This window comes from Aotus nancymaae, unplaced genomic scaffold, assembly GCF_030222135.1.
Source record: "Aotus nancymaae isolate 86718 unplaced genomic scaffold, 86718_ANA_hifiasm-v0.15.2.pri h1tg000040l, whole genome shotgun sequence".
Taxonomy (NCBI): Eukaryota; Metazoa; Chordata; class Mammalia; order Primates; family Aotidae; genus Aotus; species Aotus nancymaae.
In genome coordinates, this window is record NW_026988454.1 from 108,978,281 (window position 1) to 109,050,369 (window position 72,089).

The 72,089-nt window shown below is 41.2% G+C and overlaps 1 protein-coding gene and 1 long non-coding RNA gene across 3 annotated transcripts; both read left to right on the forward strand.

Moving 5' to 3' along the window:
- The first annotated feature begins 8,645 nt into the window (after window positions 1-8,645).
- GCLC (glutamate-cysteine ligase catalytic subunit) lies at window positions 8,646-59,246 on the forward strand. 2 transcript variants are annotated; one of them, XM_012441600.2, is made up of 16 exons: window positions 8,646-9,268; window positions 34,756-34,868; window positions 36,010-36,192; window positions 40,745-40,858; window positions 42,325-42,383; window positions 42,485-42,618; window positions 47,092-47,166; window positions 47,636-47,752; window positions 49,019-49,157; window positions 49,614-49,726; window positions 50,735-50,827; window positions 51,121-51,225; window positions 56,086-56,167; window positions 56,249-56,352; window positions 56,434-56,554; window positions 57,623-59,246. In XM_012441600.2, the coding sequence occupies exons 1-16, from the start codon at window positions 9,119-9,121 to the stop codon at window positions 57,832-57,834; spliced, it is 1,914 nt and encodes a 637-aa protein (XP_012297023.1). In that variant the 5' UTR covers window positions 8,646-9,118; the 3' UTR covers window positions 57,835-59,246. The 2 variants fall into 2 exon arrangements, with proteins under 2 accessions (XP_012297023.1, XP_012297024.1); XM_012441601.2 differs by lacking the exon at window positions 40,745-40,858.
- Window positions 13,950-24,263, forward strand: LOC135268362 (uncharacterized). The gene is made up of 2 exons (XR_010336715.1): window positions 13,950-14,874; window positions 24,201-24,263. It is a non-coding gene; the product is annotated as an uncharacterized LOC135268362 (long non-coding RNA).
- Window positions 59,247-72,089: the final 12,843 nt, after the last annotated feature.

A 72,089-nucleotide genomic window follows, 5' to 3' on the forward strand; every position in this document is an offset into this window, starting at 1 on the left:
AGGGTGGGAAGTGAAAGGCACTTCTTGCATGGCAACAGCAGGAGAAAATGAGAAAGAAGCAAAAGTAGAAACCCCTGATAAACCCATCAGATCTCACGAGACTTATTTATCATCACAGGAATAGCATGGGAAAGACTGGCCCCCATGATTCAATTACTTCCCCCTGGGTTCTTCCCAAAACAGGTGAGAATTCTGGGAGATAAAATTCAAGTTGAGATTTGTGTCGGGACACAGCCAAACCATATCACTCTGCCCAGTCCCTCCAAATCTTATGTCCTTACATTTCAAAACTAATCATGACTTCCCAACAGTCCCTCAAAGTCTTAATGCATTTCAGCATTAACCCAAAAGTCCACAGTCCAAAGTTTCATCTGAAGACAAGGCAAGTCTCTTCTGCCTATTAGCCTGTAAAACCAAAAGCAAGCTAGTTACTCCCTAAATACAATGAAAGTACAGGTATTGGGTAAATACAGCTCATCCAAATTGGAGAAATTGGCCAAAACAAAGGGGTTACAGGGCCTATGCAAGTCTGAAATCCAGTGAGGCAGTCAAATTTTAAAGCTCCAAAATGATCTCCTTTGACTGCAGGTCTCACATCCAGGTCATGCTGATGCAAGAGGTGGGTTCCCATGGTCTTGGGAAGCTCTGCTCTGATTGCTTTGCAGGGTACAGCCTCCCTCCTGGTTACTTTCATGGGCCGGCATTGAGTGTCTGCAGCTTTTCTAGGTGCACAGTGCAAGCTATTGGTGGATCTACCATCCTGGGATCTGGAAGACAGTGGCCCTCTTCTCACAGCTCCACTAGGCGGTGCCCCAGTAGGGACTGTGTTTGGAGGCTCTGACTCCACATTTCCCTTCTGCTTTGCCCTAGCAGAGGTTCTCCATGAGGGCCCTGCCTTTGCAGCAAACTTTTGCCTCGGCATCCAGGCATTTCCATACATCTTCTGAAATCTAGGCAGAGGTTCCCAAACCTTAATTCTTGACCTCTGTGCACTTGCAGGCTCAACATGATGTGGAAGCTGCCAAGGCTTGGGGCTTCCAGCCTCTGAAGTCATAGCCCAAGCTGTATATTGGCCCTTTTCAGTCATGACTGGAGTGGCTGGGACACAGGCACCCAGTCCCTAGGCTGCATACAGCTTGGGGATCCTGGGCCCAGCCCACTAAACCACTTTTTCCTCCTGGGCCTCTGGGCCTGTGGTGGAAGAGGCTGCCATGAAGGTCTCTGACATGGCCGGGAGACATTTTCCCATGGTCTTGGGGATTAACTTTAGGCTCTTTGCTACTTAAGCAGATTTCTGGCACTGGCTTGAATGTCTCCCCAGAAGATGGATTTTTCTTTTCTATCACATAGTCAGGCTGCAAATTTTTCAAACTTTTATGCCTTGCTTCCCTTATAAAACTGAATGCTTTTAACAGTTCCCAAGTCACCTCTTCAATGCTTTGCTGCTTAGAAATTTCTTCCACCAGCTAACCTAAATCATCTTTCTCAAGTTCAAAGTTCCACAAATCTCTAGGGCAGGGGCAAATGCCACCAGTCTCTTTGCTAAAACATAACAAGAGTCACCTTTACTCCAGTTCCCAAAAAGTTCCTCATTTCCATCTAAGACCACCTCAGCCTGGACCTTATCACCCACATTGCTGTCATCATTTTGGGCAAAGCCATTCAACAAGTCTCTAGGAAGCTCCAAACTTTCCCACATTTTCCTCTCTTCTTCTGAGCCCTCCAAACTGTTCCAACCACTGCTTGTTACCCAGTTCCAATGTTGCTTCTACATTTTCAGGTATCTTTTCAGCAACACCAATACTCTACTGGCACCAATTTACTGTATTAGTCCATTTTCACACTGCTGATAAAGACATACCCAAGACTGAGAAGAAAAGGAGGTTTAATTGGACTTACAGTTCCACATAGCTGGGGAGGCCTCAGAATCATGGCAGGAGGCAAAAGGCACTTCTTACATGGTGGTGGCAAGAGAAAATGAGGAAGAAGCAAAAGGGGAAACCCCTGATAAATCCATTAGATCTGGTGAGACTTATTCACTATCACAAGAATCACACAGGAAAGACTGGCCCCAATGATTCAATTACCTCCTCCAGGGTCCCTCCCAAAACAGGTGGGAATTCTGGGAGATACAATTCAAGTTGAGATTTGAGTGGGGACACAGTTAAACCATATTAGGAAGTAAGTTCCATATCCCTCCTAATCTTTTAATAGATGGATTCAAAGATTTTCTGAATGGCAATTGATTGAGTTTATCTAAGGACCTAGATTCAATAGAAGGGAATGTCTGGGTTAACGTAAGGAGTTGTGGAGACCAAAATTCTTGTTATGCAGATGAAGCCTCCAGATAGCAAACTTTAGAGAGAATAAATTGTAAATGTTTGTTGGGAGACTTAAAAAGGTGCCAGATTCAGCTAATTCTCTTCTGGATCAGGAAAAAAGACCTGGAAAGAGAAGGGGCTTCTCTACAGAATGTAGATTTTCCCCACAAGAAACAGCTTTGCAGGGCTATGTCAAAATGTGTCAAAGAACTGTATTCTGGGGTAAAATACTTGATTTCTTTTAGGGCCTGCTGTCATGTTGGTATTTTATTGCTCCAAAGAATCTGTTTAGTCAGTCTTCAGGTCTCTGTTTCAATGTGAATGCTGGTCAGCTATGCCTGAAATCCAACGGAGGATGTTATAATGAGGCATGTCTGATCACCTATTCCATCATGGGCTGAAGTAGTGTTTCATATTTCAGGTTTACTGTATTTTATTTATTTATTTATTTTTTGAGACAGAGTCACACTCTGTCACCTAGGCTGGAGTGCAGTGGCACAATTTCGGCTCATTGCAATCTCCACCTCCCTGGTTCAAGCCATTCTCCCACCTCAGCCTCCGAAGTAGCTGGGATTACAGGCATGTGCCACCACACCCGGCTAATTTTTGTATTTTTAGTAGAGTTGGCCAGGCTGGTCTTGAACTCCTGACCTCAGGTGATCTGCCCACCTTGGCCTCCCAAAGTGATGGGATTATGGGCATGAGCTACTGCACCTGGCCTCAGGTTTACTTTAGAATGTTTTTGGCCTAGAGGAGTGGTCCATTCATTTAACTGGAGGGCTTAGAATTTTATTTTTGGTTTACAGGTATTAGGGTATTGCTCATTACTTTCCATCTTCCTAGATTACCTCTCACATCAGCTGCTCAAATCTCATCTTTTATATTCCTCTTTCTTTCTTCATTCTTCACTTAGAGCTGAGGTCCTGCAATCAGACTTGAGTTTGATGTCCTTTAAACTAATGAGAGGAGGTAAATAACTGAAGCATACAAAAGGTGAATAATAAGTACATGAAGAGGTCGGGCATGGTGGCTCACACCTATAATCCCAGCATTTTAGGAGGCCAAGGCAGGCAGATCACTTGAGATCAGGAGTTTGAGACCAGCCTGGCCAATATGGCAAAACCACATCTTTACTAAAAATACAAAAACTAGGGCTGGGTGCGGTGGCTCACGCCTGTAATCCTAGCACTTTGGGAGGCTGACACAGATGGATCACCTGAGGTCAGGAGTTTGAGATCACCCTGGCTAACATGGTGAAAATCCATTTCTACCGAAAATACAAAAATTAGCCAGGCATGATGGTAGGTGCCTGTAGTCCCAGCTACTCAGGAGGCTGAGACAGGAGACTTTCTTGAACCCAGGAGGTGGAGGTTGCAGTGAGCTGAGATCACGGCACTACACTCCAGCCTGGGTGACAGAGCAAGTCTCTGTTTCAAAAAAAAAAAAATACAAAATCTAGCCAGACATGGTGGTGTGCACCCATAATATCAGCTATTCAGGAGGCTGAGGCATGAGAGTTGCTTGAACCCTGGGGAGCAGAGGTTGCCGTGAGCCAAGATCGAGCCACTGCACTCCAGCCTGAGCAGCAGTGAGACTCCGTCTCAAAAAAAAAAAAGTATATGAAGAGTCATTACACTACGTTCTCTCAACTTTTGTGCTTTATTGGAAATGTCTGTAATAAAAAGTTATCTTTAACCCTTCTCCAGTGAGAAGAGTGAGTCTACAGCATTCAGATAGCACTCACCCGTCCCAATGCATTATCATGGCATCTTTATCTTCTTCCTTAGCATAAGAAGACAATGATATTTTTCTAGAAAAAGAAGCTCGCCATTTCCCATGAGTTCTGGATTCTAACAAGTCAGGTCTCCTGAGAGATCTTGCTTCTGAAAACATCCTTTCTTGTTCCCACATCTTCAATCTTGCCCTCTTCTGACTCCTACCCATCTCCTTTAGCACAAACTTCTCCATGTTAAAAAAGATCTTCACCTGAACTCACAGACCTTTTGTAACTCTACATGAAAATAAGCGGGTTTATATTTTTCAAAATTCCATGTAAACTAAAAATCGGCTTGGAAAAGGTCAAGAGGTTCCTTGCTTTTTTGACAGACAATAGCACACCTCAGCAGCATGTATTACAAATACTACACAATGCAAAAAGATTTGAACTCGAAACTAATTTTAGTAATGACATCAGAGAATGTTTAGGCTGGAAGGGAAACTTTATCTCCTCCAGACTCTCATTTGAACAGATGAGAGGAAAGGACTCTCCAATGATTATCACAAATTTGTTTAGATTGACCCAGCAGGTAGCCCTCTGAGCTGGGGCCAAAGCCCCAGTCTTTTGGCTACTGCTCTTCCAATCATAAAGCACCCCAGGGATCTTCTTAATTCAGATCAAGTCAAATTCCAACTATAGTTTAATTGTAGGGAGAAAATTTCTTCTATATCTTTTGTTCTTTAATATGTACACTGAAGTTAAGAAATAACCGTTTGTTTCTACCAATTAAGAAATTTAAAAGACAAAGATCTTAAGGACTTCACAGGCAGATCCACGGGTTTTGGGGAAAGGGTGTGTCAAGGGAGAATAAAGCCGGTAATGAAGGTTGGCACCAAGTCCCAGGAAGAATCACACTGAAGGCAGCCACTAGCTTCACCCAGGCTGACTGGTGTAGTAGAAAGCTTTGAAATATCACTGGAGTTCAAATCCCAGCGTAGCCACCACCTGGTACTTAGTATTATTGGATTTCAGTAGCCTCACTTATAAAATGTGGCAAAAATTAGTACTGTTCAACGGATACCAGCTCAAAGTGCCTGGTATAGAGTGTAATACACTGGGACCCACCCGACAGACCAACAAAGTCAAGGGACACTCAAACTAAAGAGAGCGGTAAAGGCAAGGGCAGATGACCTAGAAGTGCCTTCCTCAGAGTCCCCTAGGCGCTTTCTCTGTTTTCCTTATTTGATCTCGCGAAGCCGCTGACTCAGGGGAAACTGGGAATGGCGTGACCACGGGGAAAATGATGTATTTTTTGCTCCTCTTCTTGGAGGCCCGAAACCCATCGTGTCTGAAATGGCAGCTGCAATACCAGCAGCAGCAGCAGCAGCAGCAGCCCGGAGGTCAGGAGTGATGCACTGAGACTTTACCCCGAACAGCCTCCCCGGATTGACCTCAGTCTCAGAGAGGCACAAAGTGCTGAGTCACGGGGAGGCGGTGCTGCGCGCTGGGGAGGCGGGCCCGCGAAGTCACGTGGCGGGGGCTGTATCACAACAACGGCGCGGCGTGCACCGCCCGCGGCCCACACCGCTTCCTTCTGCGACCGGCCGGCTCTCCGAGCATGCTCAGCTTGGCCTCGCGAGCTCACGGCGTCCCCCGAAGCGGAACTCCACGGTCCAGGTTTTCCTGGCGGCGCTGGGGGCGGAACTTGTGTTGGTCCGCGGGGTCGCGAGGCGAGGATGCTGTGCCGGGGCGCCGCTGAGCAGGGATGGGTTCCGGGCGAGCGGGTCTCGCGTTTTTCCGTGGAAGACACTACCGGGAAACGGCCTTGGGTCATAGTCTAGGGAAGAACTGATTCTGCAAGATATGAGCTCCTTCTTTCCCCTTCAGCAATCGTTACAGCCCTTCTGGAACTATCTGCTCAAAACTCACTTCTAGATGTTGAAACCTAGCCCTGGGTGCAATCTACGGAATGAAATCGAGCGGTAGACCTATGCAGGCAAAGCACTGTCAGATGGGGAATGACTGTTGTTAAATATGACTAAAGTTGATCTGTGATGGGGTTTTTGTTTTTTCTTTCTAACAGAAACGGCTAAAGGCACTGAGAGATCGAAGTTTAAATTGGGCATAACTGCCCTGTGGAGCAGCAGTGCCTGCGCCCTTTTTGGGATTGTTCAAAGCCCTGGAAACCCCGCTGAGGGAGCCTGTTCGGAATTCGGGGGGGTAGGGTGAGAGAGGTCCCCTTATGTGAGTGTGAGCGGGGATCTAGGACAGAATAACTCCAGTTACTCAGTGTTAAACTCTCTAGGTTCAGTGTCGCGTAGGGCTTTAGCTAGACTAGAATTTAGTCTGTTACTGAACCGCCCAGGTCCATGATTCCTAACAGGTGTATGGGAAAAGTGTATTGTGTGCAGCAGGTGTATGGAAAAATGTGCTTTGCAAAGTGTAAGTCAAGGTCTACATCAGTACTGTATCAATAAAGTGGAATGAGAGCCACATACGTAATCTTAAATTTTTCAGTAGCCTCCTTTAAAACTAAAAAAAAAAAAAAAAAGAGGGGGTTAATTAATTTAAATAACTTACCACGTCATATTTAACTCAAAATTTCTGAAGTACTGTATCACTATGTAATCAACACAAAACTGTTAATGAGATATTTACATATTTACATCTGTTTATTCTACTAAGTCTTAGAATCTGATGTGTGACTTACACTCACAGCACATCTGGGCCACTAAATTTTCATTGGAAATACTTGACCTGTAATTACATTTCATAAAATTTACAGTCAAAAAAGCGGATTCTTATTCCCAACTTGTTCCAAATTTACTTAAAAGTTTTCCAGTAACTGAATGAAATATCAGTTTTTAAATTTACATTTGTATTGATTAAATTAAAATAAAAATTTGGTTTCTCAGTCATGTTAGCCATATTTCAAATGTTCATCGGCCAATATGGCTGATGGCTGTCATGTTGAACAATGCACGTCTATGAAAATGTGAGATGGGATATGAGAATAACCCAATAGTCTTTGGAAGTCTTACCTGCATGTGAAACACTGTTTCTCCCCCTCCCACTACCTGCTTTTCATGGAAAAGCTAACATTTATTAAGCACACATTCTATACCAAGCACCTTTCTAGAATTAAAGGTGCAAAAGACATAAGTCATCTCTGCCCCAGAGGAATTCACTATTTAGTGTGGAGCTATTTTTAAAATGAGTCTATCATTAATGTACGAATGCAACCAAAATACAGAGAGGAATAACTGTGACTTGAAGGATGAACATGAGTGTGTCAGGTGGAGAATTTCAAGCAGGAAAACAACAGAGTGCCAGAACCATATACAGATCTAGTGAGGTTGGTGGGAGGACAAAGGAAGTTGTTGAAAAGGCTGTAGAAAAATTAAATGTGGTTTGGTCTCTATCCCAGCTGTGTGATGAGGATGGAAACATCTCCTGAGCTTCAAACATCCCCACCACACACACACACACACACACACACACACACTCTCACACCATTGTAGAAATCCCAGTCAGACCTTGGGTATTCATGTCCCCAAGCCCTGTGAGGGGCACACCCAATATGAAGGCTGTGGGAGAAGAGAATCCTGCTATCATATACTCGTAAAGCAATTAATAAGTGCTTACTAAATGTTAACTCTGTAGTGCCAGGGAAGAGGGTATGATAAATACACACATTCCTGGTAGGTACATGTATGATCTAGTTGCTTTCACTTTTCCCCTGACAGGTCATTGCTCTGTCAACACCTATTTATTAAACAATTATTTGGGGGCAAGGTAATTCCTTCCTCTCCTTTCCCTCCAAGATAAGGTCAACTCTAGGTGTTCCCACTCTCTTCAGCCCCTATCGTAGGCTCACATGAACGTCATTTTGATCACTTAATGGATGAATCTTAGGTTTACATGGAGGATAAACTTTTGGAGATGGTTCCTCACATGGTCTATCTGGAGACTTTTTGCAATAAATGGTGTCCGTGCTATCCAGAGAACATATGTTAATCAAGAGAGTAGCGAATAATGATGATTTACACATGTTGACAAGTTGATTCCTCTTAATAATCGGGTCAATTTATTGACCATCAACACTATACACATTTACACTATGCACATAATTACGACATCTGTAAAAGATAGAATTAATCTAATTTTATGCAGATGTGGGAAGAACTTCTCCAAGTCTCACAGTCAGTAAGTGATGGAGCCTAGAGTTGAACTGTTTCACCTCACTCCCATGTAAACACTTTTCTCAACACATTCTGATTCAAGTGTGAGGACCTGTCCAACTAAAAACTAACATGGTGGGTTCGTCATTGACTCAAATAATCAACTTTCTTCCTCGACTCCAAGTTTATCTCTTTTGGTTTGGAAAAAAAATGCATTTTCACAAGTCGCGTTTGCTTAAAGCGAGGCCGACCGCACGCCCCCTTCCCGTCAGCTGCTCCCTTCGACGCCGCCCCAACCACCCCGGTGCCCGCCTCCTCAGCCTCCCCGGTTCCCACCCGGCTCCCGGCCACGCCTTCGCCGCTGCACCGCCTCCTCTCCCCGCCTTCGCCCGTAGTCTATAAAATCCGGAGCGACGGATCGTGCCCAGGAGCGGCCAGCTAGCTGACGCGAAAACTGGGCATGCTCGGCGGCGGCGCAGGTTTTGGTCACAAGTAGGAAGAAGCCAGTGCACCACACCGGCAAAGAGAAGCGGGAGCCGCCGCGGCAGCGCGGCCGTGAGGTCCGCCGCCGCCGCCGCCGCCGCCGCCGCATCGGAGCAGGAGCAGGAGCAGGAGGGAGCCGGCCTGGGCAAGGCCGCCGGGCTGAGAGCCGTCTCGCCTGCCCTTGGTCTTCTGCCTCCGCGTCCGCGCCGTGCGTGGGATCCAGGGTCTCTCACCTGGGCGCCAGGGGTCGCCGCCCGGGAGCCGGAGCGGGCGGGACCCTCCCTCTGCCGACTGCGGCCCGAGGGCGCCCCCGCGGGGTGGAGCGGCAGCCGCCTTCTGCTGGCGGCTGAGTGTCCGGCTCGCGCCCAGAGCGGGCGGCCGCCGTCAGCCCCGAGGAGGAGGAGGACGGGGCGGCCATGGGTCTGCTGTCCCAGGGCTCGCCGCTGAGCTGGGAGGAAACCAAGCGCCATGCGGACCACGTGCGGAGGCACGGGATCCTCCAGTTCCTGCACATCTACCACGCAGTCAAGGACCGGCACAAGGACGTTCTCAAATGGGGAGATGAGGTGAGCGCCCGCGGCCCCCGCCCCTGCTCGGCACCCCTGTCAGGCCGCCAGCGCTGCCTTTGTCTGGCCCTACGCCCCTGCCCGATCGCGGTCCGCGTTCTCCACTGTGTCTGGGGGTCCTCGAGCTCCTCCCGGCCCCGGGAGCATCGTCCCTGCCTTCTCCTGGTCGGCGTCCAGGGCCATCCTCCTGACTAGACTCCTTTCTCGTTCATTCATTCTTTAGGGTTTTCCCCTTCATTCCATAAACACGGATTGGGCTCTGGGAGGGCGTGAGCATGAAAAAGTGACATTAGGTGCTGCGAGTCTTCAACCTGGTGTATCTGCAGACCGGCAACTACCAGGATCCACCTTACAGGTTTAAAATTTGCTTTTGCGGTCAGTATGAAAGAGGCTAAGTTGTCCTAGCAGGCCTGCTGCTTTTAGAAATCAGGTCCTCAGGATGTCCGCTTTCGCCCGACCTCATGCAGGTGTCTTTTTTCTTAAAATTTTCCAACTTATCTCCCTTTCCCTCCAATACACACACTTTATAGTTATAAATTGAAAGCAGTAAATTACGGCTCAGTTTTCCTATAAGGGGGAGGAATCTTCCCGATCCTGTTTAATTCTAAGTGGGAATGCGTTTAAGAGGTTCAACATTAGGATTTGCTAGTGTCTTTCCATGGCCTAGGTCCAGCATCTAAACTTTACAAACCAGTGTTCTGCCTAGAGATGAAATGTCTGTAGATTCTCAGTGTGTTGAACCATTGTTTATTGGAATGATCTGGAATGCAGCAATGTTAAAACTGTTGGTTTAGTGTCATCTGCCAAAACTTTTTATGCCTTCCCTTTCTGTTTTTGAAAATTACGAAATTACATGTGTTTGCAGTACACATTAACTGACTTCTTGAGAAGTCCATTTGTTTGTCTTGTTTTTAGCTTTTGCCTTCGATGGCCTGCCACCTGTGTAAATTGTTTACCTTTTGGCCAGTGTTGTTATCACTCTTGGCCTAAGTGCTGAGGTGCTGTTACACCAGTGCAGAATATCTCCTTGCAAAAAGTTTTTTAAAAAATTTCTAGGATTGGGAGGTAATTCTACCTCCTACAGCTGAAGAAATTGTACTCTTTTAAATTAGGAAAGTATGATGACTGGTAATTCACGTTTCTACAAAAAGTGGGTTGTGTTGTCACACTACTTTGAACAGAAAAATGGCACAGCATGTATTTGGTGATAATTCTTCAGTTTTACTGTAATGTTCATTGTTTCTTTACAGCATCTGCCATTTTGTATATTCACTTTTGTATCGTGTGTCACAGGAAAACGTAAGACGAAATAGGGCAGGGACATTATGCTTCTTGTTCATCCCTGTTTTCCTAGGGCCCAGCCTTGTGCCTGGTGTAGTGGCATCAGGTCCTTGCGGCATGAATGAGTGAATGAACTACCATTTAAAGTTCCCAGTTAAGGTAACTAGTCATTCCAGAGCAGTCCAAAGTTTAAAATTTTTTGTGTGTGCTTCTTTTGACATTTAACCAGGCCTCTCTAAAGAGAAAGGCATTTCATGTCTTTGGTAGTCATTTTCCCAGTTAGAACTACATCAACAGGAAATTTGCAGCACAGTTGAAGCTCATCAACTCATTCTGGAGACAATGCCCCACCCCTCTGCCACCCCTTATCTTTGTCCCACTTGGTGTATTCCTGAAAGACCCTTCAGGAATCCGTAGCCTTCCCCTTTTAAAAAAGCCCTCTCCTGTTGGCAGGAAGAGCTTTTAGAACTACCTATTTTAAGTAACTTTTGTAGTTGTTGGATAAGTTGAGGTGAGAAGAGCTGAAGAGTAGAGCCACAAAGTACTGTGTCTCTGGCTTTAACAGGTTTTCACAGGGAGGTTTGCCATAGTGAAGGGGCTTGGAAAAGAGTGGCAATAATGCAAACTTTTATTCTGCATCTATAAAGGAGAGAAAACTTGGCCTAGCATTTCAACCAGGTCGTAACACTTATTGAAAAAAAATTAGACTGGGTAGATCTGTGGAGAATTAGACTTTGGTGTTGTATTAAGACTCTCCCCAGCACTTTGGGAGGCCGAGGTGGGTGGATTACGAGGTCAAGAGATCGAGACCATCCTGGTCAACATGGTGAAACCCCGTCTCTACTAAAAATACAAAAAATTAGCTGGGCATGGTGGCACATGCCTGTAATCCCAGCTACTCAGGAGGCTGAGGTAGGAGAATTGCCTGAACCCAGGAGGCAGAGGTTGCGGTGAGCCAAGATCGTGCCATTGCACTCCAGCCTGGGTAACAAGAGCGAAACTCCGTCTCAAAAAAAAGACTCATAATGGCTGGGCATGGTGGCCTATAATCCCAGCGCTTTGGAAGGCCCAGGCAGAAGGATTGCTTGAGCCCAGGAGTTCAAGGCCAGCCTGGGCAATATAGCAAGACCCCATCTCTACAAAAAATTAAAAAATTAGTGGCGTGTGCCTGTGGCCCCAGCTACTCAGGAGGCTGAGATGGAAGGATCGCTTAAGCCTGGGAAGTGGAGGCCACAGTGAGTCATGATTGTTCAACTGCACTGTAGCCTGGGTGACAGTGAGACCCTAGCCTCCCACCCAAAAAAGAGATTTGGTAACACTGCTCTTACCTTAAAATGTGTAAATGATGTTCACTGGAAACTTTCTTTAGTGACTGTTGAGACTGTACCTTCAAATTTCTTATTTCAAATACTACTGTGTCATAAATTAAATACAGATCTATAAATTGATTTTTTTCAACCTCTCTTGAAATGCTGCTTTTACCAGCATTTAACTGTTTTATGATCTATCGTTTCTATTCCCCTAGGCTTTTTTCTTTTCCATGTATTCCTTTGTTCCCCCACCCCAACTAACATATTAATGTCCTTTGGAGTGGAAAGTGAACAGAAACTGAAACTGAGGTAGAAAAGTCATCTTAGATGAAAAACATAACCTGCTGCTCATTTTTTATTATTTTAAATTTGCTTCAATTATGTCTCTGGGTAGAGTATAGCATTTTTGAGAAGAATAACATTCCTGCTCTTGAGTGTTGACAGTTGCCTGATGGAAAGGGAAGAATTAAGATTGTGAAGACCGCCCAGGTGATTGGAGAAAAAGAAGCCCCACCCGACTTTTTCCTTCTGCAATGGCACTTCAGTGAAACCTTGGTCTCCCCCAGCTAGTTCTCCCTCCCACCCATGATCTGGGATGCAGATACTGATTCTCCCTTATGGTACCTCTCTACATTTTTTTTTTTTTTTTTCATTTTTTTGAGACAGAGTCTCACTCTTGTCACCCAGGCTGGAGTGCATGGTGTGATCTCAGCTCACTGCAACCTCCGCCTCCCAGGGTTCAAGTGATTCTCCTGCCTCAGCTTCCTGAGTACCTGGGATTACAGGTGCCCAACACCACGCCCAGCTAATTTTTGTATTGTTAGTAGAGTAGGGGTTTCACCATGTTGGCCAGGCTGGTCTCGAACTCCTGAGCTCAGGTGATCTGCACACCTCGGCCTCCCAAAGTGCTAGGATTACAGGTGTGAGCCACTGTGCCTGGCCACCTCTCTACATTTCTTATGGGCAGACAGAAGGTGTGACTTTTTTTTGCCGGATGAGGATGGGAGGGTCTTCTCATGCCTAAGTATTTGCTGATGCCTCTAACCATTCCTCTAGCATCATCAGCATCATGTCAGGGTAATCTAATCACTTTATTGTATGATAGAGCATTATTTTTCAGACTGCAGGTCATGACTCAGTAGGTTGACAAATGCATTTAGAAGATTCCAACCAGGACTTTCTTGTGTGTGTGTGTTTGTAGCAAAGCACTTAACACGAGATCTATCTCCTTAACAGATTTTTAAGTGCACAAATACAGTATTGTTAGCTACAGGGACAGTGTTGTACATATCACTAGAACTAGTTTATCTTGCATAATTGAAACTATGGTTACCATTAGCAATTCCTCAATTTTCCCCTCCACCCAGCCCCTGGCACAGTTCTGCTCTCTGATTCTGTGAGTTTGACTCTGTTAGTACTTGATATAAGTAGAATCAAGCAGTATTTGTCCTTCTGTGACCAATGTATTTGACTTAACATAATGTCCTCAAGATTCATCTAAATTGTCCCATACTGCAGGATTTTTTTTTTCAGGCTGAAAAATATTCTATTGCTTGTATGTACCACATTTTCTTCATTCTTTTCTGTCAGTGAACATTTGATTGTCTCTACATCTTGGCTATTGCGAATAACTTCAATGAACATTGGAGTGCTAATATCTCTTTGCCAAAAGGACTTTTAAAAATATTAAATGGAATAGGGTGAAGAATATTAATTTATCATACCATAATAAGAATATTATATAAAACTTCTGAGTTAACTTTTTTTTTTTTTTTTTGAGACGGAGTTTCTCTCTTGTTACCCAGGCTGGAGTGCAATGGCACGATCTCGGCTCACCGCAACCTCCGCCTCCTGGGTTCAGGCAATTCTCCTGCCTCAGCCTCCTGAGTAACTGGGATTACAGGCACGCGCCACCATGCCCAGCTAATTTTTTGTATTTTTAGTAGAGACGGGGTTTCACCATGTTGACCAGGATGGTCTCGATCTCTTGACCTCGTGATCCACCCACCTCGGCCTCCCAAAGTGCTGGGATTACAGGCTTGAGCCACCGCGCCCGGCCCTGAGTTATCTTTTGAGGGGATGTGTGAAGAAGGATAGGCTTGTGCATTGGGTTGCATGTAAATTATTTCTTACTGTCATTCACAGTTGAAGAGTTTGAAAGCTACAGTCTCAGATTTATTTCTTCAATGAGGTGAGCCTTGTGAAAAAGAACAGGAGGTTAGCACTAATCTTTGCATGTAGTAGGACCTCACTAGTACATACACTGAATAGAAGTCTGAAGACAGGTCAGAAGCCTAGCAGCTCAGATGCAAGAGAGCTTGTTTATGTGCAGAAGCCTTGAGAAATAACCGAGAAACAGGCTGGGCAGATAAAAGTGGGTGTGGTGGATAAAAGTGGGTGTGGTGGGTAGTGTGTCCCGTGGAGATGAAGAATGGCCCGCGGGACAGAAAATGGTGTTTTGGATATGATATGTTGGGTTGTATGGGCACTATATCAAAATACTCCTTTTTATAGCTTACTGTTGCACTTATAGAGCCAGGGACTTGGATAAAAAAGACAGAAATGAACTTAAAACCCACCATAGGTATGGTTGGAAGGAGAGATTGCCACTTTAGAAATGCTCAGCCTTACTTACTAGGTTAGTATTTATCTCTTCACACCAGAAAGCACCTTGGATTTGGGGTTCAATTTGTATTCTTGTTTAAGGCTGAAATGAATTGTCTTACAGAGGCAATTGTGTATATGTTAGCTTTTTAGAACTCAGGAATTTTCTTGTGAGAACCTCCAAGATCAGCCTACAGATGCCTGTTTCACCTTTAATATGACAGGTCCTAACTCTAGCCACCATTTACGGGACTGCTTCTGTAGGAAAGAGAAGTTCTAACTCTTTTTTTTTTTTTTTTAGAGAAAGAAAGAAAAAAAAGAATGAAGAAGAGGAGGAAAAAGGAAGAGAAAGAGAGAGAGAGAATGGGAGTATTGCTTTCTTGCCCAGGCTAGAATACAATTTAGTAATGGGTATTGAAAACCTCTTTTATACCGATAATTATACTTAATGATGTAGTCAGGAAGGAATAAGGGAAGAAAATAGCAAACAAACAGCCAACCAATATTTCATTTAAACCTATGAAATGCTATGCGATTACTGAGGAGTGATTTAATTATGTAGTCACTTTTGGAATAGGTGTGAGGTAGTAATGTATGTTTTGTGTATTTGAAGTGGAGAGTTCTATAAATGTTTATAAAGTTTACTTGTTCCGGGTCTGAGTTCAAGTCCTGAATGTCCTTGTTAATTTTCTGTCTTGTTGATCTACAGAATCGTTAGCTCTTCTTGTTACATTGATCCTTTTGCCATTATGTAATGTCCTTCTTTGCCTCTTTTGATCTTTGTTGCTTTAAAGTCTACTTTATCAGAGGCGAGAATTGCATCTCCTGCTTTTTGTTTATTTGTTTATTTTTACTCTCTGTTTGGTTGGTAAATCTTCCTCCTTCTCTTTGTTTTGAGTCTTTGTGTATTGTTGCATGTAAGATGGGTCTGGATGCAGCGTACCGATGGGTTTTGGCTTTTTATCCAATTAGAATATCTATAAGTTTAATACTGGCATTTGATGCTAGCTGGCTGTTTTGCCCATTAGTTGATGTAAATTTTTCATTGTGTTAATGTTCTTTGCTTTTTGATATATTTTTGGAAAGGCTGATATTGGTTGTTCCTTTATATGTATAGTGCTTCTTTCAGAAGCTCTTGTAAAGCAGGCCTGGTGGTGGTGAAGTCTCTAAGTACTTGTTTGTTCGCAAAAGATTTAATTTTTCCTTCGCTCATAAAGCTTAGTTTGGCTGGATAGGAAATTCTGGGTTGAAAGTTCTTTTCTTTAAGGATGTTAAATATTGGTCCCCACTCTTTTCTGGCTTGTAGGGTTTCTGCTGAGAGATCTGCTGTAAGTCTGATAGATTTCCCTTTATGGGTAACCTGACCTTTCTCTCTGGCTGCTCTTAGTATTTTCTCCTTCATTTCAACCCTAATAAATCTGGCGATTATGTGCCTTGGGGTTGGTCTTCTTGAAGAATATCTTTGTGGTGTTCTCTGTATTACCTGGAGTTGAATATTACCTTGCCTTGCTAGGTTGGGAAAGTTTTCCTGAATGATATCCTGAAGAGTATTTTCCAACTTGGATTCATTCTCTTCATCACATTCAGGTACACCTATCAAACGTAAATTAGGTCTTTTCACATAGTCTCATATTTCCTGGAGGCTTTGCTCATTCCTTTTTATCCTTTTTTCTCTAATCTTGTCTTCTCGCTTCATTTCACTGAGCTGGTCCTCGACTTCTGATATCCTTTCTTCTGCTTGATCAATTCGACTGTTTAAACTTGTGCATACTTTGCGAAGTTCTCGTGTTGTGTTTTTCAGCTCCATCAATTCACTTATATTCCTCTCTAAATTGTCCATTCTCGTTAGCATTTCGTCAAACCCTTTTTCAAGGTTCTTAGTTTCTTTGCATTGGGTTAGAACAAGTTCTTTTAATTCACGGAAGTTTCTTATCATCCACATTTTGAAACCTGCTTCTGTTATTGGAACACACTCGTTCTCCATTAAGCCTTGTTCCGTTACTGATGAGGAACTGCGATCCCCTGTAGAGGGAGAGGCGCTCTGATTTTGAGTATTCTCTGCCTTTTTAGGCTGCTTTCTTCCCTTCATTATATATTTATCCCTCTGTCGTCTTTGTAATTACCGACTTTCTAACTAGGTCTCTGAGCGGATGTCCAACTTTTTGATTCCCAGCGCCGAAATCTGAGCAATCCACTGCGCCGGCCAAAACAGCGGTGTTAAGATTGATGGTGCTTTTCTGCCCGGCAGTCTCCAGGCTCTGCACCAAGAACTGCTGCTCTAAGTCGCCAGCAAAACCGCCGCGCCGGCCACAAGAGTCGCTCTGGCGACCCGTGGGGCTCCTCCGCATGGAATCTCTTGGTCTGTGAGCAACAAATATTCGTCTGAAAGTGTGGCGTCCTCTCGTTCTCTGCTCTTTCACTGGGAGCTAGGTGCCCGAGCTGCTAGTGATCAGCCATCTTGGATCTCTCTCGAGAAGTTCTAACTCTTACGTTCCAGGAAGATATCTCATTTAGCCCCGTGATGAGGGGGGTGTTGAGGAGAGGTGAGGGGGATATTCCTGGGTGCTGTGTTGCCTGCTGAGAATACAAACAAGTGAGCACTTCTGCACAGTTCCCACGCAGCTTTTCAGATAGGGGTTTTGTTTGTAACTTAAGGTATGCACATTAAAATATAGATCTGGGAAATCTATGATGTAAATGTAATAAGTATGGCTCTTTATTTTTTTCTAATCACTCCAGTGTTAGCTGCCCGCCAGACCTTTTCAGCTACTTAGTGGCAGATGTAACATCAGAATTGAAATCGGTCTGACTCCAGGTCCAGTCCTTACATTATACCAGGGTTGGGGTTATTTACAATGCATGAATTTCATTGAATTTCCTTTTACAGACTTCAAACTGTATAGGTTATAGAGGGTCAGAAAACAACATTTAAAACTAAACTTATACTTTTTCTGAGTTTGTAACCTAGTGCCGTGGCTCTTGAAGGCAAGAAGGTAAATTGTCCTCTAGTTAGCAGAAAAGTCCATGTGAACTTTGAAAGGAAAACACAGTGTATCTTTAATCTTTATGGGCATATTCTTATCAGGCATAAAACAGAGATGGGATTTATTAAGGGCTGACATATCATTTATTGAGTTTGAACTTCCAGTTTGCCTATGCTAGGTTCAGATTGCTCAAGTGCCTATTTGGAAAACGCATAGCTTGCCAGGCATGGTGGCTTGTGCCTGTAATCCCAGCTACTTGGGAGGCTAAGGTGGAAGGATCGCTAAAGCCCAGGAGTTCGTGGCTGCAGTGAACTAGGATCATGCCACTGCACTTTAGCCTGGGTGACAGAGTGGGACCCTAGGGACCCTATCTCTTTTTTTTTTTTTTTTTTGAGATGGAGTTTCGCTCGTTACCCAGGCTGGAGTGCAATGGCGCGATCTCGGCTCACCGCAACCTCCGCCTCCTGGGTTCAGGCAATTCTCCTGCCTCAGCCTCCTGAGTAACTGGGATTACAGGCACGCGCCACCATGCCCAGCTAATTTTTTTGTATTAGTAGAGACGGGGTTTCACCATGCTGACCAGGATGGTCTCGATCTCTTGACCTCGTGATCCACCCGCCTCGGCCTCCCAAAGTGCTGGGATTACAGGCTTGAGCCACCGCGCCCGGCCCCCATCTCTTTAAAAAAAAAAAAAAGGAAAGCAAAAAGGAAAGAGAAAGAAAATGCCTAGCTTATTAACGAATAAGCTTATGATCTTATTTAAAAGTACAGTCTTGAGCAATAAATCTAGAATGGACAAAAGCACAGTTATTTGAGTCAAACTGAAGGTTCTCTATAGCTTTGGGCAAATTGCTTACACTCTCAACTTCAGTTTTATCATCTATAAAATGGGAACAATACTACCTTCCCTATAGGGTTATTGAGATTAAATGAAGTAATATTAGTAAAATGGATTGCAAGTGCCTAACCTGTTAAATAAAAACTCATAAATACCCTAAACCATTTACGTAGAAAATTTATTCCACATGTGTAGGGTTTTTTTTGTTTGTTTGTTTTTTACGGTTAACTGAAACTTATTCAGATACAATTATATTCTATTAACAATAATTTTTTATCATATTTCTAGTCTTTTTGTTAATATTATGTATCAGTTTATTTATTTTTTCGAGATAGGATCTTGGCTCTGTCACCCAGGCTGGAGTGTAGTGGTGCCATCACAGTGTACTGCAGCCTCAACCTCCCGGGCTCTAGCAATTTTGATTGAATTTCTAAGTTGCGCTTCAAAAATGCATTGGCACAGGCTTCTGAAATTAAGATATAGAGCACAAATTAATTATTTCTTAATAGGCCTTACAAAGATTCAGGTTTCCTCTATAGGTCATAGTGTGTTCTGTAGCACAAAAAGCAAAGTTGTCATATCTCTCTATCTTTTTAAGCTGTCACTGGACATTGATTCAACAGCATTTATTGTCCATCGACCCCTACTCACCTCCAAGAAGTTCCTTTGTGCCCTTTGCACACATATGCATGTGTGTGTGCTAGAGAGAGAGAGAGGGAAAGCACTTCAGTTGATTCTAGTTTTTCTTCAGACACCACCTTTGAGAAACTGCCTTAAAGAATGTGTGGCCATTCATTAGATGAAGAGGAGAAAGGAAGGCATGATAGTCAAAAGCATGGTGTTACAAAGGAGGACAGGTGAGAAATAACCATTGGATAATATGTGAAGGTTATCGTGCAGTTTGGTGTTGAAAATGCAGCAAATGGGTTTAGCCAGCTTGTAGAGATCTTTGTCTAGTTCTCAATAGATAGAGGTTATGTTGCACTTTAAAAACATGAGAAAAGTAGAATGGAAAAACAATGTATTAGTCTTCTATACCTATCTCCTATAGAAAAATCTTTCAGGACCTGTTAGTTACTATGACTCTACCGTATCACTGTTGAATTCCTCCATGTTAAGACTCTACTGTCTAGAAGTAGGATGTTAGCAGATACACTCATTGATTGTTACTGTGTGTAGTTTCATTTTGAAGCATAAATCTGAGTAACATTCAGTAAGACTCTATGTTCAGAAAAGATGTTACAATATTAATTGAGCCTCTGACATCACCATTTATGTTTCTGAACATTTTTACATACTCTCAAGGCATCTGAATATATTATTAAAGTTAGAAAACTGTATATGGACCATTACCGATGTTGCTGGTATTATTGGAAGGACCATATCCTAAGGAGCTTGCTAATTAGTATGCTGTTTCTACATTCATGATATAATCAGGTTTCTTTTAATAAAAAAAAAAAAAAAAAAATTTAACAGCTTTATTGAGGTATAATTAACATAAAATTAACTGCACATATTTAAAATGTACAATTTGATGTTTTGACATATCCATCATAAAATCATCTCTGATAATAAGTATATTCATTATCTCCAAAAATGTCATCATGCCCCTTTGGTAATTTCTTCCTCTGTGTATCACTTGTAACTGATTTGCTGTTACTGTAGTTAGTTTGCATTTTCTAGATTTTCGTATCTAGGAAATCATAGTTTGCATTTGATATCTAGTTTCATATATGTAGGAAATCATACAGCATATACTCTTTTTATCTGGCTTCTTAAATCCTACATAAATATTTTGAGATCCATCCGTGTTGTTACATGCATCAATAGTTCATTCCTTTTCATTGCTGTGTAATATTTCATTCCATGGATATACTAGTTTGTTTATACATTCACCATTGTGTTGCATTCAGTTTTTCACTATTATAAAAAAATTCTATGAACATGAACATACAAGTTTGTATGTATGGACTATTGCTTTTCTTCATCTTATTACCTAGGAGTGGTGTGTGTTAACTTTTTAAGGACACGATAATACCAAACTTTTCCAGGGTGGTTGTATCATTTTGCATTCTCTCTAGCAGAGTATGCCAGTTCAGTTCATCCACATTCTTGTTAACACTGGTATGGGCAGTCTCTTTAATTTTAGCTATTCTAATAGGAATGTGGTGGTAGGTTATTGTATTTTTAATTTGCATTTTCCTGAAGATAGTGATGTTGAGTGTCTTTTCATGTGCCAGTTTGTCATGTGTATATCTTTTTGTCATGTGTATATCTTTTCTTGTGAAGTGTGTTAAAATAATTTGTCTGTTTTAAAACTATTGAGTTTTGAGCATTTTCTATATTTTGGATGTAAATCTTATCAGACACATGCTTTCCAAACTTTGCAAATATTTCCTCTCAGTCTGTTTTCATTCTCTCTCTCTCTCTTTTTTTTTTTTATTTTTTGAGACAGAGCTCACTCTGTGGCCTAGGCTGTAGTGCAGTGGGATGATCTCGGCTTACTGCAACCTCCGCCTTCCAAGTTCAAGTGATTCTCCTGCCTCAGCCTCTTGAGTAGCTGGGATTACAGGCACACGCCACCATGCCTGGCTAATTTTGTATTTTTAGTAGAGGTGAGGTTTCGCCATGTTGGCTAGGCTGGTCTCGAACTCCTGATCTCAGGTGATCTGCCCTCCTTGGCTTCCCAAAATGCTAGGATTACAGGCGCGAGCCACACACCAGCTGTTTCATTCTCTCTACAGTGTCTTTTGAAGAACAGAAGTTAATTTTTATGAAGTCTCATTTGTCTACTTGTTCCTTTTTTTTTTTTGAGGCAGGGTCTCACCATCTTGGCCAGTCTGGTCTTGAACTCCTGACCTCGTGATCCACCTGCCTCGGCCTCCCAAAGTGCTGGGATTACAAGCATGAGCCACTGCGCCTGGCCTATCCACTTGTTCTTCTATGGATCGTGCTAGGTGTGATACCTAAGAAGTTTTTGTTTGATCCAAGGTCACAAAGATTTTCTGCTGTGTTTTCTTTTATAGAAGTTTTATAATTTTACGTTTTACATTTAGGTCTGTGACCAATTTTGAATTATATATATGTTTGTGTATGATATAAAGTATGCATTGTATCACATACAAACATATATATATTAAGGTTTTTTGTTCTGTTTTTTTTTTCCATATTTCTCCAGCACCATTTGTTGAAAAGACTCTCCTTTCTCCACTGCCAAAGGTGTACCCTGCCTTTGCATCTCTGTCTAGTATCAGTTGTTTATATATGTGTGGTTTTATTTCTGGACTTTCTGTACCATTACACTGATCTGTTTTCTGTCTTTATGCCAATAGCTCACTCTTTTTAGTTTTAAGAGATGAGGTTTTGCTATGCCGCCTGGGCTGTCCTAGAACTCTTGGGCTCAGATGAACCTCTGCCTTAGCCTCACAAGTAGCTGGGACTTACAGGCATGTGCCATTGCATCCGGCTAATGGCACACTCTTTTGATTGCTGTATCTTTACAGTAAGCCATGAGATCACGTATTACAGGCGTGAGCCACCGTGCCCAGTCTTAAGTTTGTTTTCTAAGCTCACACAACTCGGGATGACCCTAGGTCTCAGGCTCTATCTTCAGACTAAAGCCCATTCATAAAATGCATGTCACAGAGTAATTGCGTTTTTACCAAATATCCAGTCACAGGATGATAATAGAGATGTTATCATATCATATATCATATCATATCATATACCACAGATGATAACCCCTGCTGGGGTTTTTTATTGGGATTGCATTGAATCTATAGATCAATTTGGGGAGAATTGACATCTTAACAATATTGAGTCTTCGAGTATATGAACATCACTCTACTTACATCTTTAATTTCTCTCAGCAGTGTTTTGTAGTTTTTCGTGTATAGGTCTTTCGTGTCTTTTTTGTCACGTTATCCCTGAATGTTCCATATGTTTCAGTTCTATTATAAATGGTTTCCCCATACCTGCAGCTCCATCTCTTCGCCTCGAGGAGTCCATTGGGCTCTACTTCACCTTCCTGCCCATGACCTGGAGCCTCTCCCCAGACAGTAAGTGGGGGCAATTGTAGGGCCCACTGGTTTCCCCCAATATCTCAGGGATCCTTTCTTATCTGATATGCAGTGTCTTGAAAACTATTATTTCATAGATTTTCTCTTCCTCTCTTTATTTTTTGTGTTTTGGCTTTTCAGGTGAGAGGGTAGATTTGGCCCCTGTTACTCCATCTTAATTAAAAGTGGAAGTGTTTCCCACTTTTTCTATCCTTTTAGCTTTGTTCTCCTTTGTCTGTAAACTTTGTCCAAAGCTGGCTATCCTTGTGGTTTGTTTATAAGATACCTACCAGTACCCAAGATTTAGCCAGGTTTTTAAAAGGTCAGGATTTTCTTTGCTTGTAAGCTATAGTTTTCATCATTTAATATCTCTGTTATCATCCTGTGACTGGATCTTTGGTAAAAACATACTTATTTTGAAAGTTGACATACATTTTATGAATGGGCTTTAATCTGAAGATCAGAGTCTGAGACCCGGGGTCATTGCAGTTGCGTGAGCTTAGAAAACAGAACTTAAGACTGGGTGCAGTGGCCCATGCCTGTAATCCCAGCACTTTGGGAGGCTGAGCAAGTGGATCTCTTGAGGTCAGGAGTTCGAAACCAGCCTGACCAACATGGTGAAACCCTGTCTCTACTGAAAATGCAAAATTAGCTGGGCCAGGTATAGTAGCACATTCCTGTAATCCCAACTACTTGGGAGGCAGAGGCAGAAAAATCGCTTGAACCCAGGAGGCAGAGGTTGTCGTGAGCCAAGATTGCACCATTGCACTCCAGCCTGGACGACAATTGCAAAACTCCGTCTAAAAAAAAGAAAACAGAATTTCAATTCTTGGGACCACAATTTCCTCATCTGTAAGACTAATTAAAAAACCCTGTTATGTGGTGTTTTGAATTGCATGTTTATATATACATTCTTTTAGTTGTATTCTTAAACACTTTTAACTGTTTCAGAATACCTTAAACTCTGTAACTTAGGAAAATAGGTGAATCTACCAGAAGTGGTAGAATTCATTCCCCTGCAACCTTTCAGGTTTTAGCATTTTCTTTGAGATAACATACTTTGCCATCAACTGAAAAAGTAATCTTAATTATAAAGCCACGGATATTAATTTCCTAGAAATTTAGTGTGGGAGTTAGTAATATTGTTGTGTGTAGGAAGAATGATGGCAGACTTTCAAGAGGTGGGAAAGAATAAGAAGCCTCTGGATTTGCCAGTTGGGCAGGTACTGGGGGCATTTAGCAATGGCATATCTGAACATATTAGGGATTTGGGAGAAGAGCAGAAGTTGGTGTCAGACCAAAATAAATGTCACAAAGCCCCCTGCATGTTTTTACATTTCATGTGATCCTTGAAATCTTTATTATAATTTTTAGAAGGAGACAGGCTTGCCCTGGGACATCATGTGAGTTTGTGTCACTTTGGTAGTATCTCCGTGGCTGCTAAGTTATCACTACTGTGTTGTGAAACTGAATGAGTGATGACTTAAAATTTCCACTTAATGATTATGTTTCTCAGACATGGTTTAAGAAGACAAGGAAGGATGTGGTGAGCCTCAGACTTCTAGCCAAAAGAGTTCATTTTTGATACGTCTTTATTGGTACCTGGAAAGTTTGGTTATCTAGATTGGTATGTCCTGAGTGAGTTCGTATGGCTAAGGTTCTGCTCTGATGGATGATCTCTAAAGAACTTTCTCTGTATTAGGTTTTTGTGTCTGTTTTGTGGCCAGAGTTTAGTAGTTGAACTTATTTCCACAATAATATTACAAAAAAGCCCCCAAAACAGATGTTCCTAGTTACATAACTGTTCTTCAGATCCACAGTCGTCTTTGTCCCTCTCCCCCCGGATTCTGTTTTTAGGCCTTTGGATTCAGTTAACTCCGTTTTGAAGTGGATGGTGAGTAGCAGAATTCAGACTCCAAGGCAAGTGACTCCGTGACGCTTTTCCTGGAAACCAGGAAAAATCTGGGCTGTAAGTCTGACCATTCTAATTAACTGCTGGCGGGAACCAGAGCTTCACTGAGATAGAAAAGGTCATAGAAGCTGCTGTTTTCTAGCAGACTTTTCAGCAGTCCTGCCTGAGCTAAGCAGGGTAGTACTCTGGCCTGCCAGTGTATTAAGTTGTGTCTAGGGGTTGTGATCTGTTGACTCCACTACTCAAATAGAGCAAGAACTGGGAAGTAAACAAAAATCCTCTGAGAACAAAGTTCATGTACTTTATTCCTGGAAGCATATTTGAGGCCTATACTCAGATCACTTTATACATAGTTCCTGCAAGCTTGGTCATCTAGTTTCTCAGCTCAGGATGTACTGCAAGAAGTTGAGGCAGAAATGAGAGGGACCAGTCCGCAGAGAAGCTGCCCAAAGCAGGTCCAGATGTGGCCTTCCTGATGTGCCCCAAGGGCATTGCTCTTTTACAGCTATAGTTAGAGAAGTGAAATTGCCAAAAACATCTGAAGCCCTAAAAGTAAAAGTATGTTTAGCATGTTCCTGTTGATAGCAGAAAGGGATGTAGTCAGTTTAGAAAGATTTCCACTCATGTATATGTAAACTTTTTAAAGAAAACATATGCTCTAAAGGGGTCAGTTTTGGGTAATAAGAAAATTCATTTGAAGAAAATGAATGTTCTGTATTTGGTGAGTGAAAGAAAAATGGATGGTCTTATACTAAGAGTTTCTGGAAGACTTTAATTTCAAAAACAGTAGTTTAGAACTGGAAGGGACATTGGGTTTTCTCTTATTTTCAGATTGGTTTAAGAGCCAAAGACTGTAACACATTGCGAGTAGCTATCAGCAGGGAAAATTAGGGCTGCTCTGGGCAGGATAAATACCTTGCACAGCTTTAGGAGGCACCAGGGTGGGTAGCACCCCTTGAGGATGGAAAGGGGAAGGGGTTAAGTGTTGGGGGTTCAGCAGAGGTCTCTCTAGAGTGGCACTTGACTTGAAGCACACAAGAGCCAGCTCTTTGAAATACTGTGGTAAAATCTTCCAGGCAGAGTAAACAAAAGTGTTTCAAAGGCCTTGAAATAGTTGTTGTAGAGACAGAAAAGGCCAGTGTAGCTGCAACACAGTGTGGGGTGGGTTGAAATGAAGGAGGCTGAGAAGATTGGTTCTAATGCTCTTTGGGAGGGATGTTGGAGTTTCTGCTGAGTGTGAGTCATTTAAGAGTTTCAAGGCCGGGCGCGGTGGCTCACGCCTGTAATCCCAGCACTTTGGGAGGCTGAGGCTAGTGGATCACCTGAGGTCTGGAGTTTGAGACCAGCCTGACCAATATGTTGAAACCCTGTCTCTACTGAAAATACAAAAATTAGCTGGGCATGGTGGCCCATGCCTGTAATCCCAGCTACTTGAGAAGCTGAGGCAGGAGAATCACCTGAACCCAGGAGGCGGAGGTTACAGTGAGCGGAGATCACGCCGTTGCACTCCAGCCTGGGCAACGAGTGAAACTCTGTTTCAAAAGGAAAAAAGTTTTAAGGCCAGGTGCGGTGACGCATGCCTGTAATCCCAGCACTTTGGGAGGCCGGGGTGGGCAGATCACGAGGTCAGGAGATCGAGACCAACCTGGCCAACATGGTGAAACCCCGTCTCTACTAAAAATACAAAAATGAGCTGCGCGTAGTGGCACACATTTGTAATCCCAGCTACTTGGGAGGCTGAGGCAGGAGAGTCACTTGAACCCAAGAGACAGAGGTTGCAGTGAGCCGAGATTGTGCACTCTAGCCTGGTGACAGAGCAAGACTCCATCTCAAAAAAAAAGAGTTTCAAGGAGAGTGACATGACCTGCTTTCTAAAGGACTGTGGGCTGCCTGACCGTAGTGTGAGACAGCATTCCATGCTAGTAGCTTTCACCTTTGACTAAAACAAGTACTGTGTGAAACATTTTTACAAAACAATACTTCCCTTCCCATGAGTGACATATTCTGATATTTCTATTCTACTCTATTAAAATAATTTTTTTTGTTATGTTGATCACAACTCACCATGACCCACTAAGGAGCTGTAACCAATGTTTGAAAAACATAAGACATTATTCTGCGTCAATCAGCGTATCACTGCCCTGGAGCTAGAGAATAGTAACCACTAACCCCTGAGTGGTACAGTGTACTTAATACCATTTTAGGCACTTTACATGCATTGTTTTATGTAATCCTCCCCAGTAGCCCTGTGAGGCAAGTATTACCCCCATTCTGCAAAAACTGAAGCATCATGAAGTTACCAGGATTCAAACTGATTGACTCCAAAGCCTGCGCTCTTAGCTGCTCCCCCACCTGTTGCTGCCCAAATAGGCAGGAGGAAAAGAGCTCTGTGCCGGTTTGAATAGGCTCCAACTAGAGATGAGATTGAGGGTGGCAAGGAAAAGAAAAAAGAATAGAGAAAGGGATGGTGGTAATGCAAGAAGTAGGCTTTTTTTTTTTTTTTTTAAATGAAAATAGGAATATGTCGTCAGCCACAGATGCAGGCTTAAGCATTTTTTGGTATCCGGTAGCTGGTAATTCTCTTCTAGTGAAATGCCAGCACGCTTTCAGAACAACAGCATTGAATATGCTTAGTAAAGTTCTTGGTCTGCAGGACAAATGCTAACAAGTTTAGTAATGTGACTGCAGCCTTCCCAGCTAATCTGCTGGCCCGCGAGCCCTGTGAATAGGCAGATGAAGGACGAGCCCTTTCTATGAAAATCAGGCTGACCTCATTTGATAGTTACGCAGCCTGTGTCGACCTCTTCCCAGGGCAGCAGGTAGCAGGCCAGAATCAGAACCCGGAGTCAGGAGCTTTAACTTATCTGAGATTTTCATCCTTTGGCATGAATTTCAAAGGATGTGGCAGGGAAGGAGATTATATTCACAAAAACCTAAATCTTCCAAATCCTGTGGATTAGAAGAATCACTCTGTGGGTAGGATCTACTGTAACATCCAGGTACGATTCCTGAATGGGAACCTGAGGCTGCCTTTGTGACATGTGGTTGTGACAGAATGTTTGCACCCAGATTCATATGATGGTGGAATGGCATTCAACTTGGAGGTCTTGAAGCCCCGTCTTCCTGTCACTGGAGGCATACGTGACCTCCACTGAGTGCTAACAGTCACTTTGGAGGTAGAATGTCTCTATTTAGCATTGACTCTCACTTAGTCTCTTTAGAAAACACTCTTTTTTTCTCTCTTTGTTGGGTTGATTAGTTTAACACCAGTTCCCAGGAACTAAAATCCTGAATTTCTCATAAGCAGTCTGTGAATTTAGGATGGCCTAACTTATAACATGCCTTAGAAGGAAATCATGTGTGCGTTCTTGCTTGCTCAGCCCAAGAAGTGCAATAGTCATGCCCCCATGCTAAAGCCCTAAACTCTCCTGCACCTGGAGGGAGCCCCTGCAGAAATTCTCCATGATCCTCACCCACTATGGTGCCCCAGCTCTGTTGATCCAAAGCAGTTGGATCTGAAACAGCTTCTGTCTGGGGACCAGGATACTCTCTCTTGTCATCCACGTGGTGACTAGGACTCTAGCAGGGGAATACGTTCTCAGGAAGAAGCCAGGGAATTCACTTGTCCTTAGAACCCAGAAGCTGTTGTACTAAAGTACAGATGTTTGGAGGTATATAAGAACTATTGATACTTACAATGTTGTTTCTTTAAGAGAAAATGTGTTCTGCTTTAGGTTCCTAAATTACAGAGTGCCTGGCTTATGCTGGTGGTAATATGCAGACATCCCCATTGGTAACTTGATGTGCTATCCTTTCCAAGGTTAATTTGTGTGAGAAGACTGCTTAGGTTTTGCTAGATTTGGTTCAGAAATAAGGTAGGAGTGCCTTAATGGTCTTTATAATTGTCAGAAAACTAAAACTAATATATACCTGAATTGTGGTAGCATGATTTAAAAAAAAAAAAAATCCGCCAGCGTAAATTCAGAGGCCTGGAAAATGTCTCATGCATCTGTGGAGTATGAAAGAGCAGATCTACATTCAAGGATTTCCTTTGTGCCAACAATACTGAATTAGTGTGTCCAGTAAAATTAATTTCAGGATTGTGGTTTCTCTTGGGTTTGGTCGAGTGCTGTCTAGTACAACTTCTGCTGTAGGAGAAATGTTCGACTCTGCACTATCCATTAGGGAGTAGGGAACTGAATGTTGTATTTTATGTTAAGTAACTTTAAATCTACACAGCCACATGTGCCTAGTGACCAGCATAATGGACAACACAATTTTTTGCGTTCTTTGGTGAAAGGTGACATTTTCTCCCTGTATGAGATTCACCCCAGTTTACCCTGCAACTCTCATTGTCTTTCTCTATTTTGTTAAAGTCTTGAAATTTTTCACTTGGGCCTCATATCACTAATCTAGGCATGTTAAAAATGTTTTCTGTGTTTGAGCCAAAACAATGTTGAGGAAGTTACTCCACCTAATCCTATAGGAAAGTAATTGATTTTTATGCAGTATTAAAATTGAGATTAATATGTTATAAATAAAAAGCAGCCTGCTCTATGCTACAGAAAACTAGATTAGGGAGAGGCCACATTTATTTTAATTTCTAAAAGTCTAAACCTTTCATAGTATCATGTGAAATTCTGTAGTATGAATAGACACAAAACCAAAATTTTCTCAAAATATATGAAATGTTAGAAGCATTTAATATGGCTTTAGATTAAACTGCTAACACATTTTCTTTTTGTAACATAGAATAATTTAATCATTACAGTATCCACAGTCATCAGTTTAAAATATAGTTGTGTGTTATGTGATGTATGTATGTATAGTGTCATGTACACAAAAGTACAGTTTCTACTTTGTACTTGTCCCCTAAACGTGCTTGGAGTTTGCCATGTGAAACAGTACTTTTCATATTTGTGATGTCATCATTAGACATATCTAACAAAGGAGTCCATCTTTAAAAATCCAAGCCATATGCAATTTTATGACATCTGTATGAGAATCTTCTATTCAGTTTTCTACTTTTTAAAACACAGCTCCTCTTTTAGTCTTGTCATTCAGGTTGTCCTTGTGTAACTGTGGGTGTTTAAAAATTAAGTAGCATCATTATGGCTAACACCTCTTTGGGTGGTCCAAGTTTGGAAAATGAATGCCATCCAACTTGATGGTTGAGATTGCTTTTAAAAAAATTGTCATTACCATTTTGCTGTGAGAGGAAACAGTCTTCTGGGCAGAAGGCATAGTCCCTAACTTTAAAACAGTTTATAACCTAGAGGGTGACTGCTGGGCATGATCTCTGTGGGGTGGATGCAGTGATCTGCATCTTTGACAGGCCAGAGGGTAGTTGTGCTGCAGTCAGTCGTGCAGCTTCCCTGGGGGATGGGATCCTATGGGAGGTTGTATTTTATGTTAAAGGATCCCTAGACTCTCACCTTTGCCTAGCCAGTCCCCTTGTCAGGAATCAACTTACATTTAAATGGCACTTTCTCTGGGAAGCCTTCTGATGTTCTAAACTGGATTAGACTCTGCTGTTACATATGCACAGCTCTTCTTTGGTCATTTCGGGCACTCGTTCAGATAATTCAGTAATAGCGTTTTACTGTCAGTCCAGCCCAGCATGAGTGTGAGAACGGGAGCCACATCTGCCTGGCTCTTCACAGTATTGCCAGCACCTGCTTAGCACAGGGCTTTGTGGAATGGATGAAAGGACAAAGGGGTTAGTGCTGGGGGGTGAGGGGCAGGGAGTACGTGCAGCAAGACAGTGTTTTTTGGCACCGATTACTTATCAATTCTGACTAGAGCCTTAGTCCTCAGAATGGTTGCAGGCTTGTTTAGGAGTTAGTGTAAGGAGAAAACTAAGTCTCTGAGAAGCAGCAGGTGGTTCTAGCAAAAGAATCAAAACTATTGCTTGGGCCAGTGCAAGGGAGCCAGCAAAGTGGAGTGGAGGAGCTGGCCCTGAACCCCAGATGTCAGTGTGAGGACTGGAGACCCTGCCCTGCACACATACTCTACCTGGACTAGGTCCTGGGAAGCTCTTCACTGCCTTGCCCTCCTTGGCCTGACCACGCGGATACAGATCCTTCCCAGGGTGTAAGGAGGGGAAAGTCCTCATGCTGTCTCTGGGAGGAATGTAGGACCTCGCAGCTCATTGTCCCTGAAAGCCTTAGTGTAGGTTTCTTCTCTTCAGATGAGTTAAATAGTTTGAGAGGAGAAATTCCTTCTTTCTAATTTACACAGAAACTGATAAAGGAACTTTGTCAAAGTATAACCTCCCTAAATGGGGAACTGCCTATAACTGCTTTGAGTCTTATAGAACTGTATTGTTTCCTAATTAGGCACTGTTTTTACCTCTAGGAGTAGATATTAAGAAATTAGTATTTCATAAAATACTCAGCCATTCCACAAATTCTAAGATCCCTGAAACTCTTACCCTCAAGGTAGAGTATCAAAATGTTTTTTAAAAAAAGGAAAGAAAATTTTTATTTTACACTAGTGATAAATGCCATTTAAAGACTTAAATCCTAAAAGTTTGTATTTACTCTTATCTTAAGCTTCATTGTCACAGATATTTCACCATCTGCTGTATACTCAGCATCGTACTGAGTACTTACATCACCTCAGTTAAAATTCTGTTTTTATTGGCCTAATTTCAGATAAACATAAAGCACCCCACCTTTGTTTAAAACACCATCTTTGTTTAAATGACTTGGATTATTATGTCCAGAGTATTCCTAGCAACACTATTTAACACATAAAGCGAAGTACATAGTAGTCTTTTGTATGTGTCTTTGTCCTTGGTTCCACAGCTCAGAGATATCAGTATATTAGCAACTTTTATTCTAGTCTTTTATATGTGTCTTTGTCCTTGATTTGACAGCTGAGAGATTAATGACTTTTATTCTAGTAGGATAAAATTTAGCCTTTTAGCAATAGAAATCTAAGATATTTTAATTTTCATTTGTAAAAATGATGTATATTTAAAATATGAGTGTCTTGCAAAGAGGTTGGGTATTTTTATTGGGCCTCTTCTCCCCTATTTGAAAGGATGGCTGATGGGTGCCAAGAAAACAGTATCGCAAAGTCGCCTCTAGGGTGTTGTGACCTGTGTATTGCAGAGAATAGAGCTCAGTGGGTATTTTTTTCCCTACTTCCAAGATGATATGTTAATTACACAAGTTTAAATTGGTCGCTCTGCAACCCATTTGTAATGCTCTTTAGGTCAATATGCTTTTGGAGTTGTATATGTGTGCAGTGTACTTAAATATGTTAGATGTTGCTGCAATTCTGGGTTTATAGCCTAGATGCTATTCAAAGTTAAAAAGCTGGTTACAATTTTATCCTTAGAATCAGTGTTGTGGTACAGAAAGACATTTGTTTTATTATTTTCTTTTTTACATTCATCTTATCCTTTGGATTCAAAAACCAAGTTTAGGATGGGGATAAAATCCAGAAATCCTAAAATAATTTATTATGGCTTTAGATGTTTTATGTTGGAAAAGCGTTGTCTTAATGTATCACTTTTCATTATCACCATCATCTAGCTTATTGCATCAAACCCCATTTTAGCTCTAGTTTGGCTTTTAAAGATGCAGTTACGATTGAGAATGCTCATATAGACAGACTCTAATCAGAAATAAACATAAATGTGTTGAGGTGGTGAGGGTGTTTAACAAAAAGCTAAAAGATTGAAGAATCTCTTTGAGGACTAATGTAGAAAGATCAAGGTGACTGCAGAGAAGGAGCACATCAGAAGACATTAAATTTGAGTTTGAAAAACCTTCAGGAAATTCCTGAGGCTTTCAATGATTACATTCTATTGAAAAGTAAATTTGGTTTTCTTTCTCTTTGGTAAATATTCTGATGTTTTTCTGTTTCATTTGCGTAATGAGATCATGAAGTGATTATACTTTAATTGAGGAGAGTTTGGTTTGTTAACATTTTAAATGTCATCCATTTGGCTGATATTTAAAACTCAAAATGAACTTGAACTTTTCGTTCTTTTGCCCTACCCATTTTTTAAACTTGTGAGCTAAGAGTGAATTTGAAAACTAAGGATTTCAATTTTTTTCAAAGTCAGGAAACTAACAAAAGTTATTGCAACTTAGTTTATATAATTGCTACAAGTTTTTGCTCATTTGGTAGAAAATAAATGATGCAGACTCAGTAAGCTAGGAAGTATCTCTTAGACTTTCTTTAGGAAGCATGTTACCTACTTAAGTAAATAACTTAATTCCAGTAGCAGATGCTAGGCAGATGAGTTGCAGTCTGAGCGAGTGAAGGAGGAAGTACTGAAGAAGGAAGATTTCCTCCTAGCTGGGAGAGTTAGGAATGCTACATAGACTAAGTGGGCTCCGTCCTGGCCCTGAGAGATGGGCCAATTAATCTGTTTAAATCTATGACTATAACTTAGTTACAGCTCAGCTTCCATGATACAGTGTTAGGCCCCCTTCCATAAAATGAAAGCATCAATTTGAGATTGTTTCATCCAGTATTACTACTTTTCCCTGCTTCCTATAGGTTATAACAATTTTATAAAAAGCTTATCATCACTTACCAAGACTGGCATCCTCTACAGTCCTAGCAGCAAGGTGTGCTGGGCCTTGAGGCTAGGCAGGGGTGGCTTCAAATCCCTGGCTGACGCTTGTGGTCTTGAGTAGCTTACCTCTCTGAGCCCCTTTGCCCACCTGTGAAACAAATGATCATGCCTACTTTTGCATGCTGGGTTTGAAGATTAGGATTCATATATGAAAGCGTATCCTTTCTCATTATGCTCATTTAAAGATTAACTTGTTATCTTTTCACATACCCATTCTGAGGCTCAACCAAGTTTCCTGTTCCATCAGGTTTTAGCTGTTCTGGAGTCATAAATCTATGGATGCTATCTTGCAATCTGTACTTGTTGTTAGCAACAGTTCCAGATTCTGCAGCTTAGTTTTTAGTCAGCTGACACTGAGTGATTGTGCAGGTGGAGACCTCATGTTTCTGGCTCGTGTACCCAAATCAAGCAGGCTTTTCTGCTTCTTGAACTAAAAGATTCTGATGAGAGCTAATAAAAGTTAATTGAAAGTTTATTTTGTTGTTGTTTAAACTTGCTAGGCTATCTCCTGTAGTTACTTTTTTTTTTTCCTCTTTATAATCCTGTTTCTTAGCCATTACTGTTTCTGTGATGAAGATGCCTGACTCAAATGCCTTCCAAGACCAGGGAAATACACATAAATAAGGGAATAAACCACTGCAGACAGTGTGTACCCCTGAAAAGTGAACAGCCCAGCCACAGTCACAGGCTTCCTTCTGGCCTTCTGGGTGTTGTTTTAAGACTGAGAACCTAGATTTACAAGTGAAACGTCCAAGAGATAGTGGATATACTGTTACCTGCCCGCCTTTTTTTTAACTACTATTGTAAGTGAAATTTACAAGTGAAATGTCCAAGAGATAGTGGATATACTGTTGCCTGCCTTTTTTTTTTTTTAACTACTATTGTAAGCCAAACTAATACATCATGGCTTACAATAGTAGTTAAACTATGGCTTGCAATAGTAGTTAAATATGGTTTGTCTTGTGAGGGAATCAGCCAGCTTCCCACCTCTGTAGTAACGTCTTGGTGCCATGTGCAAAGGGTACTTTCAGGGGTTTGCCTGAATAATTCCGTATCTTTCCACGTATGTATGGATAATGGATGTTTTGTTTCAGTCATACATCGTGATTCATAATCTTCGCTGTTCACACCAACTCTCATGATTTAAAGCATGCAATTTCAGGAAAAAGAAAAGTAGGTTCTAGTTGTACTCTGCCCAAAAGTATGACTTTGGTGTTTAAGTCTTTATTTTTATTAGAATTCCACCAGGTATTGTTAATAAATGCACTAGTGCACCCTGCATTGTAAATTTTATATGGTTTCGGAGTGGAGAAATTGTCTTAAATTACTTGTGATAAACCAAAATTAAATTGTTGAACCCCCTAAAATAACTTCTCCACACAGTATATTTATGATTATGGTTTAACTCTCCAAAAGTGACTGGTAGTGGGATTATGAAAGTGTAATCTACCTGACTTATTACTCTGCCAGTAAGTGTAATCTACTTGACTGAAATGTCCAGATAACCACTTTCTTGAACTTATAGTAAACTAACTGAGGAAATAAATTTTAAAATGCAGCTGCTTTTTTACAATGGCAATTTACAGAATCTTTGCTTCAAAACGCATCTTTTTAGAAGTACAACTTGTCAAAATGGGTATAGACCTTTCCATAGGATATTAAGTAGAACAGAGACAAGGAGGGATGAAAGTGGCACTATTGACTGATCATTTCTACAGGTTTTCATATTATGCGTATGAACACTTACTGTGTGCTGTATTGTAAGCAGATGTGACTTTCTGGGGTTACTGTGGATCCTTTCCAGACTTCACGTTTCCCTGCCTTCTTCTTCAGGAGGTGACACTGAAAACAAGTCTGGAAGAATGTAGAATGTTAATTTTTCTCACCTTTATTTTCAATAGGTGGAATACATGTTGGTATCTTTTGATCATGAAAATAAAAAAGTCCGGTTGGTCCTGTCTGGGGAGAAAGTTCTTGAAACTCTACAAGAGAAGGGGGAAAGGACAAACCCAAAGTAAGCTCTCATGTGCTGATTTAGTGTTTCTGAAACTGCTAAAACTACTAGAATATAGAGTTTTCCCTAGTTACTGAAGGCAAGATAGCGTAACACTTAAGAGTACAGGCTCTGGTTCCAGGTGGCCAGAGTTTCAAATCCTGGTTCCTTTACTCAGTTGGGCAAGTTACTTAACTTTTCTGTGCCTCAGTTCTCTCGTCTGTAAAGCAAAGATAATAGCAATACCTACCTAAGGTATTGGAATTAAATACATTAGTATATGAAGCACTTTGTGCAGTAAATTAAATATAAAGCCTGTTTATTATTAAAACGTTTTTGGGGGAAAATGTATTGTGGAAGCATATAACTGGGATCACAAACCATGGTGCAAGACAAAACTTGCACATGGGTTTTGCTTGGCTGGCATGATGTTTTAAAAATATTTCTATATTTAAATAGACAAAGAGGGGGCGGGAAGGGGAATGTATACTCCCTGTTTATTTTCCACTCATTAGTTTTTGGGGAGCTGCACTTGAGTTTGGAGGGTAGCATAGAATTGAAAGAGCCCGTAAGGCCTCATGCCCTTTACTGCAGAGTGGGTGAGTTTGTCCTGGACAGTGAGTGCTCTGTGTGCATTTTCAGTTATTCATAAAGATTTTGGGTTGGGCACGGTGGCTCATGCCTGTAATCCTAGCACTTTGGGAGGCTGAGGCAGGCAGATCACTTGAGGCCAGGAGTTCAAGACCAGCCTGGCCAACATGGCAAAAACCTGTCTCTACTAAAAAATACAAAAATTAACCAGGCATGGTATTGCACGCCTGTGATCCTAGCTACACAGGAGGCTGAGGCACAAGCATCGCTTGGACCTGGGAGGCGGAGGTTGCAGTGAGCCGAGATCATGCCATTGCACTCCAGCCTGGGTGACAGACTGAGACTCCGTCTCAAAAGAAGAAAACATTTTGGACCCAATACTTCAATACCTGTTGACCCTTATGTAGTGGAAGAGCTATGGAAAAGTAATAATCACCGAGAACTGTGAAGGAGTTCTTAGCTTCATTTATACCTAATGGTTTCTAAATTTTTAAATCAACTTTAAAAACTTAAAAATTGAGCAGACTGTAGCAAAAGAATTAGATGGAACTAAATTATTTATCCTCCATAGCCATCCCACCCTTTGGAGACCAGAGTATGGGAGTTACATGATTGAAGGGACACCGGGACAGCCCTACGGAGGAACGATGTCTGAGTTCAACACAGTCGAGGCCAACATGCGGAAACGCCGGAAGGAGGCAACTTCTGTCTTAGAGGAAAATCAGGCTGTTTGCACAATAACTTCATTTCCCAGGTTAGTTCCTACATTAACATGCCCCAGCAGATCTCTCAGAGATACAGGTAATAAAAAGAGCAAGTCATAACCCAGGCATTCCACCTTACAATCCTCATACATTACAGACAGTTCATATTTTATGCACGTGAGAGACTCTGTAACAGTAGAGCTGCAGGCACAGTTGCATGCCAGCTTCTGTCGGCTGTGGTGGCTGCACCTTGGTGAGCACACTCAGCAGGGCTCAGTGGGAAAGACTGGGGTACTGTGGTGACAGACCAGCAGTGTGCCTATGTCTGTCGCAGGCGAGGGTGGAGGGAGCAGCATGCCTGCCACACAGTTCTGACATTGTAAGCAGTAGCCAAAGCTGCTGGAGTGCTGTCGCCTCATGACTGTGATGGTTGTGTCCTCGTGCACTTTCAAAAAGGAGCGTTTACCTTCTAGCATATGGCGACATCACTGGCAGATCGTAGGGTCTGCGGTGCTCCCAATGCACTATCGACACCAATAATCTATGAGCAACGTGAGTCATTAGGTCATTGCATATTGTGCTGAAAAGAAGATTTAGGGTTTGTCATCAAATCTAGTTATGATCAAAAGTACATAAAAGTAATAGTCAAATTATGTTCTTCACTTAGAATGAGGAACATGAATATCATATGTATTATACATAGAACCACTACATAAGAATACATTTCTGCCAAAGCATGAATGTGATTTATCTATTCTAGATGTCTGTCAGATTATGACAGTACACTTAGCTCCTCAAAGTTCAAAGGAACTCTAGGGATTGGTATCCATGGTGGAGAAAGCTTTGAACTATTTTCATACCTTTTCACTGAAAAATGTCCATCAGCCATTCAGGGTCATATAATTGGCCTCAGAAGGGCATTTAAATGGGAATTTTATTGTTTTTTATATCTCTATTGTAACATCTAAATAGTTGGAAATTTATTTAAGCCAGTCATCTAACATTTATAGAAGCATCTCTATTTCTGTGATACCTTCATTCCATATGTATAGGCCACTCCACTCTTTCCACCAGAAGGAAGAACCCTGGGTGAGGTTGGACAGATTTGTTTAGATTCAAGTGGGCACATTTCTTTGTCCTAATGTTTGAAAGAGGAGGTGAAAAATCACTGGCCCTGCCATTCACTCAGACACTTGAGTGCCTGCTGCGGGCAGAATGGTCATACCCTCATGAGTGAAGACGGACAGCCCTGTCTCTGTGGAGCTAGGGGGACAAAGGACAATCAAATACCCATAGATTCAATGAGTGTCAAAGTGGGGCAGTGCTAGGAGGAGGAGACAGACGGGGCGCAAAGAGTACAACCTGGGTATCCAGTGGACTCTGGTGGGTAGAGGGGGAGAGGGATGGGATGTCCAAGGTTCTTGGAGGAGTGAAACAGGAATGGGGAGCAAAGGAAAATCTTAGGGAGGGGGAGCAGCGTGTGTAGAAGAAGTCCTAGGATAAGCCAAGCAAGCAGATATTTTCTGGGAACTAGAAGAAAGCAAGCTGGCCGATGTGACTAGGAGGCTGAGGAGGAAGTGCAAGTGTGGGGTAAAGGGAAGCTGGCAGGTAACTTGGAGGCCACGTCAGGTTAGCCACAGATTTTGGTTATTCTCCTAAAAGCAGTTGGAGGCCTCGGGAAGGTTGAATTGGGCGGATGGCATCCCCTTTTTGCTTTGCAGCCCTTGCTTGGGCTGTAGTGTGAGAGTAACTGTGGAGCTGGTGCTAGGGCTACTAGGAGCTGAGTGAGGGAGCTCCCTGGGGGAGACAAGGGCTGCCTGGATGCCAGTGGGTGCTGCTGATAGGAAAAGTGGGTGGTTTCAAAGATAACAGAGTCAGTGCACTGCTGGGGAGAGAAGAGACAGCAAGGCTGTTTCTACAGGTCATTGTCCTGAAAACCTTAGAATTTTACAGTAGAGGCCAAGGAGTAGGTTACAGATGTTAAAAGACAACTTCTAGTGAACTGGAAAATATAATACCTTACGTTTTCCTTTTTTCCCCCTTAACATTTAAGAGGGTTGTACAGTTCACTTAGCAAATTAAGGAATTGGGAAGAGATTTGTAACACAAACCAGAACTGTTTTATATATTAAAACTGAGAAATATATAGGATTGATGGGCTGTGGTGTTTCCTTCTAGGCCTGAAAGTAAAGTTTTGGGTTAAACCTAATGTATCCCTTACCTTAATTGAGAATGGTTCTGTATAGAATAGTTGCCCTTCTTAAAAATATTTAGCGGCTGGGCATGGTGGCTCACACCTGTAATCCCAGCACTTTTGGAGGCCGAGGCAGGTGGATCACCTGAGGTCAGGAGTTTGAGACCAGCCTGGCCGACATGTAAAACCCCATCTCTACAGAAAATACAAAAATTAGCTGGGTATGGTGGCATGCGCTTGTAATCCCAGCTACTAGGGAGGCTGAGGCAGGAAAATCGCTTGAACCTGAGAGGCAGAGGTTGCAGTGAGCTGAGATTGTACCACTGCGCTCCAGCCTGGGCGACAGAGCAAGACTCTGTCTCAAAAAAAATAAAAATAATACAAATAAAAAAATGTAGCATCTTAAGTCATTATGAAGGGAAAGTTGAGACAAAGGCATAAGTTTTATTCTAAAAACCTATAATTAAAAAAAATTATATGTATAATTTTTTATACCCTGTCCATATAGGAAGGTATTTTTGGACTTGAAACAATAATTATTAGTTATTTAGTGGTCAGAAGCCTCCCTGTACATCCACAATAAATGATAAAGTTTTGTTGTAGTATGGGATCAATGGAGAAAGGAGTGCGCTGGTTCTTAAGTATAAACGGTGTGACTTTCTTTGTAAAGAGGTAAAGCTCTTTAGCATGGAACCGTAGTCCAAAACAGTAGTCATCTGACTATTTAAATTTAAAATTAAAATTACGTAAAATGAAAGTTGTAGTCCCTGATGTGACTGAGGAACTAGACTCATTTCAAGGGCTCGGTAGCCACGTGGTTAGTGACTACCACATTGGTTTGTATAGTGAAGATATTAAACATCTCCATCACTCCAGAAAGTTCTGTTGGACAGCAGTGGTCTAGAATAAAGCAGTGCCGTAGGTGTCTGAAGATGCAAGTTCTGATTCTACCTCTCCCTTCCACACAAACACACTCTCGTTCTCTCGTCATCTAATCTGATTCTGGTGAGCGAGGAGTCCCGTCAGATTTAAGTTTATTACTCTCTCAAAGGACTAATCCTAAGGTTGTAGGCTCATAGCAAATAATGCACATAGCTTCAAGAAATTTCAAGAACCCTTGTAGCTGGGAACCGTTTTCTAGGTAAAGATCACTACCTTCAGTTGTTCACAAGGTGGATATGGGCAGCCAACAGGTACTTTATTTTATATTAAGAAAAAGTAGGGGTTGAAAATAAGGCATGGATGGCCATGCATGGTGGCTGACGCCTGTAATCCCAGCACTTTGGGAGGCTGAGGGAGAAGGATTACTTGAGCCTAGGAGTTCAAGACCACTCTGGGCAACATAGTGAGACTTCATCCCTACAAGAAAGAAAAACTTAGCCGGGTACAGTGGCTCACTCCTGTAATCCCAGCTACTCAGGAGGCTGAGGTAGAAGGATGACTTGAGCCCAGGAGCTCAAGGCTGTGCTGAGCTATGATTGTGCCACTGCCCTCCAGCCTGGGAGACAGAGCAAGACCCTGTCTCAGAAAAAAAAATATATATTTTTTTTTTAAAAAGGTATGAGCTAATCTTGACCCTCAAACCACAAGTTTCTTTCTTCCCACTGATTAAAAACCCCTCCCCTGTCTGGCTTTTACTTAGTCTTTGTCCTCCCTTACAGCACATGTAATATTGACCTCAAATTCCTAACTTGGAAAAACTGGGGCCATCACTGAAAGTGATGTGGCATTTGAGCTTTACATTTAGGAATAAATATGGAGCTTCATTTTTCTGTGTTGAAATTAGAGCTCCTGAAGTCAAGTAAGAGAATAGGGTTGGGTTTCAGACTTCAGAGGGTGATCTCAGGAGTGGATGGGGACACTGGCAGAGATACTCCCTAATCTTGAGGGACTCATGAGGTAACCTGCAGAGGCAAAAAACAGGCTCCTTCCAGTTTCAAACAGAGCCTACCAGGAAGTGGGAGGCAGTGGTACCATGCAGGGGGTCCAAAGATAATCTGAGAATTTAGAGGCGAAAAAGGAAGACACCTCAGAAGCCATGTAAGGGGACACCTGTAACCCATGACAGCTGGCATGACCAAGAGAAATGACTTCTGTGCTCCTCCTTCCTATTAGATGAAGAGATGGAGAGGACTCGAGTAAATGCTGTGTGGATTGTGAGTCAGTGGAGACTTGGATAAAGTTAGTAGTGGGCTGGAATTAAAAGAAGATCCTCATGAGCAAGAAGTGCAGGGAGTGGTTGTGAAGGGGCACAGTATTTAGTACACAACATTTGTTTTGTAGATACAAAACCCTCTGAAAAGGGAATTAGAAATGAGGTGTCTTTAGCAGGTGCAGTGATGGCAAGATTGCCCACAATTAATTCCTGAAAACAAATCCCATCTATTTAGTTCTCCAATTTGTTGTAGATTAGGCTGCCCTGGGTTCACACTGCCTGAGTTCAAACCCAACCCAGTGGAAGGAGGAGCTTCCAAGTCCCTCTTCTTTCCAGATGAAGCAATAAACAAGCACCCTCGCTTCAGGTGAGTATGGCTTTGTGTTGAAATGCAGATGCCCCTCACTAGACCTCTGCCTTCCGAGAGTATGGTATTTCTGTCAGGGAATCCTTTTTGAGCATTTACCGAGTTTTGGCTCCCTTTCAAAGTAACCAGAGAAGATAGCAGACGTGCACCTGTTCACGTCTTCAGTACCCACAGGCTCTTTGGTTGTTGACACTTGCACCAGGCTTGATTTACCCATTTTCCAAGTCATTGTTAAGTTATTTGCTGAGCCACTGACCTCTTTTAATGGGGTGATTATTTTCAGTGCTAGGTCTGTAAATGCCTACTGGGATTTTTTTTTCTCTTAGTTATTCCTACTTTGTTTTCCCCTCTCTAAATTAACCATGGTATCTGTGATCTGTGCATCTCACTCAATATAACTTGTGAAATAGGTACAGTATCTGGTATATATAATAAGCACTCTCTTTCCTCTATTAAATTCTAGTTCTGTTAGTTTGTAGTTCAAGACTTCTCAGCATTCATTCCTTTAACAGGCTCGCACATTTGCTATGTGCAGAGACTTTTCGGGGAGACATATTTGCAGACATAGTTTCTAACTTCAAATGTTGTCATGTGTTTAAAGGAAAATAAAAACAATTCAGCTGCTCAAGAAGAGATAGATTATGACAGATGTCAAAAGATGGTAGCAACAGAAATTCTTGGAGAAAGGAAGGTGCTTCTGAGTGAGGGTATCAAAGCAGGCTTCGTGGAAGAGGTGGCACTGAAGCGGAGTCTATAGCAGCACTGTCCACAGAAGCATGTAATTGTAAATGTTTCATACCCTCATTAAAGTAAAAACCAGATGAACATAATTTTATATTTTATTTAACCCAATATGTCCAAAAGTGTTATCATTTGAACATGTAATCAATACTTTATTAACAAGTAATTTTATGTTTTTTTGTACTAAGTCTTCAAAATCTGGAGTATATGTTACTCTCATGGAACATGCATGTTTTAATTAGGACAAGCCATATTTCAAGTACTCAGTGGCCACTGTGTGCCTGGTAGCTTTTGGACTAAACAAGCCTGAGTCTGGAGGATAAGTGTTAATCCTGCAGATTTGAGGGAGGGAGGAACAAGGCTTTGGGGCTCCAGAGGTGCCTGGGGAAAGTGAGTACTACAGTTTGACCAAAGTCTTTGGAGTTAATTTGGGAAATGCTGGAAACAGTGAAAGCAGACCATGGTAAGTTACAGGGAGCCATGGGAGCAGGGGTTGAACAGGAGAGAGAATGGGATTCTTGAGCAGAAGCCAAAGAATTGATACTAATGCAGAACATCAGAAACTTCCCTTACAATATCTTGACACAGATACATTTTCTGTTGAGTTGTCTTAGAGAACTAATTTGAGGTATGATTTCATTCCATTTAATTGTGTGTAATCACATTCTTCTTTTACATGATGACTCTTAGGTGACTAATTTATGACGTTTGGTTGTCTGTTTTAGTACCTTAACAAGAAATATCCGACATAGGAGAGGAGAAAAGGTTGTCATCAATGTACCAAGTAAGTCTACTGAGAGGTGGTGGGGTAGGAGAGAGACATGTTGAATTGTTGTTTAATCCTGGATTCTCAACCATTTTTGTTTTTGTATTTTTATAATACAGTATTTAAGGACAAGAATACACCATCTCCATTTATAGAAACATTTCCTGAGGATGATGAGGCATCAAGGGCTTCTAAGCCAGATCATATTTACATGGATGCCATGGGATTTGGAATGGGCAATTGCTGTCTTCAGGTATTGTTTCAAATATACAGAGAGGCAAAGTGTTCCATCCATTTCTGTTTTTTTACTTCATTATATGTGCATGTTTCCTGTTCCAAAAAATCACATTTTAATCAGGTTGAAATGGTAGCTGGTATGCCTTTCTGAAAAACAATGAAATTATATTAGTAAATTCACTGGAAGCTGTATATGACTAATAGTTCTACAGACTCTGTGGTTCACCAAAAAGGTATGTACTCTATAAATACCTTTATAATTTCGGTTAACTTAAAATGCAATATATTCTGTCATCATTTCTTTATATGCCTAGTTTTTACTGCCATCTAGTGACAGGCTAATGAGGTGGTTTAAATATTGTTCAAAACTGAAAATGAGCTCCGATGGAAGTATTCCAGTGATTTTGTGATCCAAGGGATTTGTGCAAAATTGTCTAGCGGTATGAAAAGAACAAATGTTTAGCAGCTTGTGTTTGCCTTGCTACTGAGTAAAGTACACAGGAGCGTGTCTGTGTTTACCCATTTAAAAATTTTCCTGGATCTGTCTAAATTATGGTGCTCCTGGCAGTGACTGTGCCCAAGCTCACTTAGGACCAGAGTGGAAGAGCATAGAACCCATCAGGTGGCCACACACAGGCCTGCTATTGGGTTTGGCTCTGTCAAACATAAACCATCATACTTCGTGAAAAACGAGACTTTTCAACTTTTAACTGCATATCTGTTCTCCTATCTTAATTACAAGTATTTGTAAAGAGAACCATTAAGTTCTAGAGCTCACTGTACATGGTTTTAAAATTATATAAGTGCTATTAGAGTATTGATTGCCTTTTCTTGGTTTAATATTAAACCAGGGTGTTCTGCCAAGGACTGCATAGTTTCTCTGATATAGTGCCAAACGGATATTCTTTCCACTGAAACACTGTATGTATACCAATAAATGTATACTATATGATAGATGATAAATATTTTTCTTGCTTGTAGATAGGATTTTTCCATTCAGTGTAAGCTTTGTCATGGGATTCAGTTTTCTTTTTCCCAATGACATGTAGTTTCACTACTCCACTTAAAAAAAAATCATTAGCACAGATAAAGTGTGTGGCAAATGAAATGAAAATTTGCATGCCAGGCGCGGTGGCTCACGCCTATAATCCCAGCACTTTGGGAGGCCGAGGAGGGTGGATCACGAGGTCAAGAGATCGAGACCATCCTGGTCAACATGGTGAAACCCCGTCTCTACTAAAAATACAAAAACTTAGCTGGGCATGGTGATGCGTGCCTGTAATCCCAGCTACTCAGGAGGCTGAGGCAGGAGAATTGCCTGAACCCAGGAGGCGGAGGTTGCGGTGAGCCGAGATCACACCATTGCACTCCAGCCTGGGTGACAAGAGCAAAACTCCGTCTCAAAAAAAAAAAATAAAGAAAATTTGCAATTCACCATAGAAATCCCTGCTTTATATTTCTTCAGTGGAACGCTGAAACGACTTCTTTCCCAAGTACACTGATTTGATCTTTACAAATTATATGACTATATTAAACTATCACATGTGCCCTGAAACAGTGTACATCTATTATGTATCATTAGAAAGATGGGAAAAAAAGTACTTATTACAGTAAAGCAGAAAAAATATATTTAAAGTAATTTTTTGAGGTTAATGTAAGGCTTACTGTATAAAACAAAAAGCATTTTAACCACATTCAATTCTTGACTGTTTTGGGGCTTCTCAGGAATCACTTAAAAAACGCTAAGTTCACAGCCAGGCATGGTGGCTAATGCCTGTAATCCCAGCACTTTGGGAGGCTAGGGTGGGTGGATTACTTGAGGTCAGGAGTTTTAGACCAGCTTGGCCAACATGGCAAAACCTCACCTCTACTAGAAATATAAGCCAGGTGTGGTGGCTTATGCCTTTAATCCTAGCACTTTGGGAGGTCAAGGTGGGCAGATTGCCTGAGCTCAGGAGTTTGAGACCAGCCTGGGCAACACAGTGAAACCCTGTCTCTACTAAACTACAAAAAATTAGCTGGGCTTGGCAACATGCCCCTGTAGTCCCAGCTACTCAGGAGGCTGAGGCATGAGAAATGCTTCAGCCTGGGAGGCGGGGGTTGCAGTGAGCCAAGATCATGCCATTGCACTCCAGACTGGGCAACAGAGCAAGTCTTTGTCTCATAAAAAAAAAAAAAAAAGCAGTAAGTTCATGACAGGCTATGATAGCCCCACTTGCCCCTCCCCCCAAAGTCATGTGACTTCAAAACTGGGTTATAGGTTAATTTTAGATTAGATGTTTAGGTTTCTAACATATATCTTCCTTAGTTCCTTCCCCCATCCCCATCAGTTTCCTGGCAACATTGTGTGCCTTCTTTATATGATGCTTTAAAAGGACACTAGAAGCCAAAACTACTCGTGTATTCATGGCTTTTTAAGGTGTAAGAACTTTTTTTCCTTCCATTAAAGCCATTATCCACAGTGATGTCCTATTTAATTTGATGATTGCATATCAGCTCTAGAGTAAGGAAGCTAATTACTCAATGTATTTAAAATAACTAAGTCACTTCACTGTTCCATACTTCTCTGTGGTTGGATTTCCCAGGATTCACCTATGAATTATGTATTGTGTACTAGGCCATCTAAGAGAAGTCAGTTGCAAAACTGGAAAGAAAACCTGCTTCTCATAGTATTGTTTTAAAAACAAAAATAATGCATGCACACTAAAGTACCTAAGAGTAACACAAAAAAGACCTAAAAAAATAACAAGATGCATGTTTAAAATAATTCTCTAGTCAATACTTGGAAAAAATTTAGTGTTTTTGTTTTTAAATCTCAATGCTTTGTCAGTTTGGCCTTTGGGGTCCCTATCTTTCAGGTAGCACTTCTTTTTTTTTTTTTTTTTTTTTCAAGATTTTCATTTGTTAAGCACTAACCAGGTGTCAGACACTGTCCTGCACACTTGGGGTAGAGAATGGGAAGAAAGATCCCCGCCCTTCTGGAGCTTCCACTTTAGCAAATGAGTGCATAAAGACTTTGCTTACCAGCTCCCATTTCCTCACTGCTCATGTAATTCATACCACACTCAAACAGATTTCCAAGTTCCTGCCTCTTTTGCAGAAACCACCCTTGGTCTGATTATCAGTGACCTAATTGCCAGCCCTTCTCAATCTTTGTTTTAACCTTTGAAACTCTTATTCTTTCATGCCTGTGACACAGCTTTCCTCTGTGTTGAATTAATTATTAAACTAGTAATGACTAGTTAATATAGTTAGTCTCCACATTGACATGAAATGCAATTATAATTGGGCAGGCAAACTCAAGTCTCCTGTAAGGTGTTGTCTGCCGTTGAAAGCAAAGTTGAGATCCAGCTAAAACCACTGGAACTAACAGGTTGCTATTTTAACAGTAAAATATTCAGTCAGCTGCTGTTATTTCAAGTCTTAAACACTTAATTCATTTCATGTACCAACACTAAATTCAAGCTGTCATTATTGAATAACAATAACAGAGGAGATTAAAACTGTTCCCAACTTACAGTTATTACAAATGTGCTAACACAAACACAATTTGTGTTTCTTGCCCCTTCTACCCTCTTGGAAAGGAGCAGGTCTTTTTTTTTTTTTTTGGTTTCTGTTGGGTAACAGAATTCATGCTAACCAAATTATATGGTCTTTTTCTCTGCCTAACTCTTAAGTGTCCTACCTACCCTGCTTATGCAGCCTTCCTGGGTGATCTCCCCATCTTCAGGACATTATCTGAGCCTATCCCCTAGATATTTCTCCAACTCGGATTTTTTTTCTGGGCACCACCCCTGGAGACCTAGCCACTTAGAGGGCCCCTTTCTCTGTCTGTTCTCTTGGTCTCATAAGTCCGTCACATCATGGCACTTCTTTCTCTCTAACCTCTGAAAACCCAGGCCAAAATCTCGGCTATCCTCTACTCGCAGTCTCCCTTGGTCACCAGGGCTTGCTGCTTTGACTTTTGTATCCCTCTCCCCAGATCCTTTCTTAGGCTTTTCCTTGACAGGTGCAGTATTTTAACTGCTTCCCTGTCTTTCTAGCCTTGCCCACTTCCAAGCTCTTCACCATACTGCCACCAGTGAAGTTTGAAAACAGTAGTTAACCTGTCCAAATTCCTTTTGCTCTCCCTCACTAACTCTAAAGGGTGAGTAAGGCAACAAGCCCATAGAAGAGAAAATGCTTTGCTAAAGGTCATCATATGTCTGTGTCTTCCTTTTCTTTTATGACTACTTAATCTTATTTCACTTAGAACCTTGGTTATTTATGTTAGTTGTCAGTAGGCAGTGGAACATAATTAAACACCCATTTTCTAGTTACATTCACCTAAGACAACTTTTAAACAAACCCTTGCATTAAATGTTGCCATTAATGAAGGACTGTTACGTTGCCCATCTTTCCCCAGCCACCTTCCTTCTCTGACTTCACTGCTTGGGGAGCATGCTAATGATTTTTCCTTGGTGTTAATAACTTTGTAATTCTTAAACAGGTGACATTCCAAGCCTGCAGCATATCTGAGGCCAGATACCTTTATGATCAGTTGGCCACTATCTGTCCAATTGTTGTAAGTAGAAATTACCCTTTATTTTAAATACTACTTCGTATGAAATAAGATAGCATGTGCAGAATTTACTGACAGTGTGCTATTTAAATCCAGTTAAGACCTCAGTCAGAGATGAACTAATATAAATGGTATGCAGGTTTAGGTATAATGAACTGAGAGTCTACACTGTAGAAGTTTACTCTTGCTAGTACACCATTGATTTGTTAAGTGTCAAGTGTGAGTGTGGCCGTTTTCCCTCTCCCATACTTCATGTCCTCACATTAGAGAGAGGATGGTTTCAGTGAGTCAAACCCAAGGATTTGGGTTCTTCCTAGTGTATTTCACTAGAAGACAGGCACAGGTACATGTGGTGGAGCTCTGTATGGGTTGCATAAACTGATCCTTTTTGACCAGAAATATAACTACATGGAGCTTTTTTTTTGGCATGTGACACTTTGAATTTGCAGAAGCTGACTTTCCTTTGTTTTAGATGGCTTTGAGTGCTGCGTCTCCCTTTTACCGAGGCTATGTGTCAGACATTGATTGTCGCTGGGGAGTGATTTCGGCATCTGTAGATGATAGAACTCGGGAGGAGAGAGGACTGGAGGTGGGAATTATTTTTCCTTAATAGCCCTTTTAAGTCAAGCAGGTAAAACGGAGCTATTGTAACTACTTGGAATTTTGATGTCTCTCTGAAATTTTTATCTGAAGTCGGGAAAAAAGATTTGGTCTGGGTGGGGAATTAATTTTTATCATATGTTGATGTCTGTAATTGTTTTAGCTTCGTTTAAAATTAGTAGTGCCATTTTCTATATTTTGGAAGTGCTGATGGCTGTTTTTACCTGCCACTTGAGTGTTTTGTATATGGTGCTTTCTGCTGTGGAAAGCATAATTTGTTGTCAGAGATTCTTTTTCCATGTAAAAGTTTAGGCGTTGATTAATAAGGGTGAGATGGCACTTCTTGTTTGCATGTTGAACTGTAAAGTAACCCTTGCATCTCTCCAACAATGGATGTGCATCAGAACCACCCATGGAAATCTTTAAAAATACACACCCAGGCCGGGCGCAGTGGCTAACGCCTGTAATCCCAGCACTTTGGGAGGCCGAGGCGGGTGGATCACGAGGTCAAGAGATCGAGACCATCCTGGTCAACATGGTGAAACCCCGTCTCTACTAAAAATACAAAACAAAATTAGCTGGGCACGGTGGCGCGTGCCTGTAATCCCAGCTACTCAGGAGGCTGAGGCAGGAGAATTGCCTGAACCCAGGAGGCGGAGGTTGCGGTGAGATCGCGCCGTTGCACTCCAGCCTGGGTAACAAGAGCGAAACTCCGTCTCCAAAAAAAAAAAAAAATACACACCCAAACCCTATCCTAGACCTTCTAAATAAGAATCTCTAGGATAGGACCTGAACATACGTGTTTTTAAAGGAACCCTCATAAGTGGTTTTGATATTCTCAACCAGGGCTATACTGCTGCTGCTCTGGTCTTCATGTAACTGCTCATAAATTGTTGAACATACTTTTTAAGTAGAAATAAACTTTAAAGGATAAATTATTTTGATAGATTTATTTTACTTTATTTACTTTTAACCTTAGCATTTGTTTTCCCTAGCTTAATAAGAATGAAAATCATCTGCTTTAAAAAGGAAAAAGTATATTTAAATCATACCAGAAAATAAGGGTACTTAATTGCCTTCAGATTTTTAAAAATATGATTTTCCTTAATAATACTTTTTAGGGCTCACTAACATTTTTTTTCTGTATCTTATGTTGAGATTTTTATGTAATTATCATATATAAAAATATATGTAATTAGCTTATTTTCAACTCCTTTTATATGGCATACTCATTTATATATTTTTTAATCTTTAGCCATTGAAGAACAATAACTATAGGATCAGTAAATCCCGATATGACTCAATAGACAGCTATTTATCTAAGTGTGGTGAGAAATACAATGACATCGACTTAACGATAGATAAAGAGATCTACGAACAGCTGTTGCAGGAAGGTGAGTTTCCACTCCATCTTTCAGGGTTTCATTGTACGCCTTTAGTTCTTCAAAGCTCTTTTAGACTTTTCTGCTGACTCCTCGTCTGGTTTCTATTTTTAGTGTGAAGTCTTTAACTTTTCTTATGAGGCTGCTTGTTCCTAAAGTTTCAAATTCCAAATACTTGTGAGATCTTCTTGACTTTTAGCAAAAGGAGCTTACTTTGGAGGTCTGTGGCTAGGTCCACACCAGTGCCCCAGCAGGCATTGTGTAAGTAGTGAATAAAATGCTGACACTCCCCCAGTGTCTGCAGTATAAAATACTGGGCGAGGTGAGGATACTGATCAAACCAGCTATTTCCTAAGCTTCTAGGCACCCTTTCTTCAAACTTCCTGAGCTATCCTGTCATCTTTCTGGACTAAGAGGAAGTGGTATCTCCCGCTTTGCAGTGAGTTCCCATATGATCTTTCTTTGCAGGCATTGATCATCTCCTGGCCCAGCATGTTGCTCATCTCTTTATTAGAGACCCACTGACGCTGTTTGAAGAGAAAATAAACCTGGATGATGCTAATGAGTCTGACCATTTTGAGGTATCTCCTCGGTTTTATTTTTATTTATTTATTTTTTTGACTTCTGAGAGACTGGAATCCTGTTTTAAATGCATTTCACTTCACAAACCAAGATGGGGAGGCAGTTTTCTGTACCTGTGAAGAATACAAAAGAAATTTCTTAAGACTTTCATTTACCCAGTGCAGTAAAGAACTTGGAAAATGAAAAATTGGTTTCAAATACTCTTATGATTCTTACTGGTTATCTCACTGATTCTAATTTTGTTTGTTTGTTTGTTTGTTCAGTATTTTCTTATTTGCCTAGTGGTGAAAATTCAAACACACTGTGCAAAAAATAACCTGATCAGTTATTTCAGTGCTTCAGACATATCACGTAACTTTTTTTTACTAGTAGATAGACTTCTCATAGATTTATTTCTGTGTCATGTTATATGTAGACATTGACATACATATATACCTTTTGTAATACCATCTGTATCCCCCTTTTTCCCCACCAAACTCACAAAAGGAGATATAAATCCTTCCAGTATTGCCATTGGGTCCCAAGATGTCAGGGCCAAGAAAGAATTCTCTCCCAACGTCTTGAGAAACAGCTACCCTTCTTAGGCTCTGGGGTCATCGAAGCAGCAGCATTCCCAAGGGAGGAGAGGAAGAAAGGAAACAACTGTTGTGTGAAAGTGTCCAGTGTCACCTGGAACAGCAGGCTGGCTCCTAGTACTCTCAGGGATGAAGGTGGGGGCCCCGTGGCTCTTCAGATGCTGTCCCATAGGTAGGAGGTAGGGAGTAGGAGCTGGGTAGGATTAAGCTTGCAGGGTTAGGGCCTCTGTCTTTTGTTAAACGCTTACTGTTTTGTTTTCCTAAATGAGCACACTCCAAGAAAATCTTAAATTGTACCTTTTTGTCTTTGTAAATTGAAGAAATTTGGAATGGACAGTGAGCAGTCTTCTTTCCTAATTAAATACCACATCATCTTTAATATTTTCCTGGATGTGTGAAAAGTTGGTTTTCTTCTCTGCTTTTGTATCATAGAATATTCAGTCCACAAATTGGCAGACAATGAGATTTAAGCCCCCTCCTCCAAACTCAGACATTGGATGGAGAGTGGAATTTCGACCCATGGAGGTAAGACATATGCATCAGCAAGAACTGACTCAAAAGTACTCTTTCCCCAGCTGTTCATCACCCATCTGATGCTGCTATCAGAAGGCTCTTAAATATAAAATATAAATTAAGTATGTGCAGTCCAAGTTAAGGAGGGTTGATTTCTGATAATAGATGTAGGCAAAAGGCTTCCAGACACAGATGGGGAATTAGGAGATGGCTTGGGAATGACAGGTTCTGAGGAGGGGCCTGGGTCAGGGAAGAGCATGTTTGTGTAGTTAGTTTATAACTTCTCTGGGCTTCTGCTTGTCTAGGTGCAATTAACAGACTTCGAGAACTCTGCCTATGTTGTGTTTGTGGTACTGCTCACCAGAGTGATCCTTTCCTACAAATTGGATTTTCTCATTCCACTGTCAAAGGTAAGGATGCGTTTCTTCATGATGATGGGTACAGATCTGTCTGTAGATATATTTATTTATTTATATATGCTATTTATTTCCAATCTGATTTCATTCAGAATTACCCTTTGCAATAAAATGTTTCTCCATCAGCCCTATTCTTTTCTCTTAAACCTAAGCGTAATTTCTAGATGCTTTCCATTCTAGGTGATTGGTGGCTGGAAGTAGTCCCACACATTGATTTCAACCACCGCAAAATCCCAGGTTGATTATAATGTTAAAATTAGGATGGGGAGGGAAAGCGTAACTGCTGGAATGCTGGGAAAAGTCTCCTCAGTAGAACTGAAATTGAGATGTTCCTAAAGAATTTGAATGGGATTGGACTATCAGAAAAACAAATAGGAGCTAATCAGTCCCTAAAAAGATAAAAAGAAAATGAGCTTTCTTGGAGACGTTTGCCAGCAGAACAACTCTAGATGACGAGGAAGCAGAGCTGTAGGCTGTGGGACAATAGCTGAGGAGGTGAACACCTTTGGTTTCTGAGCCGGGGTCCTCTTTGCAGAGAGTGGCTGGGAAAAACTGCTAAACAGAGAGGGCCCTGCCACAGGGGTTCCTGACTGAGGGTTTTAGGGCCAGAGAATGGAGAAGTAGGGCAGCCCTGTCACAGCAAACATGGAAGCAGGAATGAAACTGCTTAGCTCAGCATCTGCCCCTGGGGTATCTCCCTCCTCCACGAGGGGTTTGCCAGCCTCTGCCCATCCCCACAGCCCCGAAGGAAGTTCAGCTGTCAGCCCATCCATGCCTGCTCCTCACACCCAGACCAAAGGTCACCCATAGAATTCTGTGGGCCCACATTTCCTCATGCCTACCTATTGGGGAGACCAAATCCATCTAAGAGAGATTCCATGTAAGCTACCAGTCTTAAGCCTTTGCTTATAAGTAAGAATAGATGCCTGGAAGACAACAGAAAATTGAGAATAATTAACACCTTAAAGAGAATGGCCCAGCTGGTCCTGCAGGGGTGTATTCTGTTCAGTGAAATTTAGTTACTTCAAGGAAGTAAACTGGGTCCAGCTCACACCTATAATCTCCGCTACTTGGGAGGCTGAGGCAGGAGGTTTGCTTGAATCCAGGAATTCCAGTGCAGCTTCGACAACATTGCCACATCCCATCTCTTGAAAAAAAGAAAAGAAAAGAAACTGGAATAATTACTATTTAAAAATTTTTTTTAAATTTTTATTATTTTTTTTTATTTTTAAAAATTTTAAACCTGTTTTAGAGACAGGGGCTCACTATGTTGCTCAGCCTGGTCTTGAACTCCTGGGCTTAAATGAGCCTTCTTTTGCTGCCTCAGCCTTCCAGGTAGCTGGAATTAAAGACACAAAACACCATGCTCAGCTCTGGAAAGAATTCTTAAAGGAATTCTAATTAGTGGCCTCAGACAAATTCTACAAAAGTTCAGTCACATTTATAAAATAAGCATTATAGGTGGTGCTTATTTAATGGTGAGTATATTCACCAGTAGAGCAGATATTATTGAATATCCAAGGCAGTGATTTAGAAAACCAAATTAAAATTAATCCCAGCAGGATGGTGAAGAAATGGAAATTATGGAAAACCTGAAGCATGGAAAGCTCTGGAAAATTCCATGTTTGTGTAATAATTTAGAAGGGGAGGATAGTTTATATAGGAAAGATATAAAATACAGTAATCAAAGAAATAATAGAATTTTTCCTTAATAAGTCTCTGTTAAGGATGAGACAAGTAATTTAAAGAACTCAAAGGTAGGCATTTATGAATCTCAAAGGGAAAATTAACTGTCTGGACAGGAGAAAAAATGAAGAGACCTGCCAAGGGGGAAAAATCAACTGATATTACTTCTCATTTGGAACATTAAATGCTAGATGGAAAGAAGTTTTCAGGATCTCGAGAGGTACATGATTAACGACCACAGAATGATCTTCCCAGCCAAATTATTCTTTAAATTTCACGTGATTCTAACAAAACTGCATGGATCAAATTAGGGCTAGAAGTCTTGTCTAGTGTCTTAGTTTGTTTGGGCTGTGGTCACAAAAATACCATACACTGGGTGGCTTAGAAACAACAGGAATGTATTGCTCACAGTTCTGGAGGTGGGAAGTCCACGATCAAGTCACCGGCAGTTTCAGTGTCCGGCGAGAGCTTGCTCTCTGGTTCGTACGTGGTGGAAGGGGCTCTTCAGGGGTCTCTGTTGTGAGAGCACTAATCCCATTTATGAGGATAGAGCCTTCCTGATGTAATCACCTCCCAAAGGCCCTGCCTTCTAATACCGTTACAACGGGCTTTAGGTTTCAGTGTATGAATTTGAGGGAACACAGAGATTCAGACCATCGCACCTAGTAAGGGGATAAGGAAGGAGATGAATGGTAGATACTCATTAGCACTTGACAAAGTTATAATTTCAAAACTACCTCTTTAAAAGTAAGGAAAACTATGAATAGTATAGAAACAGGATTTATTACTTCTAAACTTGCTGGCTAAAAGTGTGGTAAAATGAACAGTGAGTACATTTCAGTGCCACAGAATTGGGCGTGGGGGTCAGGGGAATGATGAAACAATAGCTCACCGAACATAAAATGGTGAAAATAAAATGAAAAAAGATTTGAATAGACTAAACTCTATCCTATTGAACAGCTAAAACATAATATAAAATAGCAACAACACAGTGTAAGTTTGGTAAGATACACCTAGAACAAGGACAGATGCCGACAGGAGCTGCCTAGTGACCTTTTGGAAGGATAGCAGGAATGGCAAAGCAGTATCAGGCAAAACATGAGGTAGAAAGTAATAAATGGGATAAAGCAGATTTATATATTCTTCCAAGATGAGGTGAAAGCTGTGGTCCTTTTTGTACCATAAAATGTAACGTGAAAAGAATTTAGTGTGATGGGTAATAATACGTGGCTTCGATGTGTTAACTAAGGCATAAATCCCTGGCACTGTTTACTAGGCTTTTAACTTGGGCAAGTTACTTATTCTCAGTGCCTCAGTTTCCCACCTGTATCCCAGAGGGAGATAAGGAGGCTGTTGTAAGCCCATGTGGGATTAATGGAGGTAAACCACTTAGCAAGTATCTTGCATGTTACTCAGTAACTGACAGGCCATATAATAAAGGATGGGAAAGGCCATGGGGGAATTAAATGGCTTATTAAATGTTAACAAGCTTGGTTGTATAGCCTGTATTACGTGTCTCATACCACATCTTTTTTCAAATGCCCTGAGTAAGATTTACAAAAATTAAAGAAAATCTTCACTTCTCAAAAGTAGACACAATAAGCATGCGTTGCCACTAAAATTCAACTAAAGAGATATTATGGAGAAATTTAACATTGGAAATTTAAAATGTCTTTCCTAGTAGGTTTTAGATTAACCAAAACTAGAATTACAGATTGTGTAGGAAAGTGAAAGGCAGTGGGATGCTGGCAGAGCTGGTTTCTAAGGAAAAAGTATAGCTTTAAATGTCTTAACAAAAAGTTGAGAATCTAAAGAACAAAGTAAAATACACTTTGAAAGGAAGTCATAAAAGCAGACGTTAAAACCAGTGGTCATTATGAACTTTTTTCAAGACTAAGGGAAAAAGAAACAGGTATTAGAAATGAAAGCAGATGTTCATAGCCATGGTGGAATTTTAGACTATTGATTTGAGTATGCTCCTAGAGTATCTCGATTCTTCAGATGGTCCTGTGTGTCTCTTAAAAAATGAAACCACAACAATAGCATTCCCCTCTTAATGAATACAGGAGGAGGCTTGGTAATCAAGAGAACTTGTATACCGTCTGTCCCCTGCCAGCCTGGCCCTCTAACTAGTCATTGTTATATATATCAAGGTCCCACATAAGATTCCATTATAGAACATAAGAGATTACCACTAAAAAGTTGTAATACTGCTTTGAGGGGCTTAAAAAGTCATTGGAGATACAGAGAATTCACAAATAAAACAGTTTTCAGTCTCATGAGTGAGTCTACATGGCCAGAGCCACCAGGTTGGCAAAAAGTTGTGATCTGCCCCCTGGAGGGCTGTAACCTTATTCCAGATATGACAACCTATGAATGGTCTTTGCCTTTCCTCACTAAAATGGGGAGGCAAAACCCCAATGGCAAGGCAGCAGGGGAAGAGCACTGAACTTAGAAGAACTGGGTTCTAGGCCTAGTGTGATGGCTCACGCCTGTAATTCCAGCACTTTGGGAGGCCAAGGCAGGTGGATCACTTGAGGTCAGGAGTTTGAGACCAGCCTGGACAACATGGTGAAACCCCATCTTTACTAAAAATACAAAAAAATTAGCCGGCATGGTGGCGTGTGCCTGTAATCCTAGCTACTTGGGAGGCTGAGGCACGAAGAATCACCTGAACCTGGGAGGCAGGGGTTGCAGTGAGCCGAGATTGCGCAACACATTCCAGCCTGTGCGACAGAGCAAGACTCCATCTCAAAATAAATAAATAAATAAAAAGAACTGGGTTCTAGTCCTGCCTTCTGCCTTCATTACCCTAGGACCCCTGGTGAGACACTGCTATATAAAGGGAACCAGCCATCTGCCCTCCCAGTACTGTATATTTATTGCAAGGCTCAGTCACAAAGGTGCTTTGAAATGCAGACATTTCACATGAATATAAGTTTTAGGTTTGTTAAGTTTCTCTTAAAATTCCTTGATGGGTTAAAAAAATCACATGCCAATCCATGATTGAGTGACGCAGGCCACATGTAAATAAAAAGCCTGTTCCTCCAACTGGGAAGCATTTGAGCAGAAAGTAGAATCCCTAAGGGAGTGAGTCCTCATTGCACAAGTGAGGAAGGTGCTGCAACTTCTGTGTTTGACTTGATCGTGATTCTTTTTCTCCCGTAGGTTGATGAGAACATGAAGGAAGCACAGAAACGAGACGCTGTCTTGCAGGGAATGTTTTATTTCAGGAAAGACATTTGCAAAGGTATTACATTATCTTAGATTTCTGAGGTCACTTTATGCTGCAACAAGCTGCCAAAGCTCCCCTCTCCCCCTTCTCTGGCAGGTGGCAACGCAGTGGTAGATGGTTATGGCAAGGCCCAGAACAGCACGGAGCTTGCTGCAGAGGAGTACACCCTCATGAGCATAGACACCATCATCAATGGGAAGGTAGGAGAGTGGCCCTGTACAGCACGCCTCACTGTGCACATCCCCCAGCAGGGAGTTCATAACCTGTCCTGCTTCTTGTAGGAAGGTGTGTTTCCTGGACTGATCCCAATTCTGAACTCCTACCTTGAAAACATGGAAGTAGATGTGGACACCAGATGTAGTATTCTGAACTACCTAAAGCTAATTAAGAAGAGAGCATCTGGTATGATAGTCTTTTGTATTTTTTAATCTCATAATATAGACAGGACGGTACTATCTTAGAATGTTCAGTGTCTTAATGTAGTCGTAAAAGAATGCCGTATTCAATTCATGCACACTGTTTCACATTTTCACATCTCTGCAATTGTATTCACCTTATAATCTTTGACACTCATACTTAGATTAGCAGTGCTTTTTTTCTTAGCTCATAAAATCGGGGTGCATCTTAAAATCACTGGCATCTTAGATGATGAAATGGCATGTGGATTGCCTACTTATCATTTACATCCAACTGTATTGATTGTAATCATCATGGGCTCTTTTATAGGGCTAAGGAACTGTGTAAGTTAAGTAAGCTGAACAGTTCTTCAGCCTGCCTTCGTACATACCATGAGGCTCCTGAGAATCCCCTTTCTTTGTTAGCTTTGAGGAGTTCACGCTGACAGTGCCTAACACAGTACTTGGCACAAAGGAGCCATCAGCAGTTCACAGAGTGACAATAATAATGGTAATGGCATCTGTATTTAACTTAAGGCTTCTGTAAACTTTCTGGAGTTACAAAGGAAAGCCGTAGAACCCCCCGCTCACCCCTCAAATGGTATACTGCCAATTTCCCTCTTCATTCACTCTACTTACTGTTCTTTATTCTCTCCACCTCTGATCAAAGATCGCTCGAGGGACCCTACAGTCCTCTGAGGCAGTCTCATGACACTGGCATTTGTAGTCCTAGCCCTCTGGCCAAATGGGAGGACACATGCTCTTGTACACATGTGCTGGCTCCTGTCCCTTAAGAGCTGGCAGTGTCAGCATATGGGTGGCATCTAACAGGTACCATAGAAACCGGATGTATGTGTTCTCATTGCCTGCCTGCAACCTAAAATTCTTACTCAGGAGGAGTTCTTCAAGCGCTATGAAAGATGTTCCCACCCCCTGCCATGTGGCTACACCGAAAGGACATATTGATTTCTCTTCAGAATTGTGTTTATGCTGACCACTAAATCAACTTATTTAAAAAAAAAAAAAAAAAAAAAACTTCTGTTATGTGGTTCTAATTTTTTTTTCACTCCCACAGGAGAACTAATGACAGTTGCTAGATGGATGAGGGAGTTTATCGCAAACCATCCCGACTACAAGCAAGACGGTGTCATAACTGATGAAATGAATTATAGCCTTATTTTGAAGTGTAACCAAATTGCAAATGAATTATGTGAATGCCCAGAGTTACTTGGATCTGCATTTAGGAAAGTAAAATATAGTGGAAGTAAAACTGACTCATCCAACTAGACGTTCTACAGAAAGAAAAATGCATCACTGTTGTATTGACGAGCTGGCTGCAGTACCATGCCTCTCAGCCTCTGTGTATGGTATGAAGACCAAATGATAGAACTGTACTGTTTTCTGGGCCAGTGAGCCAGAAATTGCTTAAAGTTTTCTTTGGTAGGTAAATCTAGAGTTTATACAGTGTACATGTACATAGTAAAGTATTTTTGATTAACAATGTATTTTAATAACATTAATCTAAAGTCATTGTGAACCGGCTTGTACATTTTAAAATTCTTACTCTGGAGCAAATACTGTCTAAGCAATTTTGTAAATGTACTGGTAATTGTACAATACTTGCATTCCAGAGTTTAAAATGTTTACTATAAATTTTTGTTCTTTTAAAGTCTACCTGGGACCTGATTTGCTGTAATTTCTCTCTTTATTTTAAAAACACTTTCCATAATTTCCTGTCAGTTCCTTTGTTGTGTACATTAAACACTTGAATCCATTGAAGTGCTTCCAGGGTAATCTTGGGTTTCTAGCACCTTATCCACGATGTTTCTTTTGTGGTTGGAATAGCTAACCCCTTGGTCAGCTTGCCCCAAGCTTTCCCCTCTGAATAAATAGCCATTGAACTCTGATGGCTGTTATCAAAGGAACTTTTCTTTTGTTTAAATTTGCTGGTTTAGGCATTAAGCTTAAACACAACTCTAAGGAGAAAGGAAATTATCACCCAGAATTCACAATTTAGTGATTATTGGGGACAATTTTTTTTTTAAATAACAAAGTTGGCAGGGAGTCAATCGTTTTTCTTCCTATACATACAACGAATTCTGTCAAAAATGGTATCCATGCTTCTCTTGTGGCCTGTTCCTCTGATTGCTGCTGTATACAGTTTTGTTACTCTTTAGTTTTTAGCAAGCATATTGATAGACTTTCTTTTAAAAGCCATTCACCCCAGATTTTACCTGGGGAATATTCTACATACTGCTTACTTTCTCTATAAAACTCATAAATCATGAAAGGCACTGAGTTTTGTGAATCGGAACCCTAAATGTTTAATTGTAAATAAGTTTTAGATAATTGTTACAGCTTTGTGTTGAAGTTTTGTTGGTTTTTTTTTCAATTAAAGTCCTAACTGCTTCTGAAATAACTCTGTATTGTAGATTATGCAGACCTTTACAAGCATAAATATTTAAACTGTAATATGCTACCTTTAAGAGATTGCAATAAAGCTGCTTAAGCTAACCCTGTTTATGTTTAAACACTAGGGTTTGTTCTATATTTTATACATACATTTTGGATGATTAAAGAATGCCTGGTTTTCGTTTGCAATTTGCTTTTGTAAATCAGGTTGTAAAAAGGCAGATAAATTAAAATGTCTGTGGTATGAGGAAATAAAAGAATGGAATTAGCATTCATTCAGAAACCTATTGTATGTGTGTGAATTCCACAATTAAACAAATAGTAGGAGAGTTTTGTTTTTGTAATTAACCCAGATACTATGAAATTATTTTTTCATCGTTGCGACCTCAGATGTTTCTAGAAAGAAGCATAGTGATGAAGACAAACAGATGCCTTATCTTCCCTAGTAGCTCTCAACCCCTGTGGGGTGAAAGAACTTGGGGACATGGTGAGTGAATGTTGAGTAACTTGGGTGCTGTGTGCACACTGCAGTCTAAGCAGGAGATACTTTGTGAGTCAGCAAGACCTGCAGAGAGCTGTTTTCGACCCTTGTCTTTGGATCATTATTCACCCCCACACACAGAATTCATGAAATAATGTTCATCTAAGCAACACACTTTTCTCAGAGCTCTAGTTTCTTTATCTGAATGTTCCTCGGGCAGTGCTTATCAAACTAGTCTACATACAAATCTCTTGGGGGTGTTATTCTGGCTTGGTAAGTCTAGGGTTGGGCCCACATTTCTAACAAGTTCCCAGGCGATGCTGATGCTGTGGATTTGCTGACCCCATGAATAATAAGGCCTTAGACCACTTTCTTTACCTAAGTTATGGACAAATCAATACGAAGTCTCAACACTTGCTTTTAAGTTTAATGTGATATGTCTAGATTTTGTCTTATTAAAAACCAGATAGCGGTCTTTCTCCAGGACAGAGAAGGTAAGCCTCACAACTCATGAGCTTTACCATCTGAACACAGCTGAGAATTTGGGATTTTAGGAACAGAACTAGAAATCTTAAGCAAAAAGTGATTTCTCCTTGGTAGAAACACCTGTGGCCAAGCCCAGCCCTTCAGGGCCTAACTTGAGATACAGCTGATGGTTATTTAACCTGCTGCTAACAGAAAGACTAGTTTTCTGCCCACCTAGTCCCCTGCGTGAATAAGAGGTTTCCTCCTGGTCCCAGGATGCCTCTGCTGCTTGGCTTATCTCTGAGGCTGTCTGGGAGCCTTCCAGTTCAGAAATGGAGGGAAAAATCCATTGCCTTGGATGCCTCCTTCTAAACTACCATCCAAAACAAAAAGCCAGGAGACATGGACATCCAGAATGTGGTGTGGGTTAGGCCATATTCTGAGGAGTTGATGGAAGGTTTCTCGGGGACCTGAAGTCTTAAGAAGAAAAAACGTGAAAGTAAGTGTCCTTCAAGCTACTGTAGTGCTTGACATGGGGTAAAGAGGCCAGGGGGAAGGGGGCCTGTGGTGCCAGGGCCTTTCAGAGCTTGGCTAGATGAGAGGGTCCTTCTCAGAACTGTAAATAGGCTGCTCAGTTGTGTGGTTTTCAGAGGTCCTGCCAATAAGCTTTTTGTTTAGGGTAAGCCTCCCCAGCTTTCCCTGGAGATAAGCCACTGAGTTCTATCAGCTGCTGTCTTCTCCCCATTACGCTTTTGTATAAATATTTAACATTCCCTATAAACACTTCTGGAAGTACATGCCAAGTGATATTTACAGAAGTATAAGATGTCTCAGTTCAGGCTGCTATAACCACCACAGAGAGACACAGCTGACATTTGTTACTGTTAGGGAGGCTGGAAGTGCAAGAGCAAGGCACGAGCAGATTGGGTTCCTGGTGAGTGCTCTCTTCATGGTTTGCAGATGGTTGTCTTGCTGCAGCCCCGTGTGTTGGACAGACCGTTTCTCTGGTATCTTTCCTATATAAGGGCACTAATCCCATTCATGAGGGCTCTACCCTCCCAAGGTTGGGAAAGAATGTATCTCATACCTTGGCTGAGAAAGATACATTCCTCACTATTGTGTTTTCTTGGTAAGCAGAGGCTGAGATAGGCTAGATAATACCTAAAGCCCGTTTTCACTCTCAATAGTCTATGAAATGAAACATTACAAATGTAAGTATGGAAGATACATTACAAGAGAATAATAAGCTGGGTGCAGTGGCTCACATAATCGGCACTTTGGGAGTCCAAGGCAACAGGATGGCTTTAGTCCAAGGATTCAAGACCAGCCTGGGCAACACAGATCCCTATCTTTACAAAAAAAGAAAAAAACAAAATTAGCTAGTTGTGGTGGTGTGCACCAGCAGTCCTAGCTACTCGGAAAACTGAGGTGGGAGGATCACTTGAGCCCAGGAAATGGAGGTTGCAGTGAGCTGTGCAGCCTGGGTGACAGAACAAGATTCTGTCTAAAAAGAAAAACTAAACAAACCAATGGACTATATAATAATGATAGATAACTGCTACATACAACGTAAGGGATGAATCTCTCAGACGTTGAAAGAAGCCAGATAAAGAATGTGTACTGTACAATTTCATTTATAAGCTCAAGAACAAAATAAGTGACAATTTTGAAGTCCCACTAGTTGTTACCTCTGGATGGGAATGAACAAGTAATAAATAGACAAACTTCTAGGTTGCTAGACATGTTTTATAATCTAGGTGATGATTCATGCATATCAAGGTGCTTAAAAATCACTGGGCTATACACTTAAGATGAGGGCAATTTACACATTTTGGGTTTGTTATGCTTCAAACAGAAGCAAAATGTGGGTCAAAATGGTTCAGAAAGGAGGAAGGAAGAAAACAAATTTTTCTGAGCAAAAACTAGGAGTCTGTTTTCACGCTGCTGATAAAGACATACCTGAGAGTGGATAATTTATAGAGAAAAAGAGGTTTAATGGATTCACAGTTCCACACAGCCAGGGAGGCCTCACAATCATGGCAGAAGGCAAAAGGCATGTCTTACATGGCAGCAGGCAAAGACAGAATGAGAATCAAGCCAAAGGGGAAGCCCCTTATAAAATCATCAGATCTCGTGAGACTTAATTACTACCATGAGAACAGTATGGGGGAAACTGCCCCCATGACTCAATGATCTCCCACCAGGTCCCTCCAACAATATGTGGGAATTATGGGAGATAGAATTCAAGATGAGATTTGGGTGGGGCCCCAGCCACGCCGTATCAACTAGTGTGGTGAATGTGTTGAAAAACTGCACATTTATGCCCTTTTAATACATTACACTTTCATCATGGCAAATGAAAGTGGTTTAAAAACCAGTGTCTCAGTCTAAATTGTTGTGTTCTGAAGTTCCTGGGATGTTTATCAGCACTGGATTGGGACCGGATACAAGTATTTCTAGCCTAAAAGTGAAAGTGTAGATCTGAGTTCCAATCCTAATATACATACTAGTTGGGTGACTTTAGACAAGTGGCATAGCCTCCTTGTCTCTGTATCATCTGTGAAACAGACATGAGAACTATTTGCCAATTTGCTATGTGGTTGAAATAAGGTGATATACATCAAAGCGAAGAACATAAACTTTTCAGGCAAGCCATGTTCACTCCCTATTCTGCCCCTGGAGAGTGTGAGGACACTATTGTACTGAAAATGACACAACCTTCATCTACTTTCTACCAGTACATAACACACATTTTCTTAATAGTCTCCTTTGAAATAATTTACCCTTCCAAGAATGCAATGAGGTCAGCAAGGAAAAACAATCACACTGATGACTTAGGATCTAGGGAAAAAAAACATGGGAAGCTCTTCATGTCTTTATCACCACTCAAACAGTCCTGGTGAGTTTCCTGGAATCTTTTTTTGGCTTTGTCCAAAATAAAACCATGCATTTTGAATACTGTTGGTCCTGCTGCAAAGTAGAGATGCTTGGCATATTCAGAAATTTTGCATGCAAGTGACAGAAAACCCCCATACCCACCAGCTTTAGATAAAAAGAAAATCTACAAGCTTGTATCGTGGAAACATTGAAGAGGTGGCAGTAGCTTCAGGCACAGGTTATTGGCTCAAATGCTCTCAAGTCCTGGTCCCCATTCCTGGTTTACACCTTCCACTATAACAGTTTCACTCTCAGGCAGGCTTTCTCCATAGACTACACTCCTCCAGTGCCCAGCCCTATCCAGCAGACCCAGCAATGCCAAGCATACATTACAGTAGCTGGGCAACCCCAGTGGAAAAGAGTCTCTCATTTGCCATAAATGTATAGGAAAGTCTGGGTCTGTCTGATTTTATGCAGAATCATGATGTGTTTCTCTAACGAGTGGGGAGACTGGGTTCTAGTTCTGACTCCACAACTAGTGTTTGTATGAATTAAGCAAGCCATTTCTTCCCTTTGGACATCAATTGTCTCATCTATAAAACAGAGGAATAAAATCTCAATGCCATCTTGAGTCTGTTTTAGAGGTAACATTTCTTGTTATCCACACTACACGCTTTTTCCTCTGGAAGTTAGATAATAGTGCCCTCTAGTGATCTTTTCAGTAGGTGCCTTTTTATTTAGTTTGATTTACAAATATTCCTCAATTCACAGAAACATTCGGAGCACAGTTGCTATAAAATGAAATTCCACATGGAAGTATATCTTTCCATTCTCATTTTAAGATACAAATATGCTTGTGCTCTGACATAAGCAGTTAAAACTGTGGCTTCCACGTTTATTACTGTTTTAGCGCATATTGGTTATTTGGTTATATTGTACATTCATTATTGTACTTCATATGTGTTTTCTGCTATCCCTTGTGATTTCTTCTTTGGCTATGGGTTATTTAGTAGAATGTGGCTTCATTTCAAAACTTGTGGAAATTTTCTAGATGTCTTTTTTATTATTGAAGTGTAGTATAGTTTCATTTTTGGTCGTAGAATATTCTGTATTATTTCAATGCGTTGCATGTTTGACTTTTTCATAGCCCAGTGTATGGTCTTTGTTGATGAATATTTCATGTACATTTCAGAATAATATGTATCTGGTGTGTATAATGTGCAGTTCTCTTTAATAGTTGAATTTTTGATAACGTCCTTCACATCATCTGTATGCTTACTGCTTCTCTTGGTCTACTTTTCTTTGAACGACTGAGGGCGGAATGTTAAAAACCCAAAATGTGATTATGGATTTGTCTGTTTCTCTATTTAGTTTTGTCAGTTTTTGCCTCGTATACTATGAAGCTCTGTTAGGTATCTTCACACTTAGGAATTGTATACCTTCTTCTTCTTGTTTTTGAGACAGAGTCTCACTCTGTCACTCAGTCCAGTGGTGCAATCTCGGCTCGCTGCAAACTCTGTCTACTGGGTTCAAGCAATTCTCCTGCCTCAGCCTCCCCAGCAGCTGGGATTACAGGCATCTGCCACCATGCCTGGCTACTTTTGTTGTATTTTCAGTAGAGACAGGGTTTCTCCATGTTGGCCAGGCCAACATGAACTCCTGACTTCAGGTGATCCTCCCACCTCAGCCTCCCAAGGTGCTGGCATTACAGGAGTGAACCACCGTGCCCGGCCAAGAATCGTATGTCTTCCTGATGAATTGGCTCTTCTATCATAATAAAGTATCCTCTTTTTCAATCTCTGGGAATACTTTTGTTTGGAAGTTTACTTTGTCTGATATTAACATTCCACATCAACTCTCTTACAATTAGTGCTTACATAGTAAATAGTTTCTATCATTTTACTTGCAACCTAGCTATGATTTAAGAATTAAAGTGTTTCCTTTTAAACAGCTTCCAGTTCGGTCTTATTTTTTAAATCCTTTTGAATGGAAGTGCTTAGTTTATTGACACTTACTGTAAGAACTGATGCGGCTGAGTTCAATCCACCACCTCTTAGTCTCCTATTTGTTTCTGATGTTCTGTGTTCCTTTAATGCGCCTTTCCTGTCATCTTTTGGTATTCCATTTTGTCTCCTCTATGGACGTAATAACATCTTGTATTTAAAAATGGTTTCTCTTTCTGTATTTTTAAATGATTATGCATCTGTAACTTACTACAATTAAGCATAGACTAACGCTAAATCAGTTCGGATAAAATGAAACTTCATAAAGGAGTACATGCCCATCCGCCACCTCCCATTCTCTGTGCTCCTGTTGTCATGCATTTTACTACTACATACGTTATGCTGCTCACAATTCAGTGTTGACGTTTTACTTTAAAAGCAAAATACTTCAAGGCTTTACATCTAAAATACGTAAAGAACTCTCAAAACTCCCAGAGAAAAGCAAACAATCTAATCATAAAATGAGCAAAAGTCACAAAAGAGATATTTCACCAAAGAGGCGAGGCAGATAGCAAATAAATAAGTACATGAAAAGATGCGTAACATCACTAGCCGCCAGGGAAACGCAAATTAAAACCACAGCGAATATTACTACTTGCCTGTTCAAAAAGTTAAAATGAAAAAAATTAGTGATAATACCAAATGGCAGCAAGGACACAGGACACTTGATCACTTGTATGTTGCTGGTGGGGATATAAAGTGGTACAGCCACTCTAGGAAACAGGCCGTTTCTTACCGAACTAAATGTGTGATTACAATTCGACCCAGCAGCTGCACTCTTGGGCATTTATCCCAGAGAAATGAAAATCTGTACACAAATGTTCACAGCAGCTTTATTCCAACTAGCCAAACACAGGAACCAACCCAGATGTCGTTTCAAGGAGTGAAGGGCTGAGCAAGGGCTGAGCAAATAGTGGTACATCTATCTCATCGAAGACTACTCAGCAACAAAAGGGGATAAACTAGTGATACCAGCAACAAGCTAGATGAGTCTCCAGTGAATTATGCTCAAGAAAAAAAGCCCAATACCAATTGGTTGCTAGAGTTCAGGATGGGGTGGGGAGGGGACAGGAGAGAGGTTGGTGTGGTTATAAAAGGCCAGGACAGGGATCCTCATGAAAGATGGAACTGTTCGGTATCTTGACTGTGAAGTGGAAACGTGAACTTACGAATGTGATAAAATTGTATAGAACTAAATACACACACACAAACACAAATGCATACAAGTAAAACTGGAGAAATGGAATAAGATGGGGAGATCACACCCAATGCCAATATCTTGGTTGTGATACTGTACAATCGTTCTTCAGACTGTTTCCATTGGAAAAAAATTGGGTAAAGAGTCCAGTCATTCTGTATTATTTCTTATAACCGTATAAACCTAGAATTATCTCAAAATTAAAAGTTTAATTTTAAAAAGGCAATTATACAGGCACAAGAAGGCATAAAGAGGTACAAATGTTCCCACCATTCAAGAGTTCATCGTGGAGGCAGGGTTAAGAAGCCAGCGATTTTAGAAATGGCAAAGTTTCATTGGTCACATTCAGGAGATAGTGTAATTGTAACAGATGAACTCTGCAGTCATATAATCACATCAGTGGACATTTATTGCACAATCTGAATGCTTTCCATGTGTCAGCTCAAGCTTTACTAGGATCCCCTGCAGTAGGATATTATGATTGTCATTTTGCCAGTAAGGAAACGAAAGCATAATTAGGTTAACCAACTTGCCCGGTTTTTTTTTGTTTTTTTTTTTTTCAAATCTTAGTCCTGATTTGGCCATCTTGACTGATATTTTGTCGCTTTTACATACAGAGCATTGGATAATATGTCAAAAAGTCTTGAGGGGGCTGGGCATAGTGGCTCATGCCTGTAATCTCAGCACTTTGGGAGGCCAAGGTGGGAGGACTGCTTGAAGCCAAGAGTTTCAGACCAGCTTGAGCAATATAGTGATATTCCTGTCTCTACCAAAAAATTTAAAAATTACATAGTGATGTGTGCATGTAGTCCCAGCTACTCAGGAGGCTGAGGCGGGAGGATTGTTTGAACCCAGGAGTTCAAGGTTACAGTGAGCTATGAATGTGCCACTGCATGCCAGCCTGGGCAACAGAATTCTCAAAAAAAAAAAAAAAAAAAAAAAAAAAAGAACGAAAAAAGAAAAGAAAAGAAAAAGTGAAAAAAAAAAAAGAAAAGTCTTGGGTTCTAGCCCCACTCTACTACTGATTCACGTTTTAACTTGAAGAGTGATTCAATCACTTGGTTTCCCCACTTGAAAAAAAACAGCTGCAGTACATATCTAGAATCCTTACCACATGGACGTTCTATATTTTTGTTCTTTGACTCTAAAATGGTCAGTATAAAAGAGTGTTTTCCAACCTCGTTTTGGCTGCTAGAACCATCTCTGTGACTTCACCCCTTTCCCCTGAACCCTTCACATATTTATTGGGCATCCACTCCAGTTGTAGGCTGGGCATTTGTCTTCACGGGGTTACTGGTGCACTTTACCCTCACCCTTCTGTCTCTCCCTGCAGAAGGCCTTTCTGATACTTTCAGCCATGGCCAATTTCAGGTGATAGCAATGGTAGTCATTTATTGAGTGCTTACCAAATGCTAGGGATTGACATAGGCGATGCCATTTTTTCAACACAAATCCCTGTGAAATGGGTACTATTAGACAGTTTTTACACCTGTGGCTTAGAAGACTTTAATGTCTAGCGTAAGGGCAGTTGTAGTGGGAGGCAGAGGCAGGTTTAAACCCTCGCCTGCTTAACTCAGACACACTTGGCAATACTATCTATCCCTTTAAGCCTTCCAGAGGATAAGTTTTAGGATGTGGATTGCTCCATTTTATACATATCTATATTAACATAAAAATATATATTTTAAACGTGCTCACTTTCATTTTTGAACGTTTACATTTGATAATAAACCATTTTAACTAAAAGAGCCCTGCAATTCCAGAATTCCCCTCATGGTGGCAGTATAAGACTAATCCATGTACATGCAGCCACCAGCACCAACTAACCCGGAAGAAACCTCCGTAAGAAATCAGCAAACGCCTGTAATCCCAGCACTTTGGGAGGCCGAGGCAGGCGGATCACAAAGTCACGAGTTCGAGACCAGCCTGACCAACATGATGAAACCCCATCTCTACCAAAAACAAAAAAATTAGTTGGGCATGGTGGTGCATGCCTGTAATCCCAGCTACTCAGGAGGCTGAGGGAGGACAATTGCTTGAACCCAGGAGGTGGAGGCTGCAGTGAGCTGAGATTGCACCACTGCACTCCAGCCTTGGCGACAGACCGTGACTCTGTCTCAAAATTTTAAAAAATCAGTTTTTGGTGAAGATTGGTGTTACGTAAAATGCAAAATTAGGACCCTTGGAAGGGGAAAAAAGTATCTCAGGTATCTAGGTTATTTACCCCAGAAATAAAAGAAATTTAACAAACTTGCAAAACAGAGACAACAATTTCCTATGGGGAAAAAATAAAGCACTTGTTTGGGGCTGTCCACCCATTTAGTAACTGGCCTTGGTAGTCTTCTAGCAGCAAGCACAATAGCCCTGTCCACAGATGCTTTTCCCGTTTCCTTGGTCCCCTTGAAACCAAGCATTTGAAAACAAATAGTTCATTTCTCCTTTCTTAATTTGTTCTGAAGGTTTTAAACATAGGGATGCCTGGCATATAGAAATTTCACATATTTTTCTGAACGACTATGGCCTGTCAACCCCTGTCTGATGATTAAATGAAGGATGATGTGTCCAAGGTTCTTAAAGAGCTTAGTTGCAACTAGTGAATACAAAAAAAAAAAAACAACAGACAATAAAGTATTGAATTACATCTGGGTACAGTAGACATCATTGGGCTGACTTCAGAATTAGCCCCCAGAAGTTTGTTTTTACTTGACTCTTGGTCATAGGTGATTGGACTAAAGGTGAACACCTGACTCAGGAGGAGAAAGTCCATTGGCTGACCAGGAACCAATTAGGGTCTCTCTCTTGAGAACTCCAACTAAGAGACAGAGATGAAGGTAATTTAGTCCAGTTGTGGGTGTAGGATTAGACAGATATAAAACCCAAGGACTCTTGGTACTGAGGCCTATTTGTTCAATTTTCCTCAGATTTTAGGGGATGACCAGGATCCCTCTCAACAAATCATCATTTTTGTTTAAGCTTAATTTCAGTGAGTTATGTTACATGCATTCTCCACCAAAGACTCCAAGCCCTGTGCAAAGTGCAGTGAGGGCATACAAAGAATTTATGCCATTTCCCTGCTGTCCTGGGTATGGGTAATTTTCCTTGCTGTAGAAGAGAACAGGGTCTCTGAAATTCAACCCACCTCTGTGACCCTGTGAATGCTCCTTTTTTTTCTCTCTCAGAGACTCAGCTTTGTTCTCAGTAACATGGAAATGATAGCATCTGCCTGACAAAGTCATTTGGTACAGGAAGTGTCCCTCTAGCCAGGTGCCTGGTGCATGGCAGATTCTCAGTAAATGTCAGCCTCTGCATTGCCTTGCCAGGAGGTCCTTTGGCTGCTCTCAAATGCAAGTCACACAAAAATCATGGGAGTTTTTTTTTTTTTTTTTAAATAAAAAATACATCATTCCTATAGAGAAAAAAATACAGTCACATTTAATAATGGCTGTTTAGACAGGGGTAGGTTCTCTCTGGAGCCTCTGGAGGTGGTGGGAAGTGGGGGTGGGTCACTGATCCCAAGAAATAGGCTACAGGACTGAGGCCAGTTTCTGGAGAGAAGGGATGTCACTCCTACATTTAAGTCAATGGTGAAGTTTAAATAGGAAGGTCCAGAGGGACCGTTGAGCCCACTTGCTTGACAATATTGGTGCAAGACAAGTCTAACCCTCCCAACTGGGCAGCTGCCCCCTCCAACTAGTGGTCCTTCTTGTGGAGAAAATATTTACCGATCAACTTATTCTCATGAAGGCACAAGGGCCTCATAGGGACACCTCTTCTGTAGGCATTTTCATAGAAGTTGGTGAGGATGACAGACAGAAAAACCTCTATGCATCGAATTTCAGGCACCATCAGGGAAATGTTTTTTCTTCGGGTGGCTTTCAAAGTATCTTTAAATCACCCTGTTACAAATGGGGTATTAAACAGACTGCTCTGCCTAGAGAAAAGATTCCCAAGATTCCTTGTAGCTGCTGGGAAGTTATTGAAGTCTGCAGTGCCCTGTTTTGAGAAAGTGTTGACAATACAGTGGAAAGTTGCATCTGGCAGCTAACAGATATTTCTTGAGGGTCCACTCAAAGCCAGGGATTGTGGCACTGAAAATGCAAGGTGACCAAAACAAGCAATTCCTGCCCTCAAGAACCCTGCAGGCTCGTGAGCATTCACCGAGTGTCACATACAGCTTATGTCTCAGATGTTTTTCACAGTCCAGCCCACCCAGGATTCATTTCCAAATTCTGTGGAGAACCTAGAACTGTTTCCTCAAAGCCCTTTAGGGCAGGGGGGCACCAATATCTCTCCTTATTCCTCCTTTTTCTTTTCTTTCTTTCTTTCCTTTTTTTTTTTTTTGTTTTGTTTTTGGAGAGATGGAGTCTCACTGTATTGCCTAGGCTAGTCTCAGACTCCTGGGTTCAAGCGATCCTTCCATCTCAGCCTCCAGAGTAACTGGGACTCCAGGGGTGCACCACCATGCCCAGCCTTATTACTTCTTTTTAAAACTTATTACTTCTTTTTAAAACTTTTCTTTTTTAAAGCAGAGAATGTGCTCATTCATTCTGCAGCTGAATCTCGAATAACTTTGCCACTTCGAGAGTTCCAACCCAAAAAAATTGCCGTCACTTACCAGGTATTCTATCCTTCCTTGGACCCCATAGCCTGGCTGCCCAAGTCAGACAAGTATGGGAAATGACATTTTGTTTGTGAGGACGCAGAGACAGCCACTGGCAACATACCGAAGTATTACAGAGACTTGCTGTGAAGCAAGGCCAGCGAAACATCGCTTACACAATCAAATAACAAAGAGGGGCGTCTTTTTCAAAATTAAAGGTCTACGTGTAAATAAATTCTTTCTGAAAAATAAACAAGATACGAGATAAGGATCCAGGTTTGCTTTGGTATCACTATGGTTACCAGAATAATATTCAAGACGTTTTCACCATGTTCTCTTCCTTTTGAACGTATGCTGCAAGTAAAGCACACCTGAGTTTGGTCTAGAAAGCCCAGGGAGCACTGTCTCTGATGGATGTAGAAGGGACGGGTTTAACACATTGCTAAGCTTATAAACAAACAAAAAGCCTAGGAAAGATCCTCTTCTTTACTGGTTCAAAAAAGTGCCTGGTAAGAAAAAGTTGTTAGTTATACTATTAGTGACATGACTGTTTGGTATTATCAATATCACTCTCAATTAGACAGTATTAGTGAGCCCTTCTGAGCACAACTACCATAAGAAGTCATTTACCGGATGGTTATTGAAACAGTTCCATATAAAATTTTGAATTAGTTGCTTAATGTTCTTATTTTTTCCGCAGTGTTTTTCTTGACCTAGAGACAGGCTCAGTTCTATTCCTCCTAACAATGAACTCTTAGCTTTGCTCCCCTAACCTAAACTGAGGACGTAGAACTGACCTCGTTTCACTGCTGCGTAATACAATGTTTCATGCTTGACAGAAATCCTACCTTAAGTTTACAAAACCTCCCTGCTTTTAAAACTGAAACTGGACTCCTTCCTTACACCTTATACAAAAATTTACTCAGGATGGATTAAAGACTTAAACGTGAGACCCAAAACCATAAAAACCCTAGAAGAATATCTAGGCAGTACCATTCAGCACATAGGCATGGGCAAAGACTTCATGACTAAAACACCTAAAGCAATGGTAACAAAAACCAAAATTGACAAAAGGTATCTAATTAAAGAGCTTCTGCACAGCCAAAGAAACTACCATCAGCATGAACAGGTAACCGACAGAATGGGAGAAAAGTTTTGCAATCTATCCATCTGACAAAGAGCTAATATCCAGAATCTACAAAGAACCTAAACAAATTTACAAGAAAAAACAAACCCATCAAAAAGTGGGCGAAGGATATGAACAGACACTTCTCAAAAGAAGACAGTTATGCAACCAAAAAACATATGAAGAAAAGTTCATCATCACCAGTCATTAGAGAAATGCAAATCAAAACCACATTGAGATACCATCTCATGCCAGTTAGAATGGCGATCATTAAAAAGTCAGGAAACAACAGATCCTGGAGAGGATGTGGAGAAATAGGAACACTTTTACACTGTTGGTGGGAATATAAATTAATTCAACCATTGTGGAAGACAGTGTGG

Coding starts and splice junctions, on each gene's coding strand:
- GCLC (XM_012441600.2), top strand. CDS start 9,119: ATGGGTCTGCTGTCCCAGGGCTCGCCGCTGAGCTGGGAGGAAACCAAG. Junction 42,619..47,091: donor TGGGCAATTGCTGTCTTCAG/GTATTGTTTCAA, acceptor ATTCTTAAACAG/GTGACATTCCAAGCCTGCAG. Junction 56,555..57,622: donor AATTAAGAAGAGAGCATCTG/GTATGATAGTCT, acceptor TCACTCCCACAG/GAGAACTAATGACAGTTGCT.